Source organism: Anomaloglossus baeobatrachus, chromosome 5 (genome assembly GCF_048569485.1).
Source record: "Anomaloglossus baeobatrachus isolate aAnoBae1 chromosome 5, aAnoBae1.hap1, whole genome shotgun sequence".
NCBI classification, from domain to species: Eukaryota; Metazoa; Chordata; class Amphibia; order Anura; family Aromobatidae; genus Anomaloglossus; species Anomaloglossus baeobatrachus.
The window spans coordinates 537,031,003-537,103,091 of record NC_134357.1 but is presented as its reverse complement, the minus strand read 5'-3'; the positions used below and the strand labels follow the sequence as shown (position 1 = coordinate 537,103,091).

General features: G+C 46.4%; 1 protein-coding gene and 1 pseudogene across 1 annotated transcript in view; both read right to left on the bottom strand.

Moving 5' to 3' along the window:
- Window positions 1–19,719: 19,719 nt before the first annotated feature.
- LOC142312187 (uncharacterized) lies at window positions 19,720–47,271 on the bottom strand (annotated as a pseudogene).
- A 23,385-nt stretch (window positions 47,272–70,656) lies between these two features.
- The window catches only part of LOC142312183 (uncharacterized), a 133,702-nt gene continuing 132,269 nt past the window's right edge, over window positions 70,657–72,089 (bottom strand). The window contains exon 12 of the mRNA XM_075351084.1: window positions 70,657–72,089. This exon is cut by the window's right edge and continues 609 nt beyond it. Coding sequence (XP_075207199.1) covers window positions 71,809–72,089 — 281 coding nt within the window. The 3' untranslated portion in view covers window positions 70,657–71,808.

Genomic DNA, 72,089 nt, shown 5'->3' with positions numbered 1-72,089 from the left:
CTCCAGCCAATGATTGGTGCTACAGCTGCACTGATCATGGCTGGATTTCAATGTTACAGCCATTTTCAATGGCTGGAACATTACAGTGGCTGTGATTGGCTGACGAACGCCGCACAGCCAATCACAGCCTCCGTAGGTCCGGGGAGGAGACACCACCCCTCCTGAGGTCCCCTCCTCCCCGAATCTAAGGTATTTGCTATTTGCAATGCAAACAGCGATCGCAGCCACCGGGGCTGCGATTTCGCCATGACGTACTGGGTATGTCATGGGTCCTTAAGTACCAGGGAGCCATGATGTACCCAGTACGTCATAGGTCGCTAAGGGGTTAATGTGCCGTCCTTCACATACACAAAAAATAAAAAAAACACCATTCTTCTCACCTGTCTCGCGCTCCCTCGGCTCCTCATCTCTGCTTCTCGCTGTCTGCAGGCCGTGCCCCGGTGACTATCGCAGCCGGTGCAGGGACCGCAGCCCCTGGCAGCGATTTATGTCAGATGAATGTTTTGCCGGCGCTGCGCGCGCACAGTCCTTGCCTCTGAGAACGCAGCGCCGGCAAAACAACCATCTAACAAAGTGCAGACAGTGGCTGCGGCCCTGCACCTGCTGCGATAGTGAACTGGGGCACGGGCCTGGGGGCCGCACGAAGCAACCTGACGGGCCGCATGCGGCCCGCGTGTTTGAGATCCTTGCTGTAAAGGATACTTCAGGTACCCCTTATTATGACCCCACAAAAATAGCTCAACTTTTCCATACATATTACACGTCTTTATACTCTCTTCCACCACCATTCTCAACATCTCAGCCAGACAGAGCAAAAATAGTGAACGACTATTTGACAGCCTGCCAGCTCCCAAAATTATCCCAGGAGGCATCGAAGGATCTTAATAGGAAAATATTGCCGGATGAGATCCATCAGGTTATTAAAGACCTACCAAGCCATAAAGCGCCGGGCCCTGATGGGTTTACTTATCTATATTACAAGACCTTTGTGGATGAGCTGTCTTCTCATATGACTCGTCTCTTCAATCTTTTTATGGAAGGTGAAGACATTCTAAACACGTTCCTACACGCTTATATTACTATTATTCCTAAAACAGGTAGGGACCCCATGGATTGCGCGAGTTATCGCCCCAATTAGCCTCCTGAACTCCGATCTTAAATTATTCACTAAATTGTTGGCTGAACGTCTAAATAACTGGCTCCCACATCTGGTCCATAAAGACAGGTAGGTTTTGTTCACTACCGTCAGGCGGGAGACAGTACCCGCAGGATCTTGGATCTGCTGGAGGTGGTGAACAGGGAGGGGGCAGAGGCACTTCTCTTGGGATTAGATGCGGAGAAGGCCTTCGACAGGCTGGACTGGTCCTTTATGTTTTCAGTACTGGATCATTTCGGCCTGTCGGGGCCATTTGTTTCTGCACTAAGGGGTCTGTATTCCTCCCCTGCAGCGACAATTCGTCTCCCTCATACACACTCGGATTCCCTGCCTATCCGGAATGGCACCAGACAGGGATGCCGACTGTCTCCCCTGTTACACGTACTCAGTATCGAGCCGCTGGCGGCACAAATTCGACTCAACCCAGATATTATGGGAGTTAAGGTCCGGGACAAATCCTTTAAGGTGGCCTTATTTGCGGATGATGTCTTGCTGTCCCTGACTAATCCTGTCATCTCTCTACCAAATCTGCATGCGGTTCTGGCCCAATATGCTAGGTTTTCGGGCTATAAGCTTAATTCAGACGAAACGGTGGCATTGCCTCTTAATATCCCAGAAGCTAAATTACAGACTCTTAAAAAAATCTTTGGGTATACTTGGCGTTCAGACTTCCTGCAATATTTAGGAGTTAAAATAACCCCTAGTTACAAAACAATATATCAGGCGAACTTCCCACCCCTGATACGAGATGTTGAAAATAGCCTAAAAAAATGGTCATCCCTACAGATATCTTTTCTGGGTAAAATTGCCACAATCAAAATGTCAATTATCCCCAATGTGGGTCCCTATGGTAGTGCTAAAAAAAAGTCCAGTCAACACTTATGCAATTCATCTGGCACTCGGGGAGGCACCGCATACCAGACTCAGTTCTATGCGCACCGCGTACAAGGGGCGGTTTGTCATGCCCGAATCTCACGCTCTATTATTATGCATCCCATTACGTATCCTGGCCTCATGGATGACCTTACCGGCCTACAACAAATGGACGGAGATTGAGAAGCTCTGGATATCTTTTTTGTACAGCTAAACTAGGTTCATCCTCCGGGCTTACAGCTTTGTTTTTGCATTAGCCTTAAGCATCACTGTTTTCCTGCAGGTGGATCTAGTTTAACTCCTCACTGTCTGACACACTCGGACATTGGGGTGTTTTTCTATGGTTATTATAACATCTCCTTATATACAGTTACCTTGCTGATACCCTTATTCAGTTTTTTTTCCCAATGTGTACTACCCGATTTTTTATGGGTCCTGGTATTTTCCTGACATTAACCAGATTGTCTTTATATATACATTTTTATGAAACAAACTTTTTTCCTCTTATGCCTGTAATTGTATACTAATAAAATTTCATTGGATTATTTGCAAGAGGTTGTTATACTGTGCATTATTTTTGATTAATCGATATCCTCACTAGTAGAAACCCCTGCTCTCTCTTGTTTTTCTGTATTTACAAGAGAATTGTGGTGGCAATGTAGGATAAGGTTCCAGTTGAAAACACATTCCTCACTACTAACTCCTTTCCTGTTTACCCCACACCTGACGGAATGTATGAACCCTGGGGTGGTGGGTCAATGGGCAAAGGCTGGCCTTTGTTTTCGGGATATAGTTAACCCAGTACCGCTAAAATTAAAACCATTTTCAGATCTACGATATCAACATAAATTACCCTTCCATTGATATTTCTCATATCAGCAGATAACATTTTTTTTTGGACGTTATGGGACAGGCGGGGGTACATCGCCCATTGGCATTTGAGACCCTCTGTTCAGGTCGAACCTCAACCAGGGGCCTAATTTCAGCCATCTGTAGCATATTGGCGGGTGGGAACCCTTCAGACCCAGTGAAGCATACATATATGAAGAGATGGGAGGGCTGGATTGGGCGACCTTTGCCAGATGCACTCTGGTCAGTGGTGTGGGCTAGGACATTTCGGTCCTCAATTAGCACTCTTTACAAGTAGAACCAAGTCAAGGTTCTTATGACATGGTACCACACTCCTGAGCTCTTACACAAGTTTAATCGTGCCTACCATGATGTTTGTTGGAGATGTGGGAATGGTGGGGCATCTTTATACCACCTATTCTGGACATGTCCAGCTATTGGTGGTTTTTGGGAGGAGGTAGAATCCCTGATGGGTAGATTGATAAATGGAGGAATAAATAGAGACCCTGTGGTGTAGTTGCTGAATGCCCTCCCGTCGTCATTAAGCAAATCTGAAATAAAGCTTAAGCTACACATTCTCACAGCCGCCAAATGTCTAATATCACTGTTTTGGAAGAGAGTGGCCCCGCCATCTGTTTCAGATTTGTACGCCCGGATAAAAGATGTCAGAAATATGGAACGGTTGACAGCTCAGCTCCATAATACAATGGATAGGTATATTTCGACATGGTCCCTATGGGATGCTCTTGGGGATACCTACCAGATCTGATGGTCTAAAGGCCGGGAGAGTATTTATTGTAATCAGTACATTCGATATAATTACGATAGAGGGGATGTGTTATTGTGTCATTGGATCCTGTCAGTGCAACATTGACTCTCTTCTCTTGGCCAAATTTGAGGCATAGATCTGCTTATCCCTCATTTGATCTCTATGTTTATTATATTTTGTATTTGTATGCATACCTGGGAAATGTTTCCTTTATTTGTGTAACTGTTTTTTATTTGGTTGTAAAATATTTAAAAACATTTTTTTCAAAAAATAAAAAGTTGATAAAAAAAAAGTCAGGAGACTAGTAAAGATACGTTTTCTTTACTGTTTCTCTTTCTCTTGTCTCTTTTTCTCTTATTTTTCTTTTATTGCACTTCTGTGATGCCCCTGACCTTATCAGGGTGTCACAGGCAACTGCACTCCTTTCTCTCTATGGTGCAGAACTCACCATCCATAGTTCTGGGATCCTAACTATTGGTATTGCTTCCATCAGCACTCAAATGCTAGCCACACCTCACACCACACCCTGTCAGGCACACCAGTGAGTGGTCTAGCTGGAAAAGGGCTACCCGCCTAGGGGTCAGGCAGACTGGTGGGAGGGATATAGTCAGTTCAGTAGTAGCCCTCAGAGAGTGAGGAACTTGGGGAGATGTAGCTCCCTGGGAGTCGTTGGTTAGGTCGCATACGGTTGTCTGGGACTGAAGGAGTCGGAGACCCGGTCGCAGGGTATTGGAGAAGGGTGCCCAGACTTAGTTTTGGAGAACGGTCGGCACCGGAAAATCTAGTAACCGGACCGGTACCGAGCACGGCGGGGGACTGGACCCTAGATCAGGGAATAGCTTCACGCAACCTGATAATTCACCTGTGGAGGATAGTCTCTTTATGAACTTTCCCCAAGAGCTCAGAAATTGAAGGCACTAACACAACGAGGGGGATAGGGCTTTCCAGCTTATGTGGCCCACTGAAATCCCAAGTGTCAGCCATGGAGAGCACAGCTCCCCTATTTAATTATAGGGAGCGGGACCTCGGCAGCTTCAGGCCGATGGGTCACTCAGAACATCTAAATACAAGTGCATGGAGGCAGGCTCCGGACTACTAGCAATACCAACGGGAACGGATTCCTGGACGAGCTCCCCAGAGTGGCAGTGTCACCCAGAGACTTGGTTTACTCCTGTGTCAGAGTCTGCTTAATGGTCGTACCAACATCCACACGGTCTGAGTGAGTACGCTGCTCTCTCCTGTGTCCTGCCTGCCCGCATAGCCTGCACCACGCATCCCTACACCTCCACCATCCCGAGTCCCGGGGCCTCCCTTACCCGTGGAGGGAACGTCATCTGGCTGCCCCATTCCATCTCTCCCGGGTACTCCCATCGGTAGCGGCGGTACTCCCCTTACCGCGAACCACGGGTGGCGTCACAAACACCTATCCTCTGTAAATAACCCCCCTTTCCTTTTCGAGTGGCCGCAAGCCCCTGGGTCCGGAGACCCTCGAGCCACAGCAACCACGGATCCGAGCAGTCCGACTGCTGCAGGGGCGGTACACTTCTACTGAACTATTCTTCGTGTTCCTTATTCTTTACCCTTCCTACCTCTCTCTCCCATACCTCCACCTGGGTGCGTGGGGAGTAACCTATCGGGGATAACAAATCTTAATCTGTGCTCTCTGAATATCAGAGGCTTTAATGTTCCGGAGACGAGATCCAGGATTCTCTATAACATGCATAAAAAAAGAATTCATATCTTACAGTTGCAAGAGACTCATTTTAAGGCAGACCGTATACCTACACTTAATCACAGATATTACAATTTATGGTTTCATAGTGCAAATACAGATGCAAAATCTAAGGGGGTCAGTATTGCTCTACACAAGTCCCTACCAGCGCAGGTTCTGACATCCAAATCCGACTCTAAGGGGCAATTTATCTTTATTAAAATTAAGATATATGAAAAGATTTTCACCCTTGCCAACTTTCATCTTCCCAACCAGGACAGAGCATGAATCTGCAAACAATATATAAACCTACTTTATGATTTCGCTGAGGGCTCCCTAATTCTTGGAGGAGACTTCAACCTTATCTTTGACCGAACTGTTGACTCTTCGTCGGGTAGGTCCTCTGTCCCTGCCGTGAGACTTCGAGGCCTTAAGGCCGCTTTACACGCTGCGATATCGTTACCGATATCGCTAGCGTGCGTACCCGCCCCCATCGGTTGTGCGACACAGTCAAATCGCTACCCGTGGCGCACTACTTACCTGCCTGTCACCGGTGAACTGCCTCCTTTCTAAGGGGGCGGTTCGTTCGGCGTCACACCGACGTCACTAAGTGGCCGCCCAATCAAAGCGGAGGGGCGGAGATAAGCGGGACGAACATCCCGCCCACCTCCTTCCTTCCTCATTGCGGCCGGGACACAGGTAAGGAGATGTTCGTCGCTCCTGCGGTGTCACACATAGCGATGTGTGCTGCCGCAGGAACGACAAACTACATCGCTACTGCAGCAGCAACGATAACTGAGCTTAGGGGGGGGGATGTCACCGATTAGCGATTTTGAACGTTTTTGCATAGGTGTCACACGCAACAACATCGCTAACGTGGCCGGATGTGCGTAACAAAATCCATGACCCCAACGAGATCGCTTTAGCGATGTCATAGCTAGAGTTGAGCGCGGTTCTAGGTTCGTGGTTCTCCAGTTCGCGGCTCGAGTGATTTTGGGGGCTGTTCTAGATCGAACTAGAACTCGATCTAGAACAGATGCAAAAGCTTGATAGTTCTAGATACGTTCGAGAACGGTTCTAGCAGCAAAAAAAACAGCTAATTCCTAGCTGGCTTTCCGCTGTAATAGTGTAAGTCACTCTGTGACTCACACTATTATGAAATTTCAGTGTATAGTGTGCGGGAACAGCGCCTTCAGATCACTGCTGTATGGATAATGGCGATCGCCATTTTTTTTTTTTTTCCTTGTCTTCCTTCCCTAAGCGCGCGCATGTAGTGGGGAGGGCCAGCATGTCAGCCAATCCCAGACACACACACAGCTAAGTGGACTTTTAGGCAGAGAAGCAACGGCATGTGTGATAGGATGTCCATGTCACATGTCCCTGCATTATAAAACCGGACATTTTCTTCCAGCACGCCATTATCTGCCTTCTGCGTCCTTGGTGTCAGACATCACTGGCGCAGCTCCGTCCTGAGTCCTATCGCCGATACTGCTGTATGCGCTCCATACACAGCGCTGGACAGCTTAGGGAGAGCACTTTCTATCAGTCCTTTTAAGGGCTCGTACCGGCAGGGTCAGAGCCATAGGTGACAGGTTCTGAAAACAGAGTTTAACAGCTACACAAGATGACAGCGTCTGAGTAGCTAAGGTCAGGGATTTCCTCGCTGCATTTCCCCATTAGGAGGGAATAGAAAGGCAGGCTTCCATTCCTCTACCCAGAGCCCCACAACCCTGGCACTGTACCCTCCTGCCCTCTGCACACTCCAACTCATTATAACTAAGCCATTATACTAGCAAACACTGAGTGAACTTAGTGTCATCCTAAACGTGGCTGTTGGACTTCTGTATAGTCCCACTAGTGCAAAGATATTTGCAGCACCTCTGCCTGCATTGCACACTCAAAACTCATTATAACTAAGCCATTATACTAGCAAACACTCAGTGAACCTAGTGGCATCCTAAACGTGGCTGTTGGACTTCTGTATCGTCCCACAAGTGCAAAGATATTTGCAGCACGTCTGCCTGCATTGCACACTCAAACTCATTGTTACTTACTAAGACATTATAATACCAAAAATTGAGTAAACTTAGTGGCATACAAGAAGTGGCTGTTGTACTCCATTAGTGCCCCACTGGTGCAAATCTATGTGCAGCACCTGTGCAGGACACCCTCCTGCTCTGTTTTTAATAAGCTATAATGATAGCAAAAAACACTGCCATTTAGTGGCATCATAGAACTGGCTATTGGACTCCTTTATTGTGCCACTTGTGCCAAGCAATCTCAAGCACCTCTGCATTCTACCCTCATGCACATTTAGCTATGCTAATTTTATAGCAAACTCAGGGAATTCCTTGCTGCATTTGATCATTAGGGGGGATAGAAAGTGAGGCTTCTTTTACTGTCCTGGTACCCACAGAACACGGCCCCTGTACCCATCTGTCCACTTTTGCCACGCTATTTAATTTGCCCAAAGAGCTGACTCTTTTTCTGCCATCCTAAAATTGTCTGGAATACTAAGTTAGGGTTCCTTTGCTGCCAAGCAAGGTACAACACATGTGCATTCTACACTCCTTTCCATTTCTGGAATGCAATTATTAACTGCAGGTAGTCCAGCCAATATGGGACGAAGGTGCAGGCGTGGATATAATGTAGCCTGCATCCAATGATGGTTCTCTCGATGTCTGACAGCTCAACAATACCTTCTGTTTCCACTTCCAAAACAAGTGATGACCTGCCAATCACACTCCCTGTTGCGGGTAAAGGAGTGGAAGTTCAGTGTGAAAAACCATGTGTGACTGCTGTCCCCACAGTCACAGAGGATGAAGAGCACGCAGATGCACTTGATGGGGCAGGCAGTGGTTGCACAGGCACGCTAGGCCGCATTGTAGCACAGTGAAATTCACATTGCGACTTATGCTTCATTTTAAGTCGTGTACAGGGTGGGCTCCCCAGTATGCAGCAAAACCAGGCAACAGGAAAAGGACTCTAGGCAGTTGGGTTGATAAATGATTGTTTAACTTTACCAAAACAAACAATAAGAACCATGCATACAATTTAAATAATTGAACAATCTATTCTGTTGCCTACTACCTGCTAATCCCTCTGTGTAGCAGTAATTGTGTGTTTGTGCGTGTGTGTGTGTGTGTGTGTGTGTGTGTGTGTGTGCGAACACAACTTACCAGTGGCGCATCACAAGAGCTTTCAAGTTACCTACCTAAACATAGACAAAACACATTACCCCCCCTGAATACCCTTGTTAGCTGAAGCCTCACAGATAATGCAGATGATAACAGTGTGAATGCAAACCACACAGCTCTGCAACACAGTCATGGAAATCTTGAAAAGCAACAGTCAATGCAAACATGTGTTGCTGTCCCTCTATGATTTAAACTGTACGTGACAATTTGACAGTGCAGAGGCAGCAAGTCTTATTGTCTATAAATAGTCGGCCTACCCAGAACAGATATGTGTTTTGCTAATAAAACAAAGTGTTGCGTGCCCGCATTATTGTCTGGGCACAGCCTACCGTACCCGGGTACTCTGATGTCCAGTTGCCAGAAATACAGACTTTACGCTCCTCTCACGGTAAACAGTATAGACAGCACTGTAAGAATGTTGGTCTGTGGCACAGGATGCTGCTCACTGGCATTACGGGGCTCATCATCAAAGTACAACATGACTCCCCTCACAATTGAACGAAGTGTTTCCGCGGTGGCTCCTTGCTGTAACACACACCTTTAGCTTTTCCTTCTGTTCATAGACAGCATCTCCAAGTCCACACCCGAAGAGCAATTTGATATTGCTATAGTGACCAAACAAAGGCAGATCCAAAATAACAGCAGCCCCTGTGTGTAGTCTGCAACAATGCATGCAATGGCAAATTAGCATGTTGCATTGACAGTGGCTAAAGCTGAGCAATACACCTTCACGCTATCAATTCATATCCATGTGACACTTCATGGAGGAACTACTCAAAGGTGTGAGTTTTTGCCTTCTACTTACAGATTGTTGACAAATCTTACAGATTCCATGACTTGGGTGATCCTTTGCGATGTCCAAAAATTCACAGGCTAGGCAAGGCTTACAGCCCATGCGACCTGCATATCCAACACGACTTCTGCTCAGAGTCAAAGTTGTGGTCCAGGATTCAGTTGTTGACGTGCTTCCAGTACTTTGTCTCTGGCCAGGAAGACGCAACGTAACCTCGTCGTCAGTAGCATTCTCCTCCACCTCCTCTGCTGACCTCATCGACTGGCTGACTTTGGTTTGACAGTAAGTGTGGTCTCCAACCTCATCAATAACCCTGTGTGTTTTCATTCCCCTCGTCCTGAGTCCTCCGAGACAACCTCTTCCTGCCCTGACCGAATAGTAAAGTTGTCATTCCAATCAGGTATCTGTGCTCCTCATCATGTTCCCCATTGTCTCCACCAGGAGGATTTATTTTTTGGAAATGAGGGTGTAGATTAGGCTCAGCACCTTCTTCATCGGGGCCTTGATCCCACTCACAAAGCTTCTGGCCATCTGCGCAGATCATTTCCCCTGTCTCATGGAACTCGCTACCTCAACACGTCAGATTATCTGCTACACCCGCAAGCTTCAAACTGAATCTGAAAACTCATCTGTTCAGAAATGACTATAACCTTCAATGACACCACCACCATACGTACTTGACGCTCAACCTAAACCACTCCTACTGTCTCCTCCCAAAAATCCTTTAGAATGTAATCCCGCAAGGGCAGGGCCCTCTTCCCTCTGTACCAGTCTGTCTATAGTTACTTGTATATGTATTCTGTATGTAACCCCCTTCTCATGTACAGCACCATGGAATCAATGGTGCTCTATAAATCAATAATAATAAAAATAATAATAACTTCCTTGTCTGTACTCATTGCAGCTTTGGAGCAGACCTCTGATTCCCAGGCTATAGTGCGACTGAACAGCTATGCAAACTCAACCATCTCTGTTACCCCATACTCAGCAGGGCTGGTGGAAACTTGAGAGCTGTTAGGAAGCAAGTGCGATTGGATCGACACCACAGAGGAATGGCGTATTTGGGATCTTGAAATTGGGGTGGAGGAGAGGCCACTTTATGGAGCACTTGAGATCCATTGAAGCAGCTGCTGTTTTGGCCTCATCTACATTTGTTAGCGATGGTTGTGTCCTTGAAAAAAAGGATCATATCAGATTATCCATGGGAAGAAGTACACCTGTTCTTTTGGATGGTATTTGTTGTTACAAAACCTGTAACCTGAAGCCTGCTGCGGTTTCATTTGCGCCCAGGCGTCAGCTGCCATTTAGGGCTGTGCCTTGGGTTGTCCAGCTGGCAACTTTCTCCTCCACGTCTAAGTGTGGAGAGGCAGCTAGTGCGCATGCGTGTGCCGATTTACCCCAGCCGCAGCCTAACTACAGTGTTTCGCCTAGTGAGTATGCTCTGCCTGACTGTGCCATTGCTGAGGCTAAGTCTTCATTTCGGGATACAGCGCATGCTCCCACACTTAGTGCGAAAAGCCTCTTTGCACAGGTACTTGCATTCCGTGCCGGGTCTAAGTCCTGTTTTGTGCCTAGACACCATGCTAAAGCTGATAGTCTTTTTTCAGAGACTGTATTTCATGCTACTGAGCATGCTCAGGCACTTACTGCATCAGAGTCTAGGTCCGGTAATGAACTCTTTGGCCCTGCCCCTGATGTGGGGGGCCCATATAGACCACAGGGCATCAGGTGTCCTGACGATGTGGCCAGGCCACTCCCAAATGGCTTGCAGAGGCCCGCCCCTATGACTTGTCACCGCATTATTGATGGTCAGACGATGACTGGTGAGGTGTTTGGGTCATGGCAGCCATGAGGTCATCATTGAAGTTGCGGTTCCAAATAGGACGCTAGTTATGCCACTCATGACGTGTCACTCTGCTTTTGTCTCCAGGAGGTGCATTGTGGTTCACCCTGGTTTGGGGCGGACCCAGGTTATAAAAGGGGCTGGAGCCAACAAGGAGGTGCGCAGTCTTCTATTATGCTCCGAAAGAGCACACCACCATGTGTTGAACCCATTGCGGCTTTAGGCCAGAGGTAGGCAGGGATAGGGCGTCGATGCAGGCCACCACCACAGTTGGTAACGCAGAACGGTTAAGACCAGCTCCTGTCCTACCAGTCCTGCTTGTGCAGCCCAGTGGCATTAACAGGCCTGCTGCTGCTGATGCGCCTGCCCCTACGCACACGGTCAGCGTACTCAATGGCCCCTGTGTTGTTAACAGGGAGTTCCTGGGCTGGGTGGGCATGTGGACCCTGTGACGCTAACAGGGCTCCCAGTCTCCAGATCCGAGTGGCGTCTAACTCGGTTCAGGCTACTATTAGTTTCATAGCCACACAGCTCTGTATCCTCCACCAAACCTTCCAGTTGCCAACCTCTCCTTTTCCATCTGGGAGCACGGTGGACACTGACTGCTGATGGGGATATATACCTTTCTCTTTCTTTTCTTATTAATTTTCGTTATATAGCGGTAACATAGTATATACCACCTTATCCAAATCTGCCAGTCCCACTGTAACAGATGGTGTTTCTTCAGCAAATGTTACTGTTGCTTAACCACCAAATCCACGGACCAAAACTTGTTTCCCCTTTCCAACACACCTGTTCCCCTTTCCACCAGCATCTGTCCTTTTTCAACTCATTTTGGTATATGACCAAAAGTGCAACTCTGCGGGGACACCGTACTCAACGCCATCTCAGCACAGCAGCCAGCCCTCGGTCCCTCAGATGTGGACAAGTAAAAGACCATTTCCTCCTATCCATGACAAAGCGTTGAGATTCACTCTGTGCAGCACTGGTGTTTAGTGGAAAAGCAGATCTAAGATTGCGTACCACCTTCTGCAGATACTCCTGTATACGTGCGTCCATTTCTATGGCAGGAATTATTTCGCCAAATTTTGTCTTGTACCGGGGATCTAACAGTGTGGCAACCCAGTAGTCAGGATTACTTCGAATTCGTACAATCCGAGGGTCATGTTGTAGGTAGTGCAGCAAGAAGGCGCTCATGTGTCTTGTGCATCCAGGAGGACCAAGTGCTTGGTGTGTTGGTGGCAGAGAGGTGAGAATCGGGCCTCCTTCCTCTGCCCTCTCCCCACAACCTCGCACAACCAAAATGTGAGCAAGCTCTCACTCATCTGCTGAGTCTTCCATGCCCATCGCCAGTTCGTCCTCCATTTCTTCATGGGCTCCTGCACCTTCCTCAACACTTTTTGCTGATACTATGCGCCCTTGTTAATCCCTCTCCCTCACCATGACTGCCGCCTAGGTGCCACTGACCATCTGGACCTCGTAGATCTTGTTATCCCTTCCGCATATGACTCCTCCTGTACTTCCTCCCCTTCCTCTTGTCCCAACACCTGACTCCGAATAATAATTACAGTATGCTCCATCATGTAGATAACCAGAATTGTCATGCTGAGAATGGCATCGCCAGTGCTAAACATCTTCGTCGACATTTGTAAACTGTGTAGAAGGGTGCATAGGTCCTTGATCTGACACCACTCCAGCAGCGTGATCTGCACCACCTCTGGATCAAGTTATCCCAGGCTATATGTCATAACGTATTGCAGCAGGGTTCGGCGGTGCTGCCACAAACGCTGCAACATGTGCAGATTCAAATTCCTGCGTGTCGGCACATCGCATTTCAGGCGTTTAACCACCAGACCTAAAGACTTCTGTAGCGACGAAAGTTGTTCAGCTGCTGTGTGCGCACGATGGAAGTGAGCACATAGCGAGCGTGCCCGCTGCACAAGGCCATGTAGGCCGGGATGGTGTTTTAAAAATTGCTGGAGAATTAGGTTCAACACGTGAGCCATACAAGGCACGTGTGTCACATTGCCCTGACGATGGCCCGCAGCCAGGTTTGCATCATTGCCGCACACGGCTGTTAAGTCACCAACGGAGTCCGCTCCGTCAATGTACTCCGGTCGCCAGGTGACAACGTGTTCCTTTCATGCATAGTGCTGATGATGGGAGAGGAGTCGATGCCAGCGGCAAAGAAGGGTGGCCTGACCACACAGGGTTTGGGCCAAGGTGGAGGACCCACACGAGGTTGAAGAGGCAGAAGCAGTGTATTAACTTCTACATACAGAAGAAGGATTGACACAACTCGTGGGGACGGCAAGACTTGTACAGCAGACCCTTCTCCATCTCTCCCCACAGTAACCCATTGCCCAGTCAGCGACATGTAACGCCCCTGTCCATGCTTACTGGGCCAATTATCTGTGGTGAAATGCACCCTGTCACACAGAGTTTCTCCAGGAATCAGTGATGTTTAGTGCGACATGCTGGTGTAGCGCGTGCACGCCTTTGTTGGAGAAGGAGTGGCGCCTGGGCATCGGCTCTTGGGGCACTGCGATGGGCATAAGGTCTCGAAAATCCTCGGTTAAAAAGGTTGGAAAGGCAGCATTTTGGTAGCCAACAGTTTGCAGATGCTGAAAGTCAACCTCCAAGCCATGTCATGCCCTTCTAAAAGCATGTAAAACACAGCGAGGGGACTCCAACCACAGTCTCCCTCGTTTCCACTAACTGGGCCACACACACCCCACTTGACTGGCATCAGTTGACCGCCCTTTTGAAAAAGAAAAAGATGCTTTGCATGAAGCACTCTCAAAAATAAGCGTGCCTTTCCCGTCCCCTGGCTGACCCAGGGGAAGAAAAGTCCTCTGAGAGCCATGACTTGTTCATCTTGGTTCTTTTAGAAACACAGCGAGGGGACTCCAACCACAGTCTCCCTCGTTTCCACTAACTGGGCCACACACACCCCACTTGACTGGCATCAGTTGACCCCCCTTTTGAAAAAGAAAAAGATGCTTTGCATGAAGCACTCTCAAAAATATGCGTGCCTTTCCCGTCCCCTGGCTGACCCAGGGGAAGAAAAGTCCTCCGAGAGCCATGACTTGTTCATCTTGGTTCTTTTAGAAACACAGCGAGGGGACTCCAACCACAGTCTCCCTCGTTGCCACTAATTGGGCCACACACACCCCACTTGACTGGCATCAGTTGACCCAATTTTCAAGATGAAAAAGATGCTTTGCATGAAGCACTCTCAAAAATACGCGTGCCTTTCCCGTCCTCTGGCTGACCCAGGGGAAGAAAAGTCCTCTGAGAGCCATGATTTGTTCATTTTGGTTCTTTTAGAAACACAGTGAGGGGACTCCAACCACAGTCTCCCTCGTTTCCACTAATTGGGCCACACACACCCCACTTGACTGGCATCAGTTGACCCAATTTTCAAGATGAAGAAGATGCTTTGCATGACGCACTCTCAAAAATACGCGTGACTTTCCCGTCCCCTGGCTGACCCAGGGGAAGAAAAGTCCTCTGAGAGCCATGACTTGTTCATCTTGGTTCTTTTAGAAACACAGCGAGGGGACTGCAACCACAAACCTCATGAGATTGTAGATATATTCTGAGATTATTATAATAGCCTCTATCTTCTTAGTGGCCCAGTGGAAAATATGTCTTCAACAAATTTCTAAGCAAAAGTAGACGAATACGTTGCTAAGACCCCTCTTCCTCCTTTGACCCGGGAGGACTCCTTTGGATTAGAGGACCCCTTCGGCGAACGGGAGGTTACTGAGGTTATCAAAAATTTAGCTAGTGGTAGAAGCCCTGGTCCAGATGGGTTCCCAGCTAATTTCTATAAGATATTTCCAACAGAGCTGACACCCTTCTTGATGAAGACTTTTAATTCTATATCCTCGACCTGTCCCTTTGCTGCACAGACTCTTGCTGCCATTATAACGGTGATTCCCAAGCCTGGGAAGGACCTCTCACTCTGCTCCAATTATCGCCCTATTTCTCTAATAGGAGTGGATGTTAAGAATTTTGCTAAACTCATAGCCAATCGCTTGACTCCACTATTACCAAATTCTATTCACAGACAGAGTTTGTCCAAGGTAGAGAGGCGTGGGACAATACTACCAAAACCCTGCTTTTAACCCCCCACATGCATAAACAAAACATAGCAGCTTGCCTTCTTTCGATCGATGCTGAAAAGGCGTTTGATTGTATTAATTGGGTCTTCTTACGCTCGTCCTTAAAACAATTGGGAATTGGACATACTATGTTGGAAAGGATTTTTGCTCTATAGCACATTCCCTCAGCACGGGTTAGAGACAATAATATTCTTTCCTCTCCGTTACGTATAGCTAATCGCACAAGACAGGCAGGGCCGCCATCAGGGCATTACTACTGTGTCTGGTGTTCCGGGCCCGATGAAGAGAGGGGGCCCGGTCAGGCCCAGGGTAATTACTTGGGTTTGTTAAGCCCCAGGCAGGACAGGCCCCTTCTCTTCACTGGGCCCCAGTCACAGGCGCAGCAGAGGGGCCCGGCCGTGTCATTTCTTCCACTGCACACACGGCTAAATTGCAGGCGAAGCCCTTCTAGGACATCACATGCAAATTAGCCATGTGGCTGGAAGCGAGCAGAGCAGGGGGCGGCGTGTCATCACACAGCACTGTGATGAGGTCATCACTCTGCGCCTCACCACAGTGCTGCGTACAACGCGGAGGTGGCAAGGACCTGGCATCCGGCGGGGACAGGTAAGCGCAGTAAGCTGAAGATGATCGTCAGGGTGGTGAGGTGCTGATCCCAGCCCGAGGGGGGCCTGCTAAGCTCTGCCTGGGGCCGCCCGCAGACCCGCCGACTGCCGGATCGCAGACCCGATCGACCACAGGCCCTGCAGACCGTAGACCCGCCGACCGCAAACCCACAGACCCACCAACCACAGGCCCCGCCGACCGCAAGCCCGCCGGCCGCAAGCCCGCCGACCACAGGCCCCTCGACTGCAGGCCTGCTGACCCCTGCCTTGCTTCATCTAGATCAGGGGTATTAAACCTCCGGCCCTTGGTCTCATGCCTCCCTGCTGTGGTCGTCCTGCCCCTCTCCTGTGGTCGTCCTGCCCCTCTCCTGTGGGCCTCCTGCCCCTCTCCTGTGGGCCTCCTGCCCCTCTCCTGTGGGCCTCCTGCCCCTCTCCTGTGGGCCTCCTGCCCCTCTCCTGTGGGCCTCCTGCCCCTCTGCTGTGGGCCTCCTGCTGTGGGCCTCCTGCCCCTCTGCTGTGGGCCTCCTGCTCCTCTGCTGTGGGCCTCCTGCCCCTCTGCTGTGGGCCTCCTGCCCCTCTGCTGTGGGCCTCCTGCCCCTCTGCTGTGGGCCTCCTGCCCCTCTGCTGTGGGCCTCCTGCCCCTCTGCTGTGGGCCTCCTGCCCCTCTGCTGTGGGCCTCCTGCCCCTCTGCTGTGGGCCTCCTGCCCCTCTCCTGTGGGCCTCCTGCCCCTCTCCTGTGGGCCTCCTGCCCCTCTCCTGTGGGCCTCCTGCCCCTCTCCTGTGGGCCTCCTGCACCTCTCCTGTGGGCCTCCTGCCTCCCTGCTGTGGGCCTCCTGTCTCCCGATGTTGTGAGCCATCCTCCCCTCAGTCCTGTTCATGTCCTCCAGTCCTGTTTGTGCCCCTCTAGTGTTGTCTGTGCCACCGCCAGTACTGTCCGAGCCCCAGCCCCTCCTGTGATGTGTATATGCCCCCAGTCCCTCCTGCTGTGATGTGTGTATATGTCCCCAGCCCCTCCTGTGATGTGCATATGCCCCCAGTCCCTCCTGCTGTGATGTATGTATATGTCCCCAGCCCCTCCTGTGATGTGTATATGCCTCCAGTCCCTCCTGCTGTGATGTGTGTATATGTCCCCAGCCCCTCCTGTGATGTGTATATGCCTCCAGTCCCTCCTGCTGTGATGTGTGTATATGTCCCCAGCCCCTCCTGTGATGTATATACATGTCACCAGCCCCCCCTGCTGAGATCTGTGTGTATGTCTACAGCCCCTCCTTTGACATGTGTATATGTCCCCAGCCCCTCCTGTGATGTCTATATATGCCCCCAGTCCCTTCTGTGATGTACGTGCCTTCAGCATCTCCTACATGATGTATATGATTTACCAATCTGTTGACATATATACCGGGAGGAGGACATATTCACCAGGAAGGGTCAGAAACCAGGCTGGGAACATATATACCCACATGTGCCCAGGGGGGTGGGTATATATATTCATATTATTTATATTATATATATATATATATATATATATATTATATATTATATATTATATATATATACACACACACACACACACACACACTTTTTCCAAGGGTGGCAGTGAGGGGTGGAGGCGGAGAGGCTGCCCTCTCTCGCCCGTTATATATAATTGCCATGGAACACTTGGCCATATCTCTTCGTAACGCTCCTGACATAAAGGGTTTTGAGATGGGCCAGAATCATTACAAACTTGCCTTATACACAGATGATTTACTCCTGTATTTAACAAATCCAGATGTGGCCTTCCCAATCCTCATGCAAGAATTCCAACAATTTGGTATGGTATCTAATTTTAAAGTAAACTATACGAAAACAGAAGCCCTCAATATATCTCTTCCTGACACACAAGTTAATAGACTGAAGACCTCCTTTCCATTTAAATGGGAGACTCATGCCATCAAATATTTGGGGATTTTTGTATCAACTGATCCTGGGGAACTCGGCTATCTATTCTCCACTATTTAAGAAAACTCTCTCCGTTCTCAATAGATATGACAGAGGTCGGTTGTCATGGTTCGGCCGAATCAATGCCCTAAAGATGAACATACTCCCGAGATTTCTTTACCTCTTTCAAACGGTCCCAATAAAAATCCCCAGACATTACTGTCGGCAGTTACAAAGGGCATGCAGCAGATTTGTTTGAGGAACACGGAGACCAAGGATTAGATTTTGCCACTTTGGTTAGACCCAAATCCAAAGGAGGCGCTGGCCTCCCTGATTTTGAAAAATATTACCATAGTACATTCCTAGCTAGAGCACTATTTTGGAATTTCAATGATTAATAAACAGTGGCTTGGTGTGGAGTCCCTTTTGTCCGCTTTTCCATTGAAACAGCTTCTATGGACCCCTTTACATCATAGACCAGCTGTCTCGAGGTTTAAACCTCTGACTCAGGCTCTTTTGTTCTTTTGGGATAGACACATCGAGACTCTGAATCTAACTTGTAGACTGGGTCATATGGGTTTGCTTTTTAACAATTTAGATTTTCCACCTGCGAGAGAGGTCATCCTTTCTGTGTTGGAGCTCTCATGAAGGAGTGACCTTGGGGCAGGTAGCTATCTTTTGAGGCCTTACAGGGGACCTGTCCGGAGAGACCATCTTGGCTGGAATATGTCCAACTGACTACATTCCTTCAAAAAAGATTCCCGGGAAGTACCCTCTTAACCCCTCCTCCCCTTTTTGAGTCCATACACTTGCTCTCTATGGCACCAAAGCACACTATATCTCTGATATATAGTCTCTTATGTGCAACCCAGCATAGGAATGTCCCGGCCTATATTGTGACTTTGCAGAGAGAACTCCAGATCACATTGTCAGAACACGATTGCCTTAAAATATTTACGCTATTTCACAAAATGTCGATTTCTTGTGGCGCACAGGAGAAAAACTTTAAAATTCTTACCAAGTGGTATAGATGCCCTGACCTGCTGCACAGAATTTTTCCCTCGGGACCTGATGCCTGTTGGAGATGTGGATCGGAAACTGGTACTATGAAGCATATCTGGTGGTCCTGCACTCTTTTGCGCCCATTCTGGGAAAGCAATTTTCGAGATATATTTTCAAGTGACGGCGGGTATACGGATTCTCCCTACACCTCAGATTGCCTTGCTGTTCTTGTTGTCAGGTTCCCTTTTTGTGTCCACGGGGGGCATCCTGCGTTTCTTCCTCATAGCTGCTCGCACGATCATCCCAAGACATTGGAACACGACTATGGTTTCCTCTGTCAGGGAATGCATCAAGTTGTTGAATGGGCTGGAACGTATGGAGTCCCTTATGGCAGATGATGGAGAAAAGTGGCACAGATATGTTGGCACCTGGCTCTCATGGACTCTTTTCCGAGAGGGCCCTGGTTGTACCTCCTGGATGCGTTAGACGGATTGGTGAGATGTGGCTCCCTCGTCTCCAGCCACAGAGGAGATTGTCAGGAGAATAAGGGATAAGGATCATTTTGCCCCATTGGAGTTGGGTGTCTTTGACGGGGTGCTCTCGGGTTACCAATCCCCCCTTCCCCCTTTTCCGCTATCCCCCTTCTCTCTTTTTTCTACACCTCTCCTCTCCTTTTGTTTCCTCTTGCTATATCTTTTTCTTTTTAGTCTTTTATTCTGAATTATGTAAAGTCTTTACAAAGGAATACTAGCTGAACTCATATCTATACAGTTGTTTAGCCACAATTCTTAGTGTAGACAAACTTTATTACCACGTTGGTTTTAAATGACAATACTTATTGTACTTCTTTCACCAAGATTGATGATATTTCTTTTATGATAAATGTGATACTCTTATAAGCTACTGAACAATGATTTATGTATTATCATCTGTGATGGGTTATTTCATACACATGGAAAATAAACACCTGTTTATTGTGTTATTGAATTTATTAAATAAAAACTATTTACAAGAAAAATGGGTCATGGCTGGGTCTTCCAGCACAGCAAGAACCCAAAACATACAGCCAAGGTAACAAAGGAGTGGCTCAAGAAAAAGCACATTAAGGTCATGGAGTGGCTTATCCAGTTTCCAGACCTTAGGCCCGTTTCACACGTCAGTGAAAAACACAGACGTTTTTCACTGGCGTGTAAAACACGCACATGTCCCTGCGTGTGCCGAAAATCACGGCACACGTTGGTTGTCTAAGTGCAATCCGGGCTCCGTTGTCCGTGGCCCGTGATTGCACTTAGAGATTCACTCACCTGCGCCCGCTCCCGCTGTCCATGGTGCTGATCGCTCCCGCGACGCAGCATCCGGCCGGCGGTGATCCCTGCAGGAGCTGCTTCCGGGTCGGCTGTGTCGCGCATAATGAATATGCGCGACAGTAATCAGCTGGCTTAGAAGCAGCAGGGAGAATGGGTCTGCGTATGTCAGTGATTCTGGTACGTTTAAAATATAGCACAAACGTACCAGAATCACTGACATGTGAAAGGGGCCTTAATCGCATAGAAAACTTACAGAGGGAGCTGAAGCTCAGAATTCCCAAGCGACAACCTCAAAATCTTCAAGATTTAAAGATGATCTGCAAGGAGGAGTGGATCAAAATTCCTCCTGACATGTGCGCAAACCTCATCATCAACTACAAAAAAAAGTCTTACTGCTGTGCTTGTCAACAAGGGTTTTGCCACCAAGTATTAAGTCTTGTTTACCAGAGGGATCAAATACTTATTTTTCTTTACAAAATGCTAAGAAATTTATACAATGTGATTTTCTGGATTTTAATTTTGGATATTCTCTCACTGTTAAAATTAATCTACCCTTACAATTATAGACTGTTCATGTCTAACATTGGGCAAACTTACAAAATTAGCAAGGGATCAAATACTTATTTTCTTCACTGTACAAGATGATGCCATTTTTGGGTAAAATATTTTCTACATTCTGAACAAAGAAAGGGCTTTTGCTCTGTATGAGTTTTCAGATGGACATCTAAATGTGATTTCTGACTAAAACATTTCCCACATTTTTAGCATGAATATGGCTCTAAAAATTCTAGTGAATTTTCTGGTGTCTAAGCATAACTGATTTTTGTGAAAAATATTTTCCACAATCTGAACATGAAAAAGGCTTCTCCCCTGTGTGCGTTCTCATATGTCTAACAAAATTTGATTTGTCTGCAAAACATTTCCTACACTCTGAACATGAAAAAGGCTTCTCCCCTGTATGTAGTTTCTCGTGCTGAACAAGATATGATTTTTTTACAAAACATTTCCCACATTCAGAACATGAAAATGGCTTCATCCCTGAATGTATTTTCTGGTGCTTAACAAGATAGGATTTATGTACAAAACATTTCCCACATTCTGAACACGAATATGGCTTCTCCATTATGTGACATCCTTGATGTTTAGCGAGATTAATTTTATCTTCAAAACATTTCCCACATTCTGAACACAAATATGGCTTCTCCCCTGTGTGCAATCTTTGGTGTATAACAAGTTTTGATTTTCTATCAAAACATTTCCCACATTCTGAACATGAAAAAGACTTCACCCCTGTATGTATATTCTGGTGCTGAACAAGATATGATTTTTCTGCAAAACATTTCCCACATTCTGAACATGAAAAAGGCTTCACCCCTGTATGTATTTTCTGGTGGTGAACAAGAAGTGATTTCTCTACAAAACATTTCTCACATTCTGAACATGAAAAAGGCTTTACCCGTGTATGTATTTTCTGATGCTGAACAAGATGTGATTTTCCTGCAAAGCATTTCCCACATTCTGAACATAAAAAAGGCCTCACCCCTGTATGTATATATTCATGCTGAACAAGATGTAATTTACGTGCAAAACGTTTCCCACATTCTGAACATGAATATGGCTTCTCTCCTGTGTGATATCTCTGATGTTTATTGAGATTCATTTTAACTGGAAAACATTTGCCACATTCTGAACATGAATATGGCTTCTCCCCTGTGTGAGTTCTAAGGTGTATAACTAGGCTTGATTTTCTATCAAAACATTTCTCACATTCTGAACATGAATATGGCTTTTCCCCTGTGTGACTTTTCTGATGTATAGTGAGATAGGATTTATCTGCAAAACATTTCCCACATTCTGAACATGAATATGGCTTCTCCCCTGTGTGAGTTCTTTGATGTCTGACAAAAATAGATTTTTTTGCAAAACATTTCCCACATTCTGAACATGAATACGACTTCTCTCCTGCATCAACTCTCTCATCTCTAAAAATCTCTGATTTCTGGATTGGATTTTTGCCAGACTCTGAAGAAGAAAATCTTTTATCCTCTGCATGAATTTTTTGATTTGTTACCAAAGACGTTTTGAGGGAAAAACGTTTCCCATATTCTGCACTTGAAAACTGCTTTTTTGATATAAGAGCAGTTAGTTTTTTAACTCCCCTTTTATAACTTTTATTTTTCTCAATAGTCTGTGATGAATCAGAAGATAGGACCTATTTAATAGGATCATATGACAGATTGTTGCTGTATGGGGATGATGGCACATCTGGAATATTGGCAGATACTTCAGTTATATCTTGTATGTCCGTTAGATCATCTGAATCTGATTTACAAATTGCAGATGTCAGTTTTCCCTCGGATCTCGTTAAACAGTCATCTGAAAAGAATAAAGACTATTTTTTAATAAAGTAACCTTAAATTATATTTTTTATAAAAAAAATTCTAAAATATCCATAGAAATTAGGATATTAAACTAGCAAGATTCAATTAAGATAAAAGCAGTGCACAATCCAACAGTAGATCTCATAGCAGGAACCACAAGAGCATGATGTTCAACCCTTTTTGTTCATTCTGCCTCCCAAATACTGGCAGAATAAGCCATCAAAAAAGTTACACAAGCCAAAATGATAATAAAAATTTCTACTCCGCCCCAACAAAAAACAAGCCCCTACTTCCCTTCATCATTTGTACATGGAAAATCAGAACATTTCCATATTACTAGCAGCTGAAAGACAATTAAAAAGCAGCATAGTTTCCATAAACTAGTTTGGTAAAGTCTGCGTAATCAATGCTAAATGTTCCTGTCTCTTCTGAGCATTGCAGTGTGCCCAAACACTTATTTTCCACATATTTAGCATTGCTGTCTACGGTTTGTATGTCTCTAGAAACACAAGCAGGGCACTATGTAATAAGCACTAAAATGGAATATTTCCAGTCTTCTCTCTGCAACATCCCCTACATGCTAATTTCCAGAAAGTGCCTGTGGGGTCAAAATAGTCACAACACTGAGAAAAATGGAGTAACTTTGGGGATTTTCTTCTGTTCTTAGAGTTCTGCAAATGGTGACCACAAACTACTCCAATATAATCCGTGTTCTGTTCCAATAGCCAAATAGCGCTCCTTCCCTTCTGAGCCCTGACATGTGATCAAACATTAGGAAACTGTTGGATTCAGGAGCAGTTGCGAAATAAATAAAAAAATAATACAAATTTTCTCCCCCTTTCTCATGCACCTGGGCCCCCAACAAATTACTACTTGTGTAGACATCTTGCCAATCTTTCAGCGTCTCTGCTCTCATTGGAACAGTTTTCCACATCATCTTCACCTTCTATTCATAGATCTTTTTACACCGTGGTGAGAGTGGCCATAGTCTTACATAGCAGTACCCAAGAGACAATATGTTTGACGATCATTAAGGTCTAATAAGTTTCCTTGGCAATTATTATTACACAATTTAAGGGTTAATAAATGTATGTGGTTTTGATATTAAGATGAGTGCAATTTTCTAAGCTACAGGTCTCTCCAAGTCACTTCCAAAGTAATTTAATCCACAGAAACATCAGACGTAAAGTAGAAATATGGTAAATGCAATTAACTATTTTCTGTGGTATCACTTTCTGTTTTAACCTTTTCACCCCACAGCCTGTTTTCACCTTCATAACCCGGTCATTTTTTTCAATTCTGACCAGTGTCAATTTATGAGGTTATAACTCTGGAACGCAATAATCACCGCCAGCTGCTGTAGTGAGCCGTTGGTGATCCCTGTACATGTCTGCTGATTTGAACAGTAGATATGTGGGCCTAACAGGAGCGGGTGGATCCATGGATCCACCTGCGCCTGCTTGTCACTTAGATTGTGCTGTCAAAATAAGACATCGTGATTTAAATGGCCAAGGCGGGATCATACTGTTCCCCGCTGACATCGCTGGCCCCCTGGCGTGATCACGGGGAGCCGATGGTTGTCATTGTAGCTCGGGGTCATATGATTACCCCTGACGCAACAATGACGTATTTCCTGTGAGAGCCAACAGAGCTCTCAGGAACGCTGCAGCTATGATCAACAGAAATGAACAAGCAATCAGACAGTGGATCCATGAAATCCCCTAAAGGTACTAGTAAAATAAAAAATAAGTTTTTAAAAATATGAAAAAAAGTTCAAGTCAACCCCTACTGAAAATAAAAGTTAAAAAATATACACATATTTAGTATCGCCGCGTTCAGAAACGCCGATCTATGAAAATATAAAATCAATTAATTTGATTGGTACACAGCGTGGCAAGAAAAAGTTCCAAATGCTAAAATTATGTTTTCTGGTCACCGCAATTTGTTTTTTAAAAATGCAATAATAGGTGATCAAAACATTGCATCTGCACATCAATCGTATCATTAAAATTGACAGTTCATGACACAAAAAATAAGCCATCCCTGAGCACCAGATCCCGAAAAATGAGAATGCTACGGACCTCAGAAAATGGCGTCAAAAGCGCTACTCTTTTTTTGGACAAACTTCTGCATTTGTTTTAACCCCTTAGATAGATGTAAAAGTATACATGTTTGGTTTCTTCAAACTCGTACCGTCATGAGGCATCATACTGACATATCAGTTTTACCTTATAGTGAACACAGTGAATAAAAGACTCGTTTTGCAATTTCACTCCACTTGCAAATTATTTTCGCATTTTCTAGTACACTATATGGTAAAACTAATGGTTTCAATCAAAAGTACAACTCGTCCCCCAAAAATAAGCCACATATGGCAAGATAGACGGAGAAAAAAAGTTACAGCTCTCAGAAGAAGGGGAGCAAAAAATGAAAAAAAAAAGTGGAGAATCATCTGGGGGTGAGGGGGTTAAACCAGAGAGTTGTCACACAAAATAGTTAATAAATAACATTTCCCATTTCTTTACTTTACATAAGCACCATTTTTGAAACTTTTTTTAGAAAGTTAGAAGGGTTCAAAGTTTTTCAAAAATTTCTCATTTTTCCAACAACATTTACAAAACCATTTTTTTTAAAGGTACCACATCACATTAGAAGTGACTTTGAGAGGCCTAGGTGAGGGAACATACCCAAAAGGGACACCATTCTAAAAATTGAACCCCTCACACTGCTCAAAACCAGAAAAGAAAGCCAAAGAACTTTATTAACCCTTTACTTGGTTCACAGGAACTAAACCAATATGGAAGGCAAAAATTTCAATTTTACTTTTTACAACAGAAATGTTACTTTAGCCCAGGGGTGCGAATTACCTTTTCTGTAGCCCCCAAGCACATTCTTGGGGTCGTAGCCGCTTCTTGTCAGGCCTTTAAACACCCACATGTGCTGCGAGCACGCGTATGCAGCATTTAATACTGAATGTTGCGTGTGCATACAGTGAAGTATTAGACCCTCATGGCCAATGCCAGCGTGCTGAGAAAGTAGTGGGCAGGGTTAACGCGTAATGCGCTCCCATCTCACGGAAGAAAAGGAGTGGCAGCCCCACTATTCCCAGGTGTTGTATATGTCTCCCAGTGCTGTTTGGTCTCACTCAGTGCTGCGTGTGCCCCCCCAGTGATGTCTGTGCCCCCTCAGTGATGTCTGTAGCCCCCCGTGATGTCTGTGCCCCTCTAGTGATGTCCGCGTCCCACTGCTATGTCTATGCCTCGCAGTGATGTACTTAGCCTCCAGTGAGGTCTGTGCCCCTTAGTGATGTATTTGCCACATCATCTCCTGTGATGTATATGTCCCCATTGTCTCCAGTGATGTATATGCCCACTGCGTCTCTTGTGATGTATATACCCCAGACCATCCTGTTATGTATATGCCCCCAACACCTCCTGTGATGTATATCCCCGCAGTCTGTAACCACAAGTAACCCCATTTTGGAAACTACACCCCCCCAAGGAGTTTATTGAGATGTGTGGTGAGCACTTTGAATCCCCGGGTGCTTCTCAGAATTTTATGACGTTGAGCAGGGGTGGGAAATTAATTTTCCCATGGGGCCGCATGAAAAATTGGGATGGTTTTTGAGGGCCGGACTAATATAATTAGCTCAGTTCTACCCAATACTGTATCTATAGATATAATTGCCTTATTCTGTCTGTCTGTCTTGCTCCAAAATGACGTCATTACAGTGACAACCGTCGCATTGGCCGCTCGGCTCATCCCGGCCACGCCCCCCGCATGCAATGCCACTCGGCTCGGCCCGGCCACGCCCCCCCCGCACGCATTGGCCGCTAGGCCACGCCCCGCACGCAGTGCTTGCTCGGACACGCCCCCCCCACTGTGCCCGCTCAGCCACGCCCCCCACACACTGTGCCCGCTCAGCCACGCCCCCCACACATTGTGCCCGCTCAGCCACGCTCCCACACACTGTGCCTGCTCGGACACGCCCCCGCACACTGTGCTCGCTCAGCCACGCCCCCGCACACTGTGCTTGCCTGGCCACGCCCCCGCACACTGTGCTCGCTTGGCCACGCCCCCGCCCACTGGGCCCGCTCGGCCACGCCCCCGCACACATTGGGCACCTATACACTTTCCCCAGGACTACGCCACCTATTAGACACCTCCCACCAGGACTACTCCACCTATTAGACACCTCCCCCAGGACTACACCTATTAGACACCTTCCCCCCCGGGACTACTCTACCTATTAGACTCCTCTCCCCCCAGGACTACTCCTGCTATTAGACTCCTCTCCCCCCAGGACTACTCCTAATATTATACTCCTCTCCCCCCAGGACTACTCCTCCCATTATCCTCCTCTCTCCCCAGGACTACTCCTCCTATTATCCTCCTCTCCCCCCCAGGACTACTCCTCCTATTATCCTCCTCTCTCCCCAGGACTACTCCTCCTATTATCCTCCTCTCTCCCCAGGACTACTCCTCCAAGACACACACTGCACAAAACATACCTCCCCCCAAAACACACACGCACCCCCCCCACACACACACCCACACAAACCGCGCAATACACACAGCACCACACACACAACACTACAGACACACAGTGCTCCACAAACAACGCAACACACACAACGCAACACACAAACACCACTCATCACCCACACACCCAGACAACACCCAGAACATTTACAGTGCCCTACACAAACACTTGGCAACTACACATAACAACATCATATATATATATCTATATATATCTATAACAAAAATCATACATTAACTACACAATAAATTCTAGAATACCCGATGCGTTAGAATCGGGCCACCTTCTAGTATAGTATATATACTGTACTATCCCTTCATAAACAAACAGTAAGTTAAACAATAATAAGATTCAATGAAAATGTGGGGGGCATACACATTACTGGGGTCAGTAAGTGGCATATACATTACTGGGGTCAGTAGGGGGCATACACATTACTGGGGCCTGTGAAGCACACACACTGGCCCTGGTGGCCTGTGAAGCACACACACTGGCCCTGGTGGCCTGTGAAGCACACACACTGGCCCTGGTGGCCTGTGAAGCACACACACTGGCCCTGGTGGCCTGTGAAGCACACACACTGGCCCTGGTGGCCTGTGAAGCACACACACTGGCCCTGGTGGCCTGTGGAGCACACACACTGGCCCTGGTGGCCAGTGGAGCACACACACTGGCCCTGGTGGCCAGTGGAGCACACACACTGGCCCTGGTGGCCAGTGGAGCACACACACTGGCCCTGGTGGCCAGTGGAGCACACACACTGGCCCTGGTGGCCAGTGGAGCACACACACTGGCCCTGGTGGCCAGTGGAGCACACACACTGGCCCTGGTGGCCAGTGGAGCACACACACTGGCCCTGGTGGCCAGTGGAGCACACACACTGGCCCTGGTGGCCAGTGGAGCACACACACTGGCCCTGGTGGCCAGTGGAGCACACACACTGGCCCTGGTGGCCAGTGGAGCACACACACTGGCCCTGGTGGCCAGTGGAGCACACACACTGGCCCTGGTGGCCAGTGGAGCACACACACTGGCCCTGGTGGCCAGTGGAGCACACATACTTGCCCTGGTGGCCAGTGGAGCACACACACTGGCCCTGGTGGCCAGTGGAGCACACATACTGGCGCTGGTGGCCAGTGGAGCAGACATACTGACAGTGGTGGCCAGTGGAGCAGACATACTGACAGTGGTGGCCAGTGGAGCAGACATACTGACAGTGGTGGCCAGTGAAGTATACATGTGGCCAGTGGAGCAAATATACTGACAGTGGGGTGGCCAGTGGGGCATACATACTGACAGTGGTAGCCAGTGGGGCATGCATACTGACAGTGGTGGCCAGTGGGGCATGCATACTGACATTGGTGGCCAGTGGGTCATACATACTGGCCCTGGGGACGCTGAGGGCACAGGCAGGCAGCACTGCAGCAGCAGAGCCTGAGGGCTCCTCTGGCTGCTTTCTCTGAGTCCCCTGTGTTTCTGCTTCCTCTATTGCAGGCACAGGGGGGACCTGAGCAGACACAAGTGATGCTCCCCTTCTCTCCCCTCCTGCAGACACTTTGCACTCTCCCTGCTGCTACTGCTGCACTTACCGCAGTTTGTAGAACAAACGTTTTTGAAGTGGCCGCTGTGGAGATGAGCCAGTCAAGTGAGAATCCCAGGGTAGAAGGGGCAGGCAAAGGGGGCGTGGCCAGCATCGACAGAGCAGGAGGAGGGGACAAGGGAGGCATCCGAGGAGTGTGTGGCCAGCATTCAGGGGGTGTGGACGACAGAAAAAGGGGGCTTGGCTAGCAGCATAGATGCCATGGAAGGCATCCAGAGAGTGTGATTAACATCCAGAGGGGGAATGACTGGCAGAGTGGGGGCGTGGCAGCTGCTTATCACTGCACTGCGGGATACATAGCTCCCAGCCTTGAGAGCGAGGCTGAGGCATAAATTAGGCCACGTCTCCAACTCTCAGCAAGACGGGCGGGCCGGTCACAGACAGTAGGCAGCCCGCATCTGGCCCGCGGGCCAACCCCTTGCCCAGGTCTGACGTTGAGCCATGAAACAGTACATTTTTACAGCAACAATTTTGCTTTAACTACAATTTTTTCATTCTCACAAGTGTAACAGGAGAAAATGGACCTCAAAATTTGTTGTGAAATGTATACTGATTATGCTGATACCTCTATATCCTCCTCGGCATGTCCCGCCCACCTCTCTGCTCAGCTGCCTCCGGATTGGATGTGGGTGTGACTGAGAGAATGTTGCGGGCAGGCCCCTTAGATACCCGACTGCGGACTTAGCACCGTGACACAGACTGTTTTTGGTCATGGACAACTCTACGTTGCATTTTCAAGAGTTAAAAGGAGATCCAACATCAAGGTTCAAGTATTTGATACCCCTTTACAAGGAAAGTTGCTTATAGATTGTCAAAAGGTATTCACAAAAAATGTGATGTACAAAAATATTTTAGGTTGATATTGTTAACGAATACAGTATATTATAGTGTCAATGTACTTCTTCCATCCAATGATTTATTTAAATACAGTTAGATAGTCATGTAATCTAATATATAAAGCTGAATGTGTGTATGTGTGTATGTGTGTGTGTGTGTGTGTGTGTGTATATGTATGTATGTATGTATGTATGTATGTATGTATGTATGTATGTATGTATGTATGTATGTATGTGTGTGTGTGTGTGTGTGTGTGTGTGTGTGTGTGTGTGTGTGTGTGTGTGTGTGTGTGTATGTATGTATGTCCGAAATTGGCATCTGCACCGTCGCAGCTACAGCCACAAAATTTTGCACACTCACACTTCTGGACAGCGAGAGCATCATAGGCTATGTTTTGAGGGGAAATTTTAACCCCGCGCTTTACAGTTATTCACCAAAAAACCTGCCTCCATTAAAGCGAATGGAGCTGGGAGCCACAGTGCAGCCAGAACTTCAGAAGAATGCGCAGCCACGCCCTTAAATGGAATGTTGGTGTGTCACAATGCAGCCAGGGAAAGAGACAGACACAGACAGGGTAAGAGACAGACACAAAGAGACAGACACAGACAAAGAGACAGACTGACAGGGAAAGAGACAGATAGGGAAAGAGAGGGAAAGAGAGAAAGACAGGTTAAGAGAAAGACACAGACAGGTAAAGAGACAGACACAGACAAAGAGACAGAGACAGACACAGGGAAACAGACAGACAGGGAAAGAGAGGGAAAGAGACAGACAGGGTAAGAGACAGACAGACACAGGGAAAGAGACAGAGGGAAAGATGGAAAGAGACAGACAGGGAAAGAGATTGAGACAGTCGGAGAAAAAGTCAGAGACAGTCAGAGACAGACAGGGAAAGAGACAGAGAGACAAAGAGAGAGAGAGACAGAGAGATATATACAGAGGGGGAGACAGACAGAGAATGGGAGAGAAACAGAGAGACAGTTACTATCCCGGGCGTTAATACATTCTATTTATACATTCTATCCCGGGAATGTTAATACATTCTATTTTGTTAACAACAGTTATTAACCCGGGCGAAGCCTGGTAGTACAGACAAAGAGACAGACACAGGGAAAGAGACAGACACAGGGAAAGAGACAGACACAGGGAAAGAGACAGACACAGGGAAAGAGACAGACACAGGGAAAGAGACAGACACAGGGAAAGAGACAGGGAAAGAGGCATGTATATATATATATATATATATATACAAAAATCATACATTAACTACACAATACGTAAATTCTAGAATACCCGATGCGTAGAATCGGGCCACCTTCTAGTGTATATATATATATATAATATACACACACTAGATGGTGGATCGGGTATTCTAGAGTATGAATGTAGTTTATTTATGAAGATTTAAAAATAATGCAATGAATATACAGGGTAAAATACATTAAATTAATAATACATTATCATCAAATGTTATTGTTCTGAGAACTTAATACAAAGGAACAAAATTATTAAGCAGATCATCAAAATATATAAACTACTAGCTGTACTACCCGGCTTCGCCCGTGTTAATAACTGCTGTTAACAAAATAGAATGTATTAACAAAAATGTATTCTCACACAAAAACCACAAAACAAATAGATAGAAATGTAATTATAATGTCTGTCTCCCCCTCTGTATCTCTCTGTCTCTTTCTCCGTCTGTCTATCTCTGTCTCTTTCCCTGCCTCTTTCCCTGTGTCTGTCTCTTTCCCTGTGTCTGTCTCTTTCCCTGTGTCTGTCTCTTTCCCTGTGTCTGTCTCTTTCCCTGTGTCTGTCTCTTTCCCTGTGTCTGTCTCTTTCCCTGTGTCTGTCTCTTTCCCTGTGTCTGTCTCTTTCCCTGTGTATATATATATATAGAGAGAGATGTTGTTTGTAGTTACCAAGTGTTTGTGTAGGGCGCTGTACATGTTCTGGGTGTTGTCTGGGTGTGGCGGGGGGTGAGAGCAGTGTTGTATGTGTGTTGCGTTGTTTGTGGAGCGCTGTGTGTCTGTAGCGTTGTGTGTGTGTGTGTGTTGCGCGGTTTGTGTGGGTGTGGTGTGTTTTGGGGGGAGGTATGTTTTGTGCAATGTGTGTGTGTTGCGTGGTATGTGCGTATATTTATGTATGCCGCGGTGTTTGTGTGTTGGGTGTTGTGTGTGTGCAGCGTTGTCTGTGTGTGTGGGTGTCTGTGTAGGGCGGTGTTTGTGGTTCCCAGTGTGTGTGTGGTGTGTTGTGTGTGTGTGTGTGTGTTGGGGGGGAGGTGTGCACCTCCCATCGTGCTCCATCCGCCATGCTGCGCACTCCCAAACGTGGTCCATCCGCCATGCTGCGCACTCCCAAACGTGCTCCATCCGCCATGCTGCGCACTCCCAAACGTGCTCCATCCGCCATGCTGCGCACTCCCAAACGTGCTCCATCCGCCATGCTGCGCACTCCCAAACGTGCTCCATCCCCCATGCTGCGCACTCCCCATCGTGCTCCATCCCCCATGCTGCGCACCCCCATCGTGCTCCATCCCCCATGCTGCACCAGCATCAGCCTCTCTCCTCCCAGCATCAGCCTCTCTCCTCCTAGCATCAGCCTCTCTTCTCCCAGCATCAGCCTCTCTGTCCCCAGCATCAGCCTCTCTCCTCCCAGCCTCAGCCTCCCCCAGCATCAGCCTCTCTTCTCTCAGCCTCCCCCCCCTCCCAGCCTCCCTCCTCCCAGCCTCCCCCAGCATCAGCCTCCCCCTCCCAGCCTCCCCCAGCATCAGCCTCTCTCCTCCCAGCCTCCCCCAGCATCAGCCTCTCTCCTCCCAGCCTCCCCCATCATCAGCCTCTCTCCTCCCAGCCTCCCCCAGCATCAGCCTCTCTCCTCCCAGCCTCCCCCAGCATCAGCTTCTCTCCTCCCAGCCTCCCCCAGCATCAGCCTCTCTCCTCCCAGCCTCCTCCAGCATCAGCCTCTCTCTTCCCAGCCTCCCCCAGCATCAGCCTCTCGCCTCCCAGCCTCCCCCAGCATCAGCCTCTCTCCTCCCAGCCTCCCCCAGCATCAGCCTCTCTCCTCCCAGCCTCCCCCAGCATCAGCCTCTCTCCTCCCAGCCTCCTCCAGCATCAGCCTCTCTCCTCCCAGCCTCCCCCAGCATCAGCCTCCCCCAGCATCAGCCTCCCCCTCCCAGCATCAGCCTCCCCCTCCCAGCCTTCCCCAGGATCAGCCTCTCTACTCCCAGCCTCCCTCCCTCCCAGCCTTCCCCAGCATCAGCCTCCCCCTCCCAGCCTCCCCCAGCATCAGCCTCTCTCCTCCCAGCCTCCCCCAGCGTCAGCCTACCCCAGCATCAGCCTACCCCAGCATCAGCCTACACCCTCCCCCAGCATCAGCCTCCCCCAGCATCAGCCTACCCCTGTATCAGCCTCTCTCCTCCCAGCCTCCCCCAGCACGCCGTGCTCCTCTGCCGACACTCACAGATCCGATCGCATACACTCACACACACACACACACTCACACATCAGAACACACTCACACACATCCGATCGCATACATTCACACACACACACTGACGATATCGCACATACGCGCTCACACTCACAACATCCGGAGATACCACATGCTTCTGGCCATGTGATCCTCCGGCAGGTCCTGGAAGGTCACTCCACAGTATCGCCGCCGAGAAGCAAGCGATATCCCAGGATGTTGTGAGTGTGTGGATGCGATGTGATGTGTGTGTGAGAGTGAGTGTGATCTGATGTGTGTGTGTGTGTGTGTGTTGTTGTGTGTGTGCGTGTGTATGTTCCGCCGCTGCAGGACCTTGATGCGCTGGTAACTATGCTACCATGGTTACCAGCGTATCCCGTCCCCCGTTCGCACGGGAGCCCACACCAGCATACGGCGGCAACCCCAGCAATGCGAGGGTATGTGTCGGCTGGGTTGGCGGCGTACGCTGATGTGGGCTCCCGGGGGTACAGTACTCACCTGGGAGTCGTGGCTCCGTGTCGGTTCGGGGAATGCGTGCGGGGGGCGGGGCCAGAGCGAGCGTGCATTGCGTGAGGGGGGCGGGGCGTGGCCAGGGCGAGAGGCCGATCCGTGAGCGGGCGGAGCCTGGGCGAGCGGCCAATCCGTGCGGGGGGGCGGGGCCATGGCGAGCCCAGCGGCCAATCAGCTTTGTGTCACCGTAAGGACACAATTTTGGAGCAAGACAGACAGACAGAATAAGGCAATTATAGATATATATATATCTATATATATATATATATATATAGATATATATATATATCTATATATATATATATATATATCTATATACCGTATTTTTCGCTTTATAAGACGCACTTTTGTTCCCCCAAATTTTGGGGGAAAGTAGGGGGTCCGTCTTATAAACCGAATATACAGATTATATACTGCAGGGTCCAGGGGAGGTGGAGGCCGCTCTGGAGTGGTGCTGGGGGGGTTGGTAGAGGCTTATGAAGCTGCGGGCGGCAGCCTTTGATCTCTTGCACCCGCTCATATAATATGCACAGCTGCTGTCCACCACCATGGTGCTGAAACTGCACCGCGGCGATGGGCTGGGGGAGCTGCGCATATTATCTGCCTGTGCTTACCTTTGATCGCACATGCCCCCTCCCCCTGTGTTAGCTATGGCCCCCATGCTGCTGCCCATAGTAAAATAATAAAAACTCTTTACTCACCTCCTCCAGCATGTCTGCCCGGTCTCCCTCCAGCTGCTGTGATCTTGCACGCAGAGATATCTCTCTCTGCTGTCCCAATCACATGACCGGCAATAGAACAAGGAAGTAGGAAGTGCAGGAGACCCTGGAGGAGCTCAACCCCGAGGAGGGTGACACGAGACAGGAAAGTGCTGCAGAAGGTAAGGAGTTTATTTTACAAAAAGCAGCAACATGGGGGCGATATCTAACAGTGGGCCTGTGTGCCTGCAAACAATGGGCCTGTGTGCCTGCAAACAGTGGGCCTGTGGGCCTGCAAACAGTAAGCCTGTGGGCCTGCAAACAGTGGGCCTGTGGGCCTGCAAACAGTGGGCCTGTGGGCCTGCAAACAGTGGGCCTGTGGGCCTGCAAACAGTGGGCCTGTGGGCCTGCAAACAGTGGGCCTGTGGGCCTGCAAACAGTGGGCCTGTGTGCCTGTAAACAGTGGGCCTGTGGGCCTGCAAACAGTGGGCCTGTGTGCCTGCAAACAGTGGGCCTGTGTGCCTGCAAACAGTGGGCATGTGTGCCTGCAAACAGTGGGCCTGTGGGCCTGCAAACAGTGGGCCTGTGGGCCTGCAAACAGTGGGCCTGTGTGCCTGCAAACAGTGGGCCTGTGTGCGTGCAAACAGTGGGCCTGTGTGCGTGCAAACAGTGGGCCTGTGGGCCTGCAAACAGTGGACCTGTGGGCCTGCAAACAGTGGGCCTGTGGGCCTGCAAACAGTGGGCCTGTGGGCCTGCCACAGTGGGCCTGTGGGCCTAGCCACAGTGGGCCTGCCACAGTGGGCCTGTGGGCCTGCTACAGTGGGCATGTGGGCCTGCCACAGTGGGCCTGTGGGCCTGCCACAGTGGGCCTGCCACAGTGGGCCTGTGGGCCTAGCCACAGTGGGCCTGCCACAGTGGGCCTGCCACAGTGGGCCGTGTTAAATGTAAGGTGGCCATATCCAGATTAAGGTGGCTAATTTTAGGATGAGGGGGCTAGGAGGGACATATACCCTATATTATTTGTTAGACGGACACTGGCATTATAAGACGGACCCCATTTATTAAAAAATTCTCTATTCCTTCACCAAATTTGGGGGTGCGTCTTATAATCAGGTGCGTCTTATAAAGCGAAAAATACGGTATAATATATATATATACACACACACATACATACAGTCATATGAAAACGTTTGGGCACCCCTATTAATGTTAACATTTTTTCTTCATAACAATTTGGGTTTTTGCAACAGCTATTTCAGTTTCATATATCTAATAACTGATGGACTGAGTAATATTTCTGAATTGAAATGAGGTTTATTGTACTAACAGAAAATTTGACAGGTACATAAGTATGGGCACCCTTATCAATTCTTGTTTTGAACACTCCTAATTACTTTTTACTGACTTACTGAAGCACTAAATTGGTTTTGTAACCTCATTGAGCTATGAACTTCATAGGCAAGTGTATCCAATCATGAGAAAAGGTATTTAAGGTGGCCACTTGCAAGTTGTTCTCCTATTTGAATCTCCTATGAAGAGTGGCATCATGGGCTTCTCAAAACAACTCTCAAATGATCTGAAAACAAAGACTATTCAACATAGTTGTTTAGAGGAAGGATACAAAAAGTTGTCTCAGAGATTTAAACTGTCAGTTTCCACTGTGAGGAACATAGTAAGGAAATGGAAGAACACAGGTACAGTTCTTGTTAAGCCCAGAAGTGGCAGGCCAAGAAAAATATCAGGCCGAGAAGAAGAATGGTGAGAACAGTCAAGGACAATCCACAGACCACCTCCAAAGACCTGCAGCTTCATCTTGCTGCAGATGGTGTCACTGTCCATCGGTCCACAATACAGCGCACTTTGCACAAGGAGAAGCTGTGTGGGAGAGTGATGTGAAAGAAGCCGTTTCTGCAAGCACGCCACAAACAGATTGCACGTTTTCTGTTTGGATTGAAATGAGGTTTATTGTACTAACAGAAAATGTGCAATCTGCATTTAAACTAAATTTGACAGGTGCATAAGTATGGGCACCTCAACATAAAAGTGACATTAATATTTTGTAGATCCTCCTTTTGCAAAAATAACAGCCTCTAGTGACTTCTGTAGCTTTTAATGAGTTTCTGGATCCTGGATGAAGCTATTTTTGACCATTCCCGTTTACAAAACAATTCCAGTTCAGTTAAGTTTGATGGTCGCCGAGCATGGACAACCCGCTTCAAATCATCCCACAGATTTTCAATGATATTCAGGTCTGGGGACTGGGATGGCCATTCAAGAACATTGTAATTGTTCCTCTGCATGAATGCCTCAGTAGATTTGGAGCGGTGTTTTGGATCATTGTCTTGCTGAAATATCCATCCCCTGCGTAACTTCAACTTCGTCACTGATTCTTGCACATTATTGTCAAGAATCTGCTGATACTGAGTTGAATCCATGCGACCCTCAACTTTAACAAGATTCCCGGTGTCGGCATTGGCCACACAGGCCCAAAGCATGATGAAACCTCCACCGAATTTTACTGTGGGTAGCAAGTGCTTTTCTTGGAATGCCGTGTTTTTTTGCCTCCATGCATAACACCTTTTTGTATGACCAAACAACTCAATCTTTGTTTCATCAGTCCACAGGACCTTCTTCCAAAATGTAACTGGCTTGTCCAAATGTGATTTTGCATACCTCAGGCGACTCGGTTTGTGGCGTGCTAGCAGAAACGGCTTATTTCGCATCACTCTCCCATACAGCGTCTCCTTGTGCAAAGTGCGCTGTATTGTTGACCGATGCACAGTGACACCATCTGCAGCAAGATGAAGCTGGAGGTCTTTGGAGGTGGTCTGTGGATTGTCCTTGACTGTTCTCACCATTCTTCTTCTCGGCCTGATATTTTTCTTGGCCTGCCACTTCTGGGCTTAACAAGAACTGTACCTGTGTTCTTCCATTTCCTTACTATGTTCCTCACAGTGAAAACTGACAGTTTAAATCTCTGAGACAACTTTTTGTATCCTTCCCCTGAACAACTATGTTGAATAGTCTTTGTTTTCAGATCATTTGAGAGTTGTTTTGAGAAGCCCATGATGCCACTCTTCATAGGAGATTCAAATAGGAGAACAACTTGCAAGTGGCCACCTTAAATACCTTTTCTCATGATTGGATACACTTGCCTATGAAGTTCATAGCTCAATGAGGTTACAAAACCAATTTAGTGCTTCAGTAAGTCAGTAAAAAGTAATTAGGAGTGTTCAAAACAAGAATTGATAAGGGTGCCCATACGTATCCACCTGTCAAATTTTCTGTTAGTACAATAAACCTCATTTCAATCCAGAAGTATTACTCAGTCCATCAGTTATTAGATATATGAAACTGAAATAGCTGTTGCAAAAACCAAAATTGTTATAAAGAAAAAAGGTTAACATTAATAGGGGTGCCCAAACTTTTTCATATGACACTGATAGATATATATATATATATATAGATATATATATATATATATATATATATTATATATATAAAAAATGTGTGTGTGTGTGTGTGTGTGTATTATTTGGGGTAGTTTATCCCAGTCCTCTTTGAAGTTAGTCTAATCTTTTCACACAGGAACTGAGAAGTCAGGATAAAGGGAAACTCTGCTGTTATTGTACAGAGATTCACATTTGACCAAAGTTAAAAATATTATCTTTCTAAACTTTTGAAATTAAGGGAAGATTTTTATTTTCTTGCCTTTTTTAAAGGGAAGTACAAGTATATCTTTCTCTTCCTTCAGTAACCCTTTTTTTGATTTATGCTTTTTATCAAACCATGTGAACTAGTTATATAATCCCATGGTAAGAAAATGTGTGCATTGGGTATGTCCATTGTGACCGGTTGCATTACAAATTATGCATAGATACATATGGACATTGATTTGTATGCTGTGAGGAGGGCTCTTCCTGTTTTATCACCATTGGGTTTGGTTATACTTTGTGTCTCTTTGTCAGTCTTTATGTTATATTGGCTGTTGATGGATACATTTTGTGTAGGAATTAAGTCTCATTTGAGCGCGGGGAGGGGGGTGGAGGGAGGTTGCCACAACTTGTGTTGCTTCTAGGGTGCCAACCTCCGGGGCATGACCAGACTATATTAAATTCTGGGAATCAGGACTTAGATTATACCCATTTACCTTAAACAATGGAAAATTATTATAAATTCTGCTAATGTTCTTCTCTCTGCGTCAAATCAAAGAATATTTTACTTTATGGTTAGTCACAGTTATTCAGTGACAGCAGATTTATTTCATATGTATCAGGACTGCCCGGGCATTAGGCAATTATGGGAACAGGTTATCGCACTTGTTTATGAGAGGCTGAATACTGTTTTCACATTTGACTCTATAGCAGGGGTGGGCAATTCATTTTCCCGAATGGCCACAGAGGCTGTGACTGCTATGAAGGGCCGAACCAATAGGCTGAAATTAGCTTTGCTCAATTTTAATATATTAATTATAATTATTTTATGTTAATTGTATTATTTAATATTGATTAGAATCAAGTATGCTGACAACCCTCTATATACCGTATGAGCCCCCACATGGCTCCATATATACTATATGAGCCCCCAAATAGCCCCTTACATAAGCCTCAAATAGCCTCCTATATACATAATGAGCCCCAAATAGTTCCCTATATACAGTATGAGCCCCCAGATAGCCCCTTACATGAACCCACACATAGCCTCTATTTACAGTATGCGCTGGCCCATAGCTTCCTATAAACATTATGAGCCCCACATATCTCCCTATATACTGTATGAGCCCGTTACAGCTCAAATAGCGCAAAATAGCCTTCTATATGCATTATGAGCCCCACATAGAGTCCTATATACCGTATGAACCTCATACAGTCTCCTATATACAAGACACTTACATAGCCCCCTATATACAGTATGCACCCATGTGCATATGAAAAACAAACACATACTTATCTTTCTCCACTTGGTTCTCACTGCACATGGACTGGTGTCTCAATTATAAAAGTGAAGCCCCAACGTACAGATATTTTTCTTCACATGATTTTCTAAGTTGTCAGCACATTCTACTTACCTCCCAACTTTTGAAGATAGGAAAGCGGGATAAAGTCTGCGGCGCACGTAGCACCAGGGCTGTGGAGTCGGTAAGCCAAACCTTCGACTCCGACTCCGACTCCTCAAATTCTCTTGCACCGACTCCGACTCCGGCTCCGACTCCGACTCCTACATATATTGCTTATAGTTAGGTGAAAAATTTATTGTAGTACATGAATATGTGTATGTGAACATCAGACATTTAATAATTTTTATGATACAATAATCAAGATATTTGGATAGAACATAAAATATATTTATTGGAATACAACTTTAGAACACAAAAAACTGTAATAAATTGTAAATATGTAATACACTATGTAATATACAGTAGATTACATATATATCTTGTGTGTGTATATACACTGTATATATATATATATGTATATACAGTGTATATACACACACAAGATATATATGTAATCTACTGTATATTACATAGTGTATTACATATTTACAATTTATTACAGTTTTTTGTGTTCTAAAGTTGTATTCCAATAAATATATTTTATGTTCTATCCAAATATCTTGATTATTGTATCATAAAAACAATTAAATGTCTGATGTTCACATTGTACTACAATACATTTTTCACTTAAATATAAGCATTATACTAAATGTTATTATTTAGTAAAATATTCAGCACATTCTGCATTGCACTCCTGTCCCCAGTTTATTATATATTTTAGGAGTCGGAGTCGGTGCATTTTATACCGACTCCGACTCCGACTCCACCAAAATGAGCTCCGACTCCGACTCCGACTCCACAGCCCTGCGTAGCACGCCGAAAAAATTTGACCACGCCCTTAGCCACACCCCCTAGAAACACCCATTTGACAGTAAGGGTCATTCAGCAGGTGCCCCGGACTGTTCATAGCAGCCAGAATTTTCTTATATTTATGTGTGTCACTATATAACATGTTGCTTATTTGGGCCTATAAAGCCTTGTTCACACGTTGCATAAATTCTGTTTCTTTTTTTTTCTGCCGCTGTATGCACCAAACTACACAATAACTATCTTCTCTGATTATTCCATTTTTGCTGCATTTTTTCTGCCTTTTCTCCATTATTTAATGCATTTTTGGTACAGATGTTACTCTGCATTTTTAAGTATTTTTATAGTACAGAGAAGCTTTTTCCTGCATTTTTTTACGCTCCACATAGAAACCTCGGGGGGGGGGAAAAACTCCACCAAAACCACAGAGTTCAGCAGCGTCTTTTCATGGAATCACATCCAATTTGCTTGGACAGATAAACACAGCAGAATTTATGTGCAAAAAAACAGGAGAAAATAAATGCAGCATTTACACTACATGTGAACATGGACTAACTGTCCAAAGTGGATGTTGTTCTGTTCCTAACTGTTTTCTTTAAAACCTTTAATGATATATCTACTGTTATTTAATTAATGTTATTCAATGTATATAAGTTTATGCTTGTCCTTTGCTGCCATCTACTGGTTGGATCATTCTGTTCCCCTTGTTCCTTTTAGTCCAGCCTGTGGGTGTTTTCAGCCCTACATGTGACCTCACATCCTGACTCTAAATTACTTTCACTTTTAGTCAGTGCATCGTGAGGAGCACATCTCTGTCCTTTTGGCTTCACATAGGAAATGTTTTTGACCATAGTAGCAGCTCTAGGACAATCATCACAAGACTACCACAGTTACAGCCACTTGATCACTGTATTGCTGCACGTTTTCGTTCATGGAGGAGAAAATAAACCACCGTTGCTTCACCTCAGTGTGTACATTTGAATCCATCCACTCTGGAGTGCTCTGGTCATGTCTGCCTCGCATAGTGGAAACGAAGGTAAAGCTCCTCACACTTCTACCCAACTAGATGCCTTCAATCGCCTCTAAGTGGGGAAAGAACAGATGTGACGTCTTTGGCATCTAAACACGGCGCTGAACTGTGCGGATTTGAGGGTTTTTTCCTTTATAAGCTTCAGGATTCACATCTGCACCAAACATGTATCAAATAATATATCAAACATGTATCAAACATGTATTAAATAATCCAGATATGTATCTATCATCTAACTATCATGTATCTATCCCTCTATGTATCTATCATGTATTTATCTATTATCCATAATGTATCTATCCCTCTATCATGTATCTATCATGTATCCATCCATCATGTATCTATCTATCTATCTATCCATCATGTATCTATCTATCCATGTATCTATCTATCCGTCCCTCCCTCCATTCATCTACAGTCATATGAAAAAGTTTGGGCACCCCTATTAATGTTAACCTTTTTTCTTTATAACAATTTGGGTTTTTGCAACACCTATTTCAGTTTCATATATCTAATAACTGATGGACTGAGTAATATTTCTGGATTGAAATGAGGTTTATTGTACTAACAGAAAATGTGCAATCCGCATTTAAACAAAATTTGACTGGTGCAAAAGTATGGACACCCTTATCAATTTCTTGATTTGAACACTCATAACTTTTTACTGACTTACTGAAGCACTAAATTGGTTTTGTAACCTCACTGAGCTTTGAACTTCATATGCAGGTGTATCCAATCATGAGAAAAGGTATTTAAGGTGGCCACTTGCAAGTTGTTCTCCTATTTGAATCTCCTATGAAGAGTGGCATCATGGTCTCCTCAAAACAACTCTCAAATGATCTGAAAACAAAGATTATTCAACATAGTTGTTTAGGGGAAAGATACAAAGAGTTGTCTCAGAGATTTAAACTGTCAGTTTTCACTGTGAGGAACATAGTAAGGAAATGGAAGAACACAGGTACAGTTCTTGTTAAGCCCAGAAGTGGCAGGCCAAGAAAAATATCAGAAAGGCAGAGAAGAATGGTGAGAACAGTCAAGGACAATCCACAGACCACCTCCAAAGACCTGCAGCATCATCTTGCTGCAGATGGTGTCAATGTGCATCGGTCAACAATACAGCGCACTTTGCACAAGGAAAAGCTGTATGGGAGAGTGATGCGAAAGAAGCTGTTTCTGCAAGCACACCACAAACAGAGTCACCTGAGGTATGCAAAAGCACATTTGGACAAGTCAGTTACATTTTGGAAGAAAGTCCTGTGGACTGATGAAACAAAGATTGAGTTGTTTGGTCATACAAAAAGGCGTTATGCATGGAGGCAAAAAAAAAAAAAACAACCCACAACATTCCAAGAAAAACACTTGCTACTCACAGTAAAATTTGGTTGAGGTTCCATCATGCTTTGGGACTGTGTGGCCAATGCTGGCACCGGAAATCTTTTTAAAGTTGAGGGTCGCATGGATTCAACTCAGTATCAGCAGATTCTTGACAATAATGTGCAAGAATCAGTGACGAAGTTGAAGTTACGCAGGGGAAGGATATTTCAGCAAGACAATGATCCAAAACACCACTCCAAATCTACTCAGGCATTCATGCAGAGGAACAATTACAATGTTCTGGAATGGCCATCCCAGTCCCCAGACCTGAATATCATTGAACATCTGTGGGATGATTTGAAGCGTGCTGTCCATGCTCGGCGACCATCAAACTTATCTGAACTGGAATTGTTTTGTAAACAGGAATGGTCAAATATACCTTCAACCAGGATCCAGGAACGCAATAAAAGCTACAGGAAGCGACTAGAGGCTGTTATTTTTGCAAAAGGAGAATCTACAAAATATTAATGTCACTTTTATGTTGAGGTGCCCATACTTTTGCACCAGTCAAATTTTGTTTAAATGCGGATTGCACATTTTCTGTGCAGAAATATTACTGAGTCCATCATTTATTAGATATATGAAACTGAAATAGCTGTTGCAAAAACACAAATTGTTATAAAGAAAAAAGGTTAACATTAATAGGGGTGCCCAAACTTTTTCATATGACTGTATCCATCCATCCATCCCTCTGTCCCTCCATTCATTCATTCATTCATCCATCTTTGTAGCTGAATAATCTGTTTTTGGTTTCTCTACTGCAATACAGAAATCAAGATTACCAAATCTTCATATGTTTTTTAATAGAGGCAGCAGCTCAGTGGTAGAGCTGCTGCCTATGGACAATGAGTTCACGAGTTTGAGTCCCGGCCATCCCAGTAAACCACAGCAGGTGAGAATTTATTTTAATTTATTCACTGGACTGAGGAGAGGAGGCTGGACATCAGCTGTCAGCCGCGGGACTGCAGGAGAGAGCTCTGAAATTGGGACAGTCCCGCAAAATCCGGGACGGTTGGGAGGTATGCATTTTATCTATGTGGTCATTGGGCTTTGCAGTTTAGAGATCTGGGCAGCTAAATGTCAGCATCTTCTAATTCCAGGGTTTAGAGCTGACCTCCAAGCTGTAAGCTCTCACTAAAACTAGTCTCACTCCAACAAAAGGACTTAAAATGCCCAAAGTAATGGGGACAATTTTGGGTGGGGGCTGGTGACCACTTGATTATGATATAGGACTACACTGCTAATAAAGCAGCCACAGCCGGTGACTGAGGAGAATTTGTGACTTCTCGACATTCAGTAGTTCCTACTCACCTGGGCGGTTATCTGTAGGAATCTTCTCTTTACTCCGCTCATCATCCTTCCCATATGTCTCTGTAGTATTAGTATGGGTCAGATCTTCACCCTGAAACAAATATTGTGAAAGTAACAGAAGATGGAGAAGTCACATCTATGATCAGCTCTAATCCTGCCATCTCCACCATTCTCATTACACAAGTATAAAACATACAATACTGGAGGATAAAAGAAGACTGAACACAAGACCTTCACAGCCGTCCACACATCACAGGAGATTTCATGACACCTTCTCTCCATCTACCTGATGATCCTGAGGAATATTGGGATCTTCTTGTTTCCAGTCCTGTGGGAGAAGAGGACGAGGACATCCCTCTGGTGTTGTCCTCTTACTGGATAGAACTGGAGGAAACACAGAGACCGAATTACCGTAATTCTTTACATACAGATAATTATAGCCCGTGTGTATTTAGTCCTGTCTATTACCTGGTGATGTGAGGGGCTTTGGAACCTCCATCATGATGTCCTTGTACAAATCTTTGTGTCCTTCTAAATACTCCCACTCCTCCATGGAGAAATAGACGGTGACATCTTGACACCTAATTGGAACCTGAGAGATACAATGATACCATCATCCCCCGATCCCTTCATAGTGTTACTGTATAATGTCCCAGCATTCCCAGCAGTGTCACCTCTCCAGTCAGCAGCTCAATCATCTTGTAGGTGAGTTCTAGGATCTTCTGGTCATTGATGTCCTCATGTATCGGGGGGTGATGTGGAGGCCTTGTGATTTGGCTCAAGGGTCTTCCCCATCCCACAGACACAGGGGTCTGACAGCGGTCACTAGAGGTCTTCTTCACTACTGTGTAATCCTGGATATGGAGAGACACATTAATAAATCTCACTCCAGACATTTCCAGAGTCCTCACCTCTCCAGTTCTGTCCATCTGTTATTCCCATAGATAAGAATGATGTAATGTGCCGTCATCAGAATCTCTCACCTCTCCAGTAAGCCGGAAGAGTATCTCTAGGGTGAGGTGTAATATCCTCTCCGCCATCCTGTCCCTGTCCATATCCATCCTTGAAAAGGTCAAAATTGTCTTATCTATAGAAGATCTCCGCTGACAGGATCCAATATCCGATAGTGTATTGTAATAACACAATTACTGGAGTTAATAAAGGGAAACATATAAGGAGATAAAAGGTGTAGATGTTATATTCTCAGGTTCTAAAAACTGGAATATCATAAACACCGGCTACTCGCTGTTACTGATACTAAAGGAGACTCCGCTTCTCACTTGTCCAATCAAATACCGCAATAGGCTAAACTGAGCTAAGTGCCCACTCACACAATTCACTCATCAAAATAAACGAAAAAAAAAAAAAACGGAAAAAAAAAATTAAATATGGTTTTCAGTGAATTTTTTATCAGTTTTGGGAAAAAAGAAAGAACATTCTCCATTCTTAATAAAGAAAGAGAGAAGGCATCTTCCATATATCTCAGGTAACAGAGAGAGAGCGGCCATTATCTGAGGGAGAGAGATAGAGAAATATACAGCTGCCTCACATTTATCTTACAGGAAAAATATATCTTTGTACTTCATTATCCAGTAGATAGAAAAATAATCAAAATTCTATGCAATAGAGATGAGTGGACCCTTAAATAAGGTTTGGTTCTGGACCCGGACTTTACCTGAACCCCACTGGAAATCACTGGAGGGGATGGCGGTACTGTGGGAACATTATAGTGTGTGTGGGGGGATGGCGATACTGTGGGAACATTATACTGTGTGTGGGGGGGGGGATGGTGGTACTGTGGGAGCATTGTACTGTGTGTGGGGGGATGGCAGTACTGTGGGAACATTACAGTGTGTGGGGGGATGACAGTACTTTGGGAACATTACAGTGTGTGGGGGGGATGGCGGTACTGTGGGAACATTATACTGTCTGGGGGGGATGGCGGTACTGTGGGAATTTTATACTGTGTGTGGGGAGATGGCGGTACTGTGGGAATATTATACTGTGTGTGGGGAGATGGCGGTACTGTGGGAATATTATACTGTGTGTGGGGAGATGGCGGTACTGTGGGAACATTATACTGTGTGTGGGGGGATGGCGGTACTGTGGGAACATTATACTGTGTGTGGGGGGATGGCGGTACTGTGGGAACATTATACTGTGTGTGGGGGATGGCGGTACTGTGGGGACATTATAAGGTATGGGGCTAAGGCTGCTTTCACACATCCGGTTTGAGCCGTGCTGCTGAATCCGGCTGTGAAACCTATGCAACGGATGCGGTGAAAACACCGCATCCTTTGCATACGTTTTTTACATGCGGCCCGTCCGGTTTTTGCCGCTTGTGGCATGCTACTGAGCATGCGCAGTGGCAAAAACCGCATGCGGCGGCCGGATACGGTGTTTGCCGCATCGCGCCGCATCCGACATCCATAGGGATGCATTGGGAAAAGCGCCGCATCGGCCGGATGCGGCGCGATGCGTTTCTTTTGCCGCACAAAAAAATGTGCCAGGCAACGTTCCATCCGGCCGCCGCATCGGCTAAATCTGCCGCATGCGGCAAAAACCGGACCGAACGCAAGGCCATGCGGCACAATGCGGCACTAATTAAAGTCTATGCAACCGGCAGCAAAAAAAAACGGTTGCGTTTTTACTGCAAAGTGCCGGATTGTGCCGCATTGCAGAAACCGGAGGTGTGAAAGCAGCCTAAGGCTCAATCCGGCTGTGAAACCTATGCAACGGATGCGGCGAAAACACCGCATCCTTTGCATAAGTTTTTACATGCGGCCGGTCCGTTTTTTCCGGTTGCGGCACGCTACTGAGCATGCGCAGTGGAAGAAACCGCATGCGGCGGCCGGATGCGTTTTTTTCCGCATCGCGCCGCATCAGGCGTCCATAGGCATGCATTGAAAAATGCACCGCAGCGGCCGGATGCGGCGCGATGCGTTTTTTTTGCCGGAGCAAAAAACGTTGCAGGCAACGTTCCATCCGACCGCGGCATCGGCTAAATCTGCCGCATGCGGCAAAAACCGGACCAAACGCAAGCCCATGCGCCACAATACGGCACTAATGTAAGTCTATGCAAAAAAACCCGCATCCGGCGGCAAAAAAAACGGTTGCGGTTTTTCTGCAGAGCGCCGTATTGTGCCGCAGAGCAAAAATCCGGATGTGTGAAAGTAGCCTAAGAAAGGAGTGGTAGTATGAGAGCAATTATTCTTTCCTCACTTTCTGGTCTTCAGAGTTGGGTCGTCTGTATCTATCAGAGGAAAGAACAAAATCTTTCTGATTCTTAGAAAGCGACAACAAAAAAACAACAACTCACCAAAACAATCCCAGTACTGAAAATATTAATGCCCCAGTAATGGGGAATCTCCACATACCTCCACCTGCAGAGCCGCACACCTGGATGGTAAATGGTAGAATGTACGGGCTCCTTCCAGGTATGACGTCATTTGTCACATGATAGGGGCGTGTTCAAAATGCAGCCGGATGTTTTGCAGAGGGAATAAACATTATTTTTCTAAGTCCACGTGGTCCTGCAGTTGTTTATAAGAGAAGCGGGATGATGGGGGTAAAACCTCTAGATGGGGGGTGCAGGGAGCCCCCTTTCATGATTACAGTGTACAGGAGGAAACATCCCCACGCCCACTAACCTGGAAGGAGCCCATACATTCTAGGCTCAACTCTAGCTATATGGCTGCTCTGTGCTTACAGGACCTGTGATGATGTCACATGGAGGGGAGGAGTCAGGGGTCACATGATCAGCTCCTCAGTGTATGCAGGACTCTGCTGTGCTGGATGAGGGGAAGTTTATCTGTGACGAAGGGGATCGACATATTGGTGCAACCGCACAAGGGCCCGGGAGGTTTGGGGGGGTCCATTTCTACCTCCAAAGTCGGTGGAATTGTACATTTGTATTTCGATGAGTTATTGCACTGAAAAGGCCCATTTACAGGTTTTGCACAGGGGCTCTTTTCTATCTGTGTCCGCCAGTGATGTCATGTCAGGAGTAGAGATGACTAGAGATGAGCGGACCCAAACAGTGAAGTTCTGTGGTCGTCCTAAACACAGACTTCACAAAAAATAACAAAATAGCGTTCGGGTGTTTTACGTATGCTGACCACTCTCGCGAGCATCACTGTGCCCTATAGGGAACACATGTAGGGAATACATACTTACCCGTCCTCGGTCCCCACCGCTCCTGCACGTTCGCACGCTGTCTGGTCTGGCCATATTAGCACAGTAGTGACGTCACCGCTGTCCTGAACTGTCAGACTCAGACAGCGGGACAGTTATGAGAAGCAGCGCTGCGCTCCCTCTCATCGGTGCTTTCAAATATATCGGCATCTGTGATCTGAGATGCCGGTACATTTGAATGTGCGATCCTGAGCAGGGGGCCCGATGGTGGCGGTGACACCATGGCAGCCGCCGCCAGGCCCCTCCCCCAGGTCACGGACCCCACAGCAGTGCTGGGGGAGATTGCGGGAAGAGTACAGGGTGCGGGGGAATGTGTGGGAGGGTGCAGGGAAGGAGGCGGGGACTCACACACTGTACCTGCCCAGCAGGGCGGCAACATGCTGTTTCCAGATTTGCATGTCAACATGGTCCTGCCCATGTTGACATGAAATGACCGGAAGCAGGAAAATCGCGGCAGGAGCAGTCACATGACCGCTCTGAGCCTGGGGAGAGGGGCTGACAGCAGGGCAGGTAAGTGGTCTCTATCTACTTACCTGCCCCAATGTAGCCCAATAGGGTAATAAAAAAAAAAGTCAAAATAAGCCGGATAACCCCTTTAACCTCTTCACCCCCGGCCACTAAAGCACCCTAATGACCGGGCCATTTTTTGCAATTCTGACCAGTGTCACTTTGACAGGTTATAACTCTGGAACGCTTCAACGGATCCTGGCGATTCTAAGATTGTTTTCTCGTGACATATTGTACTTCATGTCAGTGGTAAATTTAGGCCGATATTTTTTGAGTTTATTTGTGAAAATTTAGGAAATTTTGCAAAAATTTCGCAATTTTCAAACTTTGAAAATTTATGCCCATAAATCTGAGAGATAAGTCACACAAAATAGTAACTATATAACATTTCCCACTTGTCTACTTTAAACCAGCGCAATTTTCGGAACAATTTTTTTTTTCGTTAGGAAGTTAGAAGGGGTCAAAGTTCATCAGCGATTTCTCATTTTTCCAACAAAATTTACAAAATAATTTTTTTAGGGACCACATCACATTTGAAGTGACTTTGAGAGGCCTAGGTGACAGAAAATACCCCAAAGTGACCCCATTCTAAAAACTGCACCCCTCACACTGCTCAAGGCCACATCCAAGAAGTTTATTAACCCTTTAGGTGCTTCACAGGAACCAAAGCAATGTGGAAGGAAAAAATGAAAATTTTACTTTTTAACACAAAAATGTTAGTTTAGCCATAAAATTTTAATTTTCACAAGGGAGAAAAGAGAAAGTGAACCCTACAATTTATTGTGCATTTTCTCCTGAGTACGCTGATACCCCATATGTGGTAAAAATCAATTGTTTGGGCGCACGGCAGAGGTCAAAAGGGAAAGAGCGCCATTTGAATTTTTGAACGCAAAATTAGCTGCACTCATTAGTGGACGCCATGTCGGGTTTGAAGACCCCCTGAGGTGCCTAAACATTGGAGCTCCCCCACAAGTGACCCCATTTTGGAAACTTGAGCCCTCAAATAATTTTTCTAGATGTTTGGTGAGCACTTTGAACCCCTGGAGGCTTTACAGAAGTTTATAACGTTGAGCCGTGAAAAGAAAAAAATGTTTTTTTTACCACAAAACTGTTGCTTCAACTAGGTAGCTTTTTTCACAAGTGTATCAGGAAAAATGCACCATAAAATGTATTGTGCATTTTCTCCTGAGTACGCAGATACCTCATATGTGGTGGAAATCAAATGTTTGGACACACGGCAGGGCTCGGAAGGCAAAGAGTGCCATTTGAATTTTTGAGTGCAAAATTAGCTGCACTCGTTAGCGGACGCCATGTCGGGTTTGAAGACCCCCTGAGGTGCCTAAACAATGGAGCTCCCCCACAAGTGACCCCATTTTGGAAACTAGAACCCTCAAATAATTTTTCTAGATGTTTGGTGAGCACTTTGAACACCTGGGGGCTTCACAGACGTTTATAACGTTGAGCCGTGAAAAGAAAAGAAAAACATTTTTACCACAAAACTGTTGCTTCAACTGAGTAGCTTTTTTTTCACAAGGGTATCAGGAAAAAATTCACCATAAAACGTATTGTGCAATTTCTCCTGAGTACGCAGATACCTCATATGTGGTGGAAAGTAATTGTTTGGGCACACATCGGGGCTCAGAAGAGAAAGAGCACCATTTGACAGCAAAATTGGTTGGAATCATTAGCGGACACCATGTCACGTTTGGAGACCCCCTATGGTGACTAAACAGTGGAGCTCCCCCACAAATTACCCCATTTTGGAACTAGACCCCTCATGGAATTTATCTAGATGTTTGGCGAGCCCCTTGTACCCCCAGGGGCTCCCCAGAAGTTAATAATGTTGTACCGTGAAAATTATTATTTTTTTTTTAACCACAAAATTTTTGCATCAACCAGGTAGCTTTTTTTTTTTACAACGGTATTAGGAAAAACTGCACCATAAAACATATTGTGCAATTTTTCCTGAGTACGCAGATACCTCATATGTGGTGGAAAGTAATTGTTTGGGCGCATGGCGGGCTCTGAAGAGAATGAATGCCATTTGACTTTTCAAACGCACAGACGCAGTGCACTGATCGGCCGCTGCAGGACGCACGGTCGGATGAGATACAAAAAGCGTTGGGGATACGGAAAAAAAGTCACGCCAAAAATTGAGCAGGGATGACAATCCATTATGTGCATCCCTGATCAGCGCTTGGCGGGACGCACGGACGGATGCGATACAAAAAGCGTTGCAAATACGGAAAAAAGTCACGCCAAAAATTGAGCAGGGATGCCGATCCATTATGTGCATCCCTGATCAGCGCTTGGCGGGACGCATGGACGGATGCGATGCAAAAAGCGTCGCGAATACGGAAAAAAGTCAGCCAAAAATTGAGCAGGGATGCCGATCCATTATGTGCATCCCTGATCAGCGCTTGGCGGGACGTACGGACGGATGCGATACAAAAAGCATCGCGAATATGGAAAAAAGTCACGCCAAAAATTGAGCAGGGATGCCGATCCGTTATGTGCATCCCTGATCAGCGCTTGGCGGGACGCACGGACGGATGCGGTACAAAAAGCGTCGCGAATATGGAAAAAAAGTCACGCCAAAAATTGAGCACGGATGCAGATACGTTATGTGCATCCCTGATCAGTGCTCGGCAGGACGCACGGACGGATGCGATACAAAAAGCGTCGGGGATACGGGGAAAAAAAAGTCCCGCCGAAAACTGACCACGGATGCAGATCCGTTATCTGCATCCCTGATCAGCGCTCGGTGGGACGCATGGACAGGTGAGGTGTAAAAATGGACAGGGGATACAAGAAAAAAAAAAAAAAGTTATACTCACAGTACCCAGAGGATTAGCAGGAGGATCACTGAGCAGAAGAACTGCAGGAGGACAGGAGGAACAGAAGGCAGCCAGATGGACAGCTTTACACGAGCAGCAGGCAGGATGTTGGACAGATCAGCAGAAGGACCCAGCGATGGAGGCAGATGTGATCGGGCAGTGAAAACCTCGGATGACCCGATGAAGGCAGGTAGGGGACGTCGAGGGGGGAGGGAGCAGGGGGGGAGCAGAGGTGGGAGGTGGGGGGCAGAGGGGGGAGGGCGGAAAGCAGAGGGGGGGAGCAGAGGGGGGTGGAAGCAGAGGGGGGGTGAGAGCAGAGGCAGAAGGAAGGACGCAGAATAGAGATCACAGAGGAGGCAGGCAGATCGTGTGGGGAGCAGATCGGGATGTCGGGGGGCATATCGGGGCATGGGGGGACAGAATGGGGCATGGGGGGGCAGATCGAGGCATGGGGGGGCACGGGCAGGGGCCATCACGGGAGCGCGCACGGGCCATCACGGGAGCACGCACGGGCTGCAAGGGGAGCGCGCACGGGCTGCAAGGGGAGCGGAATACTTACCATTGGAGCAGGAGCAGAAGCGGTAACATCAGCGGCGGCAGCAGCAGCGGTGGCGTGGTACCACAAGTACCAGCCAGTGCACGCCTCAGACATGCTGGGGGAGGGTCCCCAGACCAGCACAGGCCTGGGGAGGGCGGCCACCTCCAGATCAGACCACCCCACTGCACACTGATTGGAGCGATTGCGCGTCATAGCACGATCGCTCCAATCAGTGCTGCAGGGGCTGGGGGCGACATGTTTGAGGTCCACCTATGATATGCTGCAGCTGCTACAGCATCTCATAGCCGGATCTCACAGTATCGCACTAATTCGGGCATTATTTTTGCCGAAATCAGTGCGAACGATGTGGTTGGCGGTTCAGATTTGAACAGCCAATCACATCGATCGTCGATGGGGGTTGGCGATGCCACCCTCCCTGGGGTCAAGCAAAGGTCCCCTGCTGTAAGAAACAGCAGGGGACATCATTTGAAAGCCGTTGCTATGGCCACGGCAATCAAATGAAGTTTAGGCTGTAATATTACGTCCCTGGTCGTTAAGTCACGTTAAAATAGGACGTAATTTAACTTCCCGCGGTCGTGAAGGGGTTAAGTCACGCAGCAGGCTGGGCTACCGTGTTTCCCCGATAGTAAGACACCCCCGATAGTAAGACGTAGTGGGGGTTTTGGGGGGGTCGGCTAATGTAAGACGTACCCCGAAAGTAAGACGTAGTAAAAATTTATTTTTCTTTATCGTTCCTTTGGGAGACTCAGACCATGGGTGTTTAGCTTCTGCCTCCGGAGGACACACAAAGTACTACACTTAAAAGTGTAGCTCCTCCCTCTGAGCTTATACACCCCCTGGTAGCCAGTCCTAGCCAGTTTATCGCTTTGTGTTCAGGAGGTCATACATCCACACATGCATTCTCATCTGATTGTTTGACTTTTGGAAAGAGTTTGAAGAAAAGCGGGTCCATGTCTGGACTCCCCGCATGTCCCTTCTCACCCCACTGTGTCGGCGGTGTTGTTAAGGTTGATTTACAAGGCTGAAGCCTTACATGCCGTGCTTCTTCACCATCCCTTCTGGGCTCTGGCTTGAAGTGGGAGCCAGCACGGTCTCCATGCCTGGCAGGAGTCCGGTCTCCATCCACAGCCCCTTGAGGATTCTGTTGGACCGGAGCACTCATCCCCAGGGACATGGCCCTGCGTCTCAGCAGCTAAGTACCTGAGACGTTTATGTTGGGGGTCCCGGTTCTTTATTGTAAGGGGAGAGTATGCTGTATGTGATTGTTTTTAACTTTTCCGGCGGGTTCTCCAGCTTTTGCCTGAGAATCGCGCCGATGGTGCCTGCTTGTCGGCCTCGCCGCTTAAATTTAGGCCCCGGCTTCGCCGGAGGCCTAGTTTCGTTTACCTGCCCTCGCATGTCACTCATGCAGAGGGACAGGTTCGGCTCCTCCCGGCGGCCGTTCTACACAGGGGAGGGACACTCCCCACTGCTGGGTCGTCCCTCCTTCCCGGCAGGTCTCTATAGCCCTCCAGTTCCCGCTCTTTTATAGGAACGCCCCTAGTCCCGCCCCCTCCATTTCTCAGGCAGAGTTCACTCTGCTCTGGGACATCCTGCATTCTGCATCTCTGCTGAGGTGCTGCGCTCTGGGGGACCGGGATCGGGATCTGGAGGGCACACAACACCGCGCTCAGCGGTCTTGTAAGCCACAGCCGGTCTCCGGTTGTGGACCTCTGTATATTCTCTCTGGGGTTCATTTTCTGCAAAGCCCCCACTCCAGCAGCATGTCTCACACAAGGAGAAAGGCTCCAAAGCTTTATTCTGCATGCACTGCATGTAAGCTCCTGCTGCCTGAGCCGAGCATTTATCCACACTGTGATGGTTGCTCTAACTTGGCGGTGCCACAGCCTGGAGTCTCACCCCCAGTGGTCTCTCAGGCTGCTGCTGCACCTGTGATTGAACCCCCGGCCTGGGTAGAGTCCTTTTCTAGGTCCATATCCCAGTCATTTGCTGAGTCCATGGGACTTTTGTCCAGGACTTTGATGAATATGCATCAGCCCCCTCTCAGGGTGCCTCTAATACTCTTGACAGAGAACTCCTATCCTCTGACCTCCGTCCATCAGAGCTCACGGAGGATTCATCATCTGATCCCAGACCCCGTCCTTCTAAGAGAAGGCGCAGGGTTTCCTCCCCCTCCCCATCCCACGGCTCTGTCTCAGGAGCTGACTCTCAAGATGAGGAGGATGCTCTCACTGGGGGCTCGGAGGCTATGTATCCCATCGATTTCTCTGAGGGTGACTCAGATCTTAGTGATTTGATTGCTTCTATTAATTTTGTGCTGGATCTCAATCCGCCAGTATCAGAGGAGCAACTCTCTTTGGCAGAAAAACATCAGTTTACCTTGCCTAAGAGAGTGAAGAGTGTGTTCTTTAAGCACTCTAGTTTTCAGACCGCTGTGACCAAACCCAGGGCCTGCCCTGACAAACGCTTTCCAAAGCGTGGTTCTGATGACCGGTTTCCATTTCCACCTGAGGTGGTCAAGGAGTGGTCTCACTCCCCAAAGGTAGACCCTCCGGTGTCTAGGCTTTCAGCCCGGACCGTTGTGTCGGTGGCTGACGGCACCTCACTTAAGGATTCCACTGACCGTCAGATTGACCTTCTGGCCAAATCTGTGTACGAAGCTGCGGGGGCCGCGTTTTCCCCGACTTTTTCAGCAGTGTGGGCTCTCAAAGCCATCTCTGCTTCTCTAGAGGAGATGCATTCCCTCACCAAGGAATCTATGCCTGAGATGGTTACCTTAACTGCTCAGGCTTCAGCCTTTTCATCTTATGCCATGTCTGCCATGCTAGAGGCTGCTCACCGCACTGCGGTGGCTTCAGCTAATTCTCTTGTTATCCGCAGGATTTTGTGGCTTCGAGAGTGGAAGGCAGATGCTTCGTCCAAGAAGTTTCTTGCTGGGCTCCCTTTTGCTGGTTCACGGCTGTTTGGTGAACAGCTGGATGAAATCATTAAAGAAGCTACTGGCGGGAAGAGTACTTCCATGCCACAAACTAAGACCAGGAAACCCGCCCAGGGTAGGAATCAGTCGAGGTTTCGTTCCTTTCGTTCCTCCAACTGGTCATCCTCTAAGCCTTCCGCCTCGTCCGCTAACTCAGCCAAGGATCAGAAATCCAACTGGCGCCCAAAAGCGCGTCCGCAGAAGACCGCAGGAGGTTCTGCCACTAAGGCAGCTTCCTCATGACTCTCGGTCCGCTCCAGCCACGTCCTTAGTCGGTGGCAGGCTCTCCCACTTTGGCGCCGCTTGGTTAAAGCAGGTCTCCGATCAGTGGGTGAGAGACATCATATCTCACGGCTACAGGATAGAATTCTCTTCCAGCCCTCCAAACAGATTTTTTTTTTTCTCAACTCCCAGCTGCTCCAAGGCCGCCGCCTTCTCGCAGGCCGTGGCGTCCTTGCAGGCAAACGGAGTGAATGTCCCAGTTCCCGCTCAGGAACGGTTCGGAGGTTTCTACTCAAATCTCTTCCTAGTTCCAAAAAAGGACGGTACCTTCCGGCCCATCCTGGATCTCAAGCTTCTCAACAAGCATGTCCGGGTGCGGCATTTTCGCATGGAGTCTCTGCGATCAGTCATTACCACTATGACCCAAGGGGAGTTCCTGGCGTCCATCGACATCAGAGATGCCTATCTACATGTGCCAATCGCAGTGTCACATCAGCCTTGGTTACGTTTTGCGATAGAGAGGATCATTTCCAATTCGTGGCTTTCCCTTCGGGTTAGCCACGGCCCCTCGGGTATTCACCAAGGTCATGGCGGCAGTGATTGCGGTCCTGCACCTCCAGGGGTTAGCAGTGCTTCCTTATCTGGATGACCTTCTGGTCAAGGGTCCATCCAGCGCAGACTGTCAGCGGAGTGTTTCGCTCACTCTCGCCACCCTAGCCCAATTCGGGTGGATTGTCAATCTTCCCAAATCCACTCTGACTCCGACTCAGAGTCTCACGTACCTAGGGATGCAGTTCAAGACTTTGCCGGCACTTGTGAAGTTGCTCTTAATCAAACAGCAGTCTCTCCGGCTAGCGGTGCGCTCTCTCCTGAGGCCCCGCCGTTATTCCCTCAGGCGCCTGATGCAGGTGCTGGGTCAAATGGTGGCTTCCATGGAGGCGGTTCCCTTTGCCCTGTTCCATCTGCGTCCTCTGCAGCTGGACATTCTCCGCTGTTGGGACAAGCGGCCTTCCTCCTTACAGAGGTTAGTGGCTCTGTCGCCACGGACCAGGATCTCTCTTCAGTGGTGGCTTCGACCCCTCTCCCTGTCCCAAGGGCGCTCCTTCCTGGCCCTGTCCTGGGTGATTCTCACCACGGATGCCAGCCTATCCGGCTGGGGAGCGGTACATCTCCACCACAGAGCTCAGGGCACTTGGACTCCGTCCGAGTCAGCCTTTTCAATCAGTGTGCTGGAAACCAGAGCTGTGCTTCTAGCTCTCCTAGCCTTTCACCACCTGTTGACGGGCAGGCACATTCGAGTCCAGTCAGACAACGCGACAGCGGTTGCCTACATCAATCACCAAGGCGGGACACGCAGCCGCCTGGCAATGTTGGAGGTCCAACGCATTCTTCAATGGGCGGAGGACTCCAAGTCCACCATATCCGCAGTCCACATCCCTGGCGTAGAAAACTGGGAGGCAGATTATCTCAGCCGTCAATCCGTGGACGGTGGCGAGTGGTCTCTGCACCCGGCAGTGTTTCAGTCAATCTGCCGCAAGTGGGGCACTCCGGACGTGGACCTAATGGCATCCCGTCACAACAACAAGGTTCCGGTTTACGTGGCTCGCTCCCACGATCCTCAGGCCTTCGCCGCGGACGCTCTGGTTCAAGACTGGTCCCAGTTTCGTCTGTCCTACGTGTTTCCCCCTCTAGCTCTCTTGCTCAGAGTCCTGCGCAAGATCAGATGGAGGGTCGTCGAGTCATCCTCATTGCACCGGACTGGCCCAGGCGAGCTTGGTATCCGGACCTGCTCCAACTGTCCGTGGAGATGCCGTGGCATCTTCCGGACCGTCCAGACCTGCTCTCGCAAGGTCCGTTTTTCCGCCCGAATTCTGCGGCACTCAAATTGACGGCGTGGCTCTTAAGTCCTGGATTTTGACGGCTTCTGGTATACCTCCTGAAGTCATCTCCACTATGACTCGGGTCCGTAAGTCTTCCTCCGTCAAGATCTATCACAGGACTTGGAAAATGTTCCTGTCCTGGTGTCGCTCTTCCGGCCATTCTCCTTGGCCATTTTCGTTGCCGACCCTTCTGTCTTTTTTACAGTCCGGTCTGCAGCTAGGACTGTCCCTCAACTCTCTCAAGGGACAAGTCTCAGCTCTATCAGTGCTGTTCCAGCGGCGTCTCGCCCGGCTGGCTCAGATCCGCACCTTCATGCAAGGTGCGTCTCACATCATTCCGCCTTATCGGCGGCCCTTGGATCCCTGGGACCTTAACTTGGTCCTCACGGTATTGCAGAAACCCCCCTTTGAGCCTCTTCGGGAGGTTTCTTTGTATCGTCTTTCTCAAAAGGTGGCCTTTCTAGTTGCCATAACTTCTCTCAGGAGAGTCTCTGATTTGGCTGCGCTCTCCTCGGAGTCACCTTTTTTGGTTTTTCACCAAGACAAGGTAGTTCTCCGTCCAACACCGGACTTTCTTCCTAAGGTGGTCTCTCCCTTCCACCTTAACCAGGATATTTCCTTGCCTTCCTTCTGTCCGGCCCCTGTTCATCGCTTTGAGAAAGCGCTGCATGCTCTAGATCTGGTGCGTGCTCTCCGGATTTATGTGGCTCGCACCGCTGCGCTTAGGCGGTGCACCTCTCTTTTTGTGCTAACCACAGGGCGGCGCAAGGGTCTCTCTGCTTCTAAGCCGACCTTGGCCCGTTGGATTAGATCGACCATTTCGGACGCCTACCAGAGTACTCAGGTGCCTCCCCCGCCGGGGATCAAAGCACACTCGACCAGAGCTGTCGGTGCCTCTTGGGCTTTTAGACACCAGGCTACGGCTCAACAAGTCTGTCAGGCTGCCACTTGGACTAGCCTGCATACCTTTTCGAAGCACTACCAAGTGCATGCTCATGCTTCGGCAGATGCGAGCTTGGGCAGACGCATCCTTCAGGTGGCTGTCGCCCACTTGTGAAGTTAGGCTCCGCCTACTTCTTAGTTTTTTCTGTTTATTCCCACCCAGGGACAGCTTTGGAACGTCCCATGGTCTGGGTCTCCCAAAGGAACGATAAAGAAAAAGAGAATTTTGTTACTTACCGTAAATTCTTTTTCTTATAGTTCCATATTGGGATATCCAGCTCCCTCCCTGTTGCCTGTTGGCAATTTTCTTGTTCCGTGTGTTATCACCGGCTGTTGTCGTGGACAGAGTCTCCGGTTGTTCCGGTTCTTACTCGGTTCTACTTGTGGGTGGCTATTCTCCTTCAGCTTTTGCACTAAACTGGCTAGGACTGGCTACCAGGGGGTGTATAAGCTCAGAGGCAGGAGCTACACTTTTAAGTGTAGTACTCTGTGTGTCCTCCGGAGGTAGAAGCTAAACACCCATGGTCTGGGTCTCCCAATATGGAACTATAAGAAAAAGAATTTACGGTAAGTAACAAAATTCTCTTTATTTATTTATTTTTTTTCTTCTTTACAGTACAGTTATAGCGGCCGAGCGCTCAGCTGAGAACCCTGACATGCCGCTGGCATGTGACAGCTCTCAGCTGAGCGCCCTGACTTGCCGGCGGCCGAGCGCTCATCTGAGCGCCCTGACATGCCGCCGGCTTGTGACAGCTCTCAGCTGAGAGCCCTGACATGCCGGCGGCAAAGCGCTCAGCTGAGCGCCCTGACTTGCCGGCGGCAAAGCGCTCAGCTGAGCGCCCTGACATGCCGGCGGCTTAGCGCTCAGCTGAGAGCTGACACATGCCGGCGGTCGGGCGCTCAGCTGAACGCTCGGCTACCGAGAAATGTTGAAATGTTGCAGTAATGTTGTCCGTGGTCCATCAGGACCATGGACAACATACAAAATCACGCAGCCTCAGTGCCCTCATGTGCAGCCGCTGGTGGTTAAGTTTCCTTAACTTGCGGTACACTTAGGGCGCAATCGCGGCAAGTCCCCATACGGTACATTGCATAAGGACTTGCTGCGATTGCTGTGGGATTTTTTCCAATATAAGACATACCCCGAAAGTAAGACATAGTGGCACTTTTGGGGGTAAAAAGAATGTAAGACACTGTCTTACTTTCGGGGAAACACGGTATTAGAAAGGAGCTAAAGGATCAGCTGAAAAAGAAGACTGCAGCCAAATAAACATACCAAACCTCCAAAATTACAAGGGCAGATCTAGTACCATCCAGGCCGGGGCAAGTGGGGGTAGTGGACCAAGTGTGGGTGAATACCCCACGCGTATCGCTGCTCTTCAGTAGCTTTCTCAAGGGCAGAACATAAACAAAACTAACACAAGTGTGCGATTTAAAGGTGAAGTGGCAAGTAAACAATATAAATCACCTGTGTATGCAGCAGGAGTCCGGAGCCAGCATGTAGTCTTAGGGTGCTTTACACGCTGCGACAGCGCTAGCGATCTCGTTAGCGATGTAACACTCCAGATCGCACATACGATCTGCCGAGATCGCACATGTGACCAGCGCTACAAAAAATGACCTATGTGCGATGTCGGCAAATCTTATCTGTGATCTGTTGAATTTCATTAGGGAATTGGGTGTCTGTTTGTGATTCTGTGAAAAGGAAAAAAAAAAAAAAAAAGTTAGTCTTGTGATTTAATTAGTAGGATTAGTCACACCTGTTTCTAGAAGCTTCTAGCAGCTTCTGATAGTCATTGTACATCTATATAAACCAGCCAGTGCAAGCGAGGTGCTGAGCTTGCGAGGTGCTGAGCTGAAGTAAAGTGCTGAATTTAAGATAAGTGCATAGTTTCAACACAATTACATAGTGGTGATAACTGTAATTGTTGAATTTCATTAGGGAATTGGGTGTCTGTATGTGATTCTGTGAAAAGGAAAAAAAAAAGTTAGTCTTGTGATTTAATTAGTAGGATTAGTCACACCTGTTTCTAGAAGCTTCTAGCAGCTTCTGATAGTCATTGTACATCTATATAAACCACCCAGTGCAAGCGAGGTGCTGAACTGAAGTAAAGTGCTGAATTTAAGATAAGTGCATAGTTTCAACACAATTACATAGTTTGACACAAGAACATAGTTTGAATTTATCCTTATACGTTTTCCATTGGTTTTTTTTTTTTTTGTTTTTTCTCTTTGTTTTACTACTTTAACGTTTATCCCCATTTAATAGGTGCTCCATGGACAATGCTACCAGGTGTGTATCTTGTCAGATGTATGCATGCCTTGAGCAGCCGTTCGAGGGTGAATATGTCTGCACTCGATGCAAGCATGTTGCGTATTTGGAAGCCAAGGTAACTGATCTAAATAAGCAGCTTGCAACACTAAGGGGCATTGCAAACCTGGAGAGGAGTTTAGAGCTCACTGAGCTTTCTCTGGCTGGGGCCAGTGATATGGAGGAGGGTGGAGGTGAGGAAGATCAGGACCCAGAGGTAGGTAGCTGGGTAACAGTTAGAAGAAGAGCTAGGGGGAAAAGTGTCAGGGAGCCTAGTCCTGACCTGGCACAACCTGGTAAATATGCCTGTTTGGCTGATATTAGGAATGAAGGGCCTGGACTAGGGTCACTACAGCAGGATGTTGCTCCTAGCAACCAGGAAAACAACTGCTGTAGGAAGGAGGGAAATAGGAGTGCAGCAAAGCCCAGACAGATGTTGGTGGTAGGGGACTCTATAATTAGGCGGACAGACAGGGTCATCTGTCGCCGAGACTGTGAATGCCGAACAGTGTGTTGTCTGCCGGGTGCTCGGGTTCGGCATATTGTGGATCGGATAGACAGATTGCTGGGTGGGGCTGGGGAAAACCCAGCAGTCATGGTGCACATTGGTACTAATGACAAAGTTAGAGGCAGGTGGAAGGTCCTTAAAAATGATTACAGGGAACTAGGAGAGAAGCTGAAGTCCAGGACCTCCAAGGTGGTGTTTTCAGAAATACTACCGGTGCCACGAGCGTCACTAGAAAGACAGCGGGAGCTTAGGGAGATAAATATGTGGCTTAGAAATTGGTGCAGGAAGGAAGGGTTCGAGTTCATGGAGAACTGGGCCGACTTCTCAGTCGGCTACAGGCTCTACGCTAGGGACGGGCTGCACCTCAATGGGGAAGGTGCAGCTGTGCTGGGGGAGAAAATGGTCAGACGGATGGAGGAGCTTTTAAACTAGGATCGGGGGGGAGGGAGGGTAGTGGAGCAAATAAGGGGATAGATAGAGCAGATAGAGACAGGGAGACGGTAGGGGTCAATGAAGGATTAGGGGGGGATGGGACATGCAAGGAACGTAGGGAGGCTAGGAGTAATAAAGGTGTTAATAGGATTAAATGTCTACTGGCAAATGCAAGAAGTCTTGCAAACAAAATGAATGAATTGGAGACTCTTATGTCAACCATGGATTATGATGTGGTGGGCATTACGGAAACCTGGCTGGATGAAAGCCATGACTGGGTGACAAACATACAGGGTTATAGTACATTTAGGAAGGACAGGAAAGGCCAAAAAGGTGGTGGGGTGTGTATATTTATTAAATCTAACCTAAAACCTGTGTTGTATGATGACATTGAGGGGAACAGCAACAATGTAGAGTCAGTATGGGTAAATGTACATGGGGAGGGGAATAATGGAAAAATGCTAATTGGAGTTTGCTATAAGCCTCCTAACATACCTGAACAAATAGAGGGTGAAATGCTGGAACAAATTGAAAAGACAGCTAATAATAATAATCGGGTTCTTATTATGGGGGATTTCAACTATCCAGACATTCAGTGGGACATAGAATCTTCTGGTTCTGCTAAAAGCTGTAAGTTCTTATCTACTATTCAAGACCATTTCCTCTCTCAGATGGTAGGTGAACCGACCAGGGGAGATAATTTGCTAGATCTGGTCCTGTCAAATAGACCGGATACAATTTCAGATCTACAGGTCCGGGAGCACTTGGGCACCAGCGATCATAATATGGTAAGCTTCAACATAATATTCAATAGAACATTTCAAAGGGGGAATGCTAAAACCTGGAATTTTAGGAAAGCTGATTTCAACAAATTAAGGGAAGAGCTTAAATGTGTAGATTGGGACAAAGTCATGGTAACTGGGGATACCGAACATAAATGGGGTAAGTTTAAGGATATACTACTAGAGTCCTGTAAAAAACGTATACCCTCTGGTAATAAAATGTCCAGGAATAAAAAGAAACCACTATGGATAAATAAGACTGTACAAAGTATAATAAAACAAAAACAAAGGGCGTTTAAAATCTTAAAGGCTGAGAATACAGAAATAGCATTTCAGAAGTATAAAGATATCAATAGGAAATGTAAAAAAGAAATCAAACAAGCAAAATTAGCTACTGAAACAAAAATCGCCAATGACATTAAAATAAATCCCAAAATCTTTTATAAATACATTAATGCCAAAAGGAAAACAAAGGATAGTATCGGCCCCTTAAAATATAATAAAAAGTTAGTTATAGAGGACAAACAAAAGACTGAGATATTAAATAGGCATTTCTCATCTGTATTCACCAAGGAACTGACTGTACCAGGGATCATTCAACAAGTGAAAAATCAAAGTCCACCACCCGATATAATTAATTTAACACAAGATGAAGTACGCCTACGTCTGAGTAAATTAAACATTGACAAATCCCCAGGGCCAGATGGCATTCATCCACGAATATTGAGGGAATTGAGCTCCGTAATCGACAGACCGCTGTATCTCATCTTTTTAGACTCACTTGTAACAGGGTTGGTGCCTCAGGATTGGAGGATTGCTGATGTGGTACCGATATTTAAGAAAGGTAAGAGGGTAGATCCAGGCAACTACCGTCCAGTAAGCCTGACATCAGTAGTATGCAAAGTTTTTGAGGGCATTTTAAGGGATGACATGCAAAAATATATTGCAGAAAATAATATGATAACTGACAAACAGCATGGATTCATGAAAGATAAGTCGTGTCTAACCAACCTGTTGGGGTTCTATGAGGGGGTAAGTTCAAACCTGGATATTGGTAATGCAGCTGATGTGATTTATTTGGACTTTGCAAAGGCATTTGATACTGTACCACATAATAGCCTTATACTAAAGCTCCAGAAGCAAGGACTAGGGGACACAATATGCAACTGGGTAAGGAATTGGCTAAAAGATAGGAAACAAAGAGTAGTCATAAAGGGTACATTCTCTAAATGGGCTATAGTCAGCAGTGGGGTGCCGCAGGGATCTGTACTTGGACCGATTCTTTTTACTCTCTTTATTAATGACCTTGTGGATGGGATTGATAGTACAGTGTCAGTCTTTGCCGATGACACCAAACTGTGTAGGATGTTAAAAACTGACCTGGATAGTACAATATTACAAAAAGATCTGGATAAGATGTCAGAATGGGCAGATACTTGGCAAATGAGATTTAATGTTGATAAATGTAAAGTAATGCACCTAGGACGGAGTAATCCTATAGCTGCGTATACATTAAATGGAAGTAAACTCGGGACTACAGAACAGGAGAAGGACTTGGGTATTCTCATTACAAATAAGCTGAGCAGCAGCACTCAATGTCAAGCAGCAGCTGCTAAAGCAAACAAGATTTTAGGGTGTATAAAAAGAGAGATTAGATCCCGTGATCCCAACGTATTGTTACCCCTCTATAAATCACTTGTAAGGCCACATCTGGAATACGGGATCCAGTTTTGGGCTCCACATTTTAAAAAGGACATTCAGAAGTTAGAGTCAGTTCAAAGGCGGGCAACTAGACTATTACAAGGAATGGAAGGCCTCCCATATGATGACAGGTTGAAAAAGTTAGATATGTTTAGCTTAGAAAAAAGACGTCTCAGAGGAGATCTCATTTATATGTATAAATACATGTGTGGTCAATATAAAGGACTGGCACATGACTTATTTCTTCCAAAGACAGTACTAAGGACCAGGGGGCACTCACTGCGAGTGGAAGAAAAGCGATTCCGACAGCTAAATAGGAAAGGGTTCTTTACAGTTAGAGCAGTCAGACTGTGGAATGCCCTACCACAAGAGGTAGTAATGGCAGATACTATAACAGCTTTTAAAAAAGGGCTGGATGATTTCCTCAGTACACAAAACATTGTTGGTTATAAATGACTTAGTGACTAAATGTAGAACTGGTGGAGGAAGGTTGAACTAGATGGACCTAGGTCTTTTTTCAACCTAAGTAACTATGTAACATCGCTAACAAGATCGATAGCGATGTTGCAGCGTGTAAAGCACCCTGGAGACAAAGGTGAACGAGGCGTTACCACGGATACCAAAAATGCTAGATCACTGCTCATGTGCTATAAAGGTACTTACTATGCCTGCGTGGTGAGCCCAATCGTTGTCAGGGCAACCAGTCCACGCATGGTTCATGCTCCAAGTCCAGACATGAAAAAGTGCTGTAAGATTTTTTAACCAGCGCTGAGCCAGACTGCACATTTATTTAGTTATTTATTTAACCATGTTTAGAAAGATAACAACCACGAAACGAGCAGGAGGCTCGGAAAGCAGGGGATTATTTTGTTATTACAGAAAGTGCTGAAATTCACCAGTCAAAGCATACAACCACTTTCCAGGTGGGGCCCTCCCCCAAAAAGACATTCACACATTCAAACCAGTAAAACCCAGCACATATGTGCACAGCAGTGTACAGAGTATATACAAACAGGGAGGACACAAAAAGATTAATGAAAAATCAAATCATTGGGCACACAGCCAAGCCTATAAATTATCGACAATATCTTTTGGAGGCAGTCCAAAATGTACAGTGCCTACAAGTAGTATTCAACCCCCTGCAGATTTAGCAGGTTTACACATTCGGAATTAACTTGGCATTGTGACATTTGGACTGTAGATCAGCCTGGAAGTGTGAAATGCACTGCAGCAAAAAAGAATGTTATTTCTTTTTTTATTTTTTTTTTTTAAATTGGGAAAAGTTTATTCAGAGGGTCATTTATTATTCAACCCCTCAAACCACAAGAATTCTGTTTGGTTCCCTTAAAGTATTAAGAAGTATTTCAGGCACAAAGAACAATGAGCTTCACATGTTTGGATTAATTATCTCTTTTTCCAGCCTTTTCTGACTAATTAAGCCCCTCCCCAAACTTGTGAACAGCACTCATACTTGGTCAACATGGGAAAGACAAAGGAGCATTCCAAGGCCATCAGAGAAAAGATCGTGGAGGGTCACAAGGCTGGCAAGGGGTACAAAACCCTTTCCAAGGAGTTGGGCCTACCTGTCTCCACTGTTGGGAGCATCATCCGGAAGTGGAAGGCTTATGGAACTACTGTTAGCCTTCCACGGCCTGGACAGCCTTTGAAAGTTTCCACCCGTGCCGAGGCCAGGCTTGTCCGAAGAGTCAAGGCTAACCCAAGGAAAACAAGGAAGGAGCTCCGGGAAGATCTCATGGCAGTGGGGACATTGGTTTCAGTCAATACCATAAGTAACGTACTCCACCGCAATGGTCTCCGTTCCAGACGAGCCCGTAAGGTACCTTTACTTTCAAAGCGTCATGTCAAGGCTCGTCTACAGTTTGCTCATGATCACTTGGAGGACTCTGAGACAGACTGGTTCAAGGTTCTCTGGTCTGATGAGACCAAGATCGAGATCTTTGGTGCCAACCACACACGTGACGTTTGGAGACTGGATGGCACTGCATACGACCCCAAGAATACCATCCCTACAGTCAAGCATGGTGGTGGCAGCATCATGCTGTGGGGCTGTTTCTCAGCCAAGGGGCCTGGCCATCTGGTCCGCATCCATGGGAAGATGGATAGCACGGCCTACCTGGAGATTTTGGCCAAGAACCTCCGCTCCTCCATCAAGGATCTTAAGATGGGTCGTCATTTCATCTTCCAACAAGACAACGACCCAAAGCACACAGCCAAGAAAACCAAGGCCTGGTTCAAGAGGGAAAAAATCAAGGTGTTGCAGTGGCCTAGTCAGTCTCCTGACCTTAACCCAATTGAAAACTTGTGGAAGGAGCTCAAGATTAAAGTCCACATGAGATACCCAAAGAACCTAGATAACTTGGAGAAGATCTGCATAGAGGAGTGGGCCAAGATCACTCCAGAGACCTGTGCCGGCCTGATCAGGTCTTATAAAAGACAATTATTAGCTGTAATTGCAAACAAGGGTTATTCCACAAAATATTAAACCTAGCGGTTGAATAATAATTGACCCACACTTTTATGTTGAAAATTTATTAAAATTTAACTGAGCAACATAACTTGTTGGTTTGTAAAATTTATGCATCTGTTACTAAATCCTGCTCTTGTTTGAAGTTTGCAGGCTCTAACTTATTTGCATCTTATCAAACCTGCTAAATCTGCAGGGGGTTGAAGACTACTTGTAGGCACTGACAAAACAACTTCAACTTTGTCCAGCTCACCTGCTTGCTGCCAGAGATTGCTTATCCAGGACCGTGCACGGAAAGGAAGGTAGCAGAACTCATTTCATGTATTAAGAAAAAATCCAGCACCAAGTCCATGGAAAAATCTTCATTAAAAATTCATCCTTTATTATCAAACTTATAAAAAGTCCATGTTACAATTGCCCCCACAGAGGACGCGTTTCCGGATTTAGAACTTGGTCGTTCGAAACGCGTCCTCTGTGGGGGCAATTGTAACATGGACTTTTTATAAGTTTGATAATAAAGGATGAATTTTTAATGAAGATTTTTCCATGGACTTGGTGCTGGATTTTTTCTTAATACTTGTAGGCACTGTATATACCAGACAAGTCAATCCTCAGAGAAGGCGTATACGACACAAATGTCGCAGAGCCATCCAGTGCACTCCTTGGTCAAAGCCATTAGTAGATCCAAATATAAAAGTCCCGCTATAGAATCAAGGGAGAACTAAAAGTCCTTGAATGGATCAGTTCAATGGACGTCCTTCATAACTTCGGGCACAAACCAAAATATAGTCTTCATATCCGGGATGATAGCAGGTTTAACCGCTCCAACTCGAAGAGTATTAACAGGTTCAAGGGGGTCCAAAGAAGAGGTAGCCACTAGCAAAATTCAGGTCCTCATGATGAAAAAACAGGAACAGGGCCGCATAATGGAGATATCCAGAACCAATAAAATGCCTAAAACAGTAATAGACAAAGATTAATTAAAAAGTTTCATAGAAACCATTGAACAAAATCTCCTCGTTTATGCCATGAGGTGCAAGGCTGCTAAGCAAATAAATCCATTTAGATTCCCGTCGTAGCAATTCCTTGCCCACATCGCCACCCCTGATGCCCTGGTTAACAGCGTCAACCACAAGGACCTTAAGGCTTCTGGTACGACATCCATGGTGTGTAAGAAAATGCATAGCCACGGATGAGATGGTCTTACCTTTTTTCAAATCCCCTTTTGCTGTGTTGATGTTAGAAATATGCTGCTGCATTCTCCGATGCAGCTCCTGAGTGGTTTGACCCACATAAAGTTTGGGGCAATCACATTTCAGCACATAAACCACATTCTTAGAGCGGCAGTTGTGTTAGGACCGACAAACAACCTGTCCAGGAGGAATAGATAGAGAGAATCGGTCTCCCGAAACCATAAATTGGCACACTGTACATTCCCCACAGGGGAAAGTTCCAAACAACTTAATACCTTTACCTAGGCTCTGGGTTTGTCTCTGGAAGTGACTCGAGGTTAAGAAAGATTTCATATTCCTTTCCCTCCAGGCGATCATTTTAGGTTTCTCAGAAATGAATGCACGGAGTTTTTCCTCACTCCGGAGGATACCCCAATTGTTGTTGAGGATTTTATAAACATCATGCCACTGGTTATGATACTGCAATATTAAGCTGACTGTTCCAGCCTTCGTCCGATTTTTGATTCCAGCGCATCCTCCTGGTTCATATTGTATGTCGTCTGATAGGCTGTAGATATAGCTTGTCTTGGGTGACCCTTTGCTTTGAATCTGTCGGAAAGATCAAGTGCATGATTACGAAAATCCTCCAGTCTGCTGCAATTTCTCCTGACCTTCAAAAATTGTCCTTTAGGTATCGCATTCCGGACATGTGGAGGGTGAAAACTGGAGTAATGCAGCAGACTGTTGGCAGCAGTGGGCTTTCTAAAGAGTGACGTGGTTAGAGACTCACCCTCCAAATTGATCCTCAGATCCAAAAAATCCACCGAAACAGTTGATATGGTCTTGGTTAACTTGATGTTTAAATCATTCTGATTAAGTTCCCGTATGAACTCCTCACACAGATCAAAGGACCCTGTCCACAAAAACAGGACATCATCTATGAATCTGCACCATTTTAGCACAAACTTGTTGTAAAGGTCCATAGTAGATACACTGGTATGTTCCCACCATTCTAGAAATGCGTTGGCATAAGTTGGTGCACAACACGCTCCCATCACGGTCCCAGCTTTGTTTGTAAAAGGTCCTCTCAAATGTGAAGTAACTTTTCTCCAACACCATTTTCAAAAGTTACAAAAGAAACGAATCATGCAATCGATCTCCCGTGCTCTGTTGGTTAAACAAAAAAGCCACAGCCTGAATCCCCAGATCGTGACTTATACACGTATATAAGGACTCCACATCACTGGATGTGATATCAGTAGCCGGAACAGGAATATGGATAGAAGGGTCCAGTTGTTTCACATATCTTCTATTGCCATAATGGGACACTTATACGCCTTACCGTTGGCATGGTCTGATCTATCCCTCTGAAACTTACTTTTCTTTCCCTTCACTACATCCTTCTCAAATAGATCAATAATTGTTTTCAGTTTCTTCTTAAATGGCAGAACCAGATCCTCCTGATTTAAAGATTCCAGTGATTGTTCCTTGGCCCTAATCTCCTCCTTAAGCTTAATCAGCAACTTTTGATCATGTTCAACCAACATGTCCAACAAAATAGTTGAACACCTTTGTAGACCCTGTTCCCAATCACATTTGAAAGTGGGGTCGGCTTACCAGGCCGGAAAAATCTGTATTCTCAAGCCCCTAGGGATGATCTTCAACAATTTATATTCCTCCAAACTGCGTATATTCCACTAGATTTTAATCAAACGCTTATGTAAATTAATAAGGTCACTCATGAATTTTTGTGTGGGATCATCTACAGAAATTGTATTACCAGGTAAGGATATCTCCTCACCAAAGCCAAACATGCTACCTGCTTGATTGCTCCAAGTTGCCTCTCTGGCATCCAAATAAATGCTGCAATAAGGTGATAATATAATTAGATAAGAGAGTAAATCCGCTATTTATATAAAGCCAAGGTGTGCCGCCTCCCTGAAGTTGGTGGAATTCCACCAAAAAGAGCTGAGACAAAGAGAGTAGAGGGATGGCACCACCTAAAAATAGGACCTCCTAGGTACACAATATATTCATGGCTAAAAAAAGAAGATAAAAGACGTGTCTAATAAAACGGGATCACCACATATATGGTATCAAAAAACAAATCTCTTTTTATTATTTAACAAATCACACATAAAAAGCCACACATGACATAGAATACACCAAATACAAAAAATATATAATGACAATTCCGGACATCTAAAAGCAATTAAAAGCAAAATTGCACTTGAGTACAACCCACATTAGAGTACTGGTTTTGGTCCACACCTAATAAACCACAATTAAATATATACACACATGCCCTAAAATATCCCTGTGATCAAACCACAAAAAAAGGTTTTGCAGATGGATAGAATAATTAAAGCTGACAGCCTATGCAAAGAAAGCCTGCAAACATATCAACATGAAAAAATGCAATGAAAGACTAGAAACAAAGAGGAAAGGAGTTTTACAGGATAATATACAAGTCTTTATTAATGTAGAATATTAAAACCAATACAAATACATAAATACAGTGATGTTGTTATAATAAGACCTACATACAAATGACAACAGTGTAAGGAGAAGTGGGCTGGGCTAAGCCTGGACCAGCGCTGAAAAATGCACCGCCTCTACACTCCTGGAGTATACCCTCCCAACAATTGGAACAGTCGAAATGGCTAAACTGTAGATCCCAGCGGGAGAGGGAGAGGAGAGGTATATTTACCAGTGAGGGTGACAGCGCTGGAGCAAGCAGGCGGTAGGAGGGAGCCCCCAGGAACATCTGACGTACGTTTTGCAGAACTATACTCGCTTATCCATGATTAATTTTAAACACTGGGGACGATTGGACATGCAATGGGACCAATCATAAGTATGACTACCAATGCAAACATGTGGGATATATATGAGGATGCTAGGGCGAAACACGTGTCGGCGTCTGGACGTGGGCGTGGTATTGGGACCATATACTTGGCAGGTATGGTGTTCATATTGTGGTTGTATATATGTCTTTTCAGTGACACAGTATAGCAGCCTTTTCCAGGTATTTCTGGTTATACACCTCATGCATTGCTCATTACTATGTGCTTTGCATGATATGTATATATATATATATATATCATTGTTACTTATAACACAATAATATTTTGTCTGCCACTTACCATGGCAAAGATACACTTTGTTTCATTTGGCTGCAATCTGTGCAACTGATAGACTATCAGTATATTATGTGGTTACTAAAAAAAATTTTTGAGTGCACATATCTGCATATTATCAGTGCGGCATGTTATCGATACTTACAGCAAAAAATATTTTTCTTAGATATATATCCCACATGTTTGCATTGGTAGTCATACTTATGATTGGTCCCATTGCATGTCCAATCGTCCCCAGTGTTTAAAATCTTCCACCTTAAAGCACCTATATTGTTGTATCTACCTTTATTTACATTAAAAATATTCCAGTCACATTTTTTGGACTTTGTGTCACTCTTTTGACCAATATTATGGTCAATGCTGTGGGTTTAAAACAATATAATAACAATTAATTCAAATAAAGCCGTTCCATGTTATTTGGGAAAACCAGAATCTTCAGCATTCCCACCGTAGTACAATATAAACAAGATTTTCTTATTTCAATGCAGAAAATGAAGGGATAGTACATCAGGAAAATAGGATATTGCCAATAACAGAAAAATATTGACTATCAATATTATGTATATAGCATATAATGACTTTGAGTCAACAAATCCCCCAAATTCTTACTCCTTCTTGAGGTCATTAGTGGTCTGTCTGATGGGACTGTAAAGAAAGTGCTATTTTAAGGATTGGCCATTGCCTGTTCAAAATAGTTCTGATTGTGGACCATTCATGATTAAACGTAGATATAAATCTGATATTCTCATCTGAGTTTTTCTGAAGAGAAGGTTCCAGTAGATGATTTCTAGGGGTCCATTTGGCCCGTCTATATCCATTCTTTACATTTCGCCTACTATAACCCCTTTGTAGGAATCTTGTCTGCAGTTCACGGGCTTGAACCTCAAATCTCTCATTGGTGGAACAGATCCGTCTCATCCTCAAGAATTGACCAATCGGGACAGCTTTAATGGTGGAATATTGATGGATGAGGAGGCGTGTAAAAGGGAGTTGACAGATGTTGATTTTCGAAATACATCTGTCTGAATTGCTCCCTGTGAATCGACTATCATTTGAATATCCAAGCAGTCGATTCGTTGTTTATCAAACTTGTATGTGAGTCTGATATTCAAATCATTCTGATTGAGGGATGACATAAATTCCTTGAGCTGCTCGACTGGGCCCTGCCACAAAATAAAAATATCTATAAATCTTGTCCAGCACTGAATATGTGACATGGCCTGTGGACCCCCGTCCCCAAACAAACCCCACTCCCAGAAACCTAGGAAGAGGTTTGCGTACGAAGGTGCACAGGCCGTGCCCATAGAAGTGCCACGATATTGAAGCTAGAAACTATCCTTAAAAACAAAAAAATTGTGATGCAGGATGAAGTTGAGCAGCTCAAGGATCAGGTCACAAAAATGGCTGTCCCGGTTCGTACCTCTGAGGAAGAAACGGACCGCCTGCAGACCATGGGAGTGGTCTATGCAGGTGTAGAGAGATTCGACGTCTGCAGTGACTAGGATTGTCATGATCCACAAAGATCCCATCAACTCTCCTCAAGACGTCCGTAGTATCCTTACTGTTGGAGGGGAGTGTCTCCACCAAGGTTTTTAAATAGTAATCTATAAACCTGCACACAGGTTCACATAGACCTCCAATCCCTGAAACTATAGGACGTCCTAGGGAGTTGA